Here is a 70,378-nt window from a genome sequence, read left to right as displayed (position 1 = left end):
ACTTTATGACCAGTAAAGAGACACTAGTCGAGCAATTCCTTGAAGGCAAAGCTAGTATTGGTGCTTCCCTCAGAGCCCTGGTAATACAAAGTGCAGTGCAGTCCTGTGAAGCTCCTATGAGAGCCTCATGTTTAAAGGAATGAGTAATGGGGGGCTGGCTGCCCTCTGGGGGAAGGATGTGGGGAGCCAGAGGCTTCGGATCTGCTCTCTCCTCGGGTGGGCTGTGAGACCTTGGGAAACCTCCCACCTCTTTGGTCCTCAGTTTCTTCAAGTGTAACAGAGGGATGCTCATCCCTGAGTCGTCGCTCTCCCAGACAAGTTAAGAGGAGAGTCATGAAGCTATAAATGCGTGGTAGCATCTGCCCCACAGCATCAAGGCCAACACACCTCCCTCCCCTCCCGGCTTGGGGCCCTTTGGTGGTGAGTCGAGGTTGATGCCAGGCCTGCATCCTGCACACGCTCTCTGGGAACATCCCCCAAGACGCCGTCCTGAAAGGAGGGTTCAGTGTCTCTGGGTTACAGAGGCAAAATCCAGCCAGGAGGGAGGAAGTGACTCAGCATGGGGGCCGGGGAAGGCCCCGGGCCAGGCCTCCCACTCCCAGGACAGCTTGCCCTGTGCTTTGTACTCAACCCAGCGCCTTTCATCCCAGCATCTCAAAGCCCCTTTCAAGCTGAAGCAGCTCTTGGAGTTGGGTCATTATCTCAATTAACAGGAGAAAGCTGGGGCCCAAGCCTGGTGGAGGCAACTTTCCCCTGAATGAGGCCTTGACTCTGGTCAGGGAGCCCAGGCTCACAGCCCCAGGCTCTGGGCTGCAGGGCCTGTTGTAGAAGGAGGCAAGAGCTGGGCTGATTTGCCCTTGCCCGTCCCTCCACAGAGCAGGGATCAAGGTCCTTCATGAGGACTTGGAGGATGTGTGTGCAGGGCTGGAATTTCCCAGAAGACAGTACAGTGGATGCCCCCTCCCAGCATTGTTGCTGGTGGGAACCCACATGGCTTGTGCTTTTTCAAGGGGGAGAGAGTGGGAACGGGGGAGTGCATAGCAGTTGCCATAGGCTCATAGGCTCGGCCAGCTGTGGGGAGATAGTCCCTCCATGGGGAAACATTCCTAAGGCCCCAGGCCTTGGGGATCCTGAGCTGGTTCAGCCAGCTGACCCCATTGAGTTTCTCCAGCCCTTTACTGTTAGAGTATTCAACTGTGCAAATCAACCAACGATTGCTGAGGCGCTTGTGTACCAGCCCGAGATGAACAGATCAGAGTTCTAAATCCAGCTGTGCGATCTTGGGCAATCTCTTTAATCTCTCGCAACTTCAATCGCCTCGTGGGCTCCTCAACTCAGGGTCTGGAATGCAGGAGATCCCAGCCCTACTAATATTGCAAGGGAGAGAAGAATGGCAGAGCATAGGGACTGGCAGGAGCCGTCTTCACTTCCCTCCAGGAACGAAGCACAGAGAGATGACCTGGAATGTTCCAGGTCACATAGCCAGGAGGAGAGCCCAGGCTGTGAAGGAGAAACCTTCCAAGGGTGTCCCTCCCGGCCCTTCTAGGCTTAGATGAAGCTGCTTGCCTGCTTGCTGACTCAGGGTGGAGAAAGGCTGGGCCGTTGACCTCAGCAGGCTGGAATAAGAGAGGGAGTGTGAGGGTGGGGTGTCGTGGGGAAGTCAGGGGCAGAGGAAAATCCAGGATGTTGCACAAGGAAGAGTGGGGAGAGGGAGGGTCCATTTTAATGAGGCAGCTGGAGAGAGGGGCTGGCTCCCTGGACAGAAGGCTGCCGCCCCCGTGATGATGCCCCACGCTGCAGGGATCAAAGCTGCCCTGGGCATTCTTCCCTGGGAACTGTGTGACAGTGCTGGCCTGCTACTGCCTAAGCTTCTCACAGGGCCACCTGACGTGCCTGCCTCGGTTTCCCTCATACCCAGCCCACCGCCCCCACTTGTTTCTGAAGAAGCCTGTTCCAGCCCAATGGCCCTCTCCACGCCTCCAGCTTGGGTTGCTGACTCAGTGACTCAGTCCACTGGGTTGATGTCCAGGGACTCCTGTGGCTGCAGACCATCCATCTCATCAGTGCCAGGCTCGCCTTTCTGGCCCTTGGTGCCTTCCAGGCCTCAGCCACCATCTCCATCTCCCTTTGTCCTTGAGCATGGCTCTGGACACAGCCAATCTGATCTGCTCAATATCCTCAGTATCTGACTCTCGCTTTTGCCCTTGGCCTTTGCACTGGCCAGCAAAGTGAATGCAATGGGCCTGGCCCTCTCTCCACCCTGGACCTTTCCAAGTCTTCATTTCAGCTTGACCCCACCGAGTCCTGCCATTAGCCTCCCTACGTGTGAGCCTCCCTTCTCTCGGCTGCTGTCTCTGTAGTGTGCTGCACGTAGAGGTCCAGCAGGGGCCAGGAAGCCCAGGTCTGTCTCAGGTTTGCCCCTCCGTGGTGGGTGGGCTTTGGTTCTGGCACAGGAGCTGGGGGTGGGGAGAGAGGAGGCATGGCCGAAGAGAGGCAGCTGGGAGAGTCCTCTCGCCAAGTCTAGAGGACACATTAGGGCGGTGATGGATGGAAAGGATCCTTAAGAGGGAGGGCAGCTGGGCTCAGTATCAAAATTGTAAGGAGAAAAGAATTTGAACTTTCTTCTGGGGTTTGTGAATTCTCCAGAATGGTTTCTTCAATATCACTTCTTAGATCCTTATCTGAGGTTCTCCAACACTTTCCCATTAGGGCCTCCCCATCTCCCTCTGCTCAGATTCCTCTATTCCCCATCTCCTCCAGCCTCTGGTTCAATGTTTTTCTTGAGTTTTTTGCAGTCTTTGGATAGGCATAAATTCCCACATTTTGCAGATGATAAAACAGAGACTTAGAAAGATTTGGTGATGACTTACAGACTCACAGCCAGTAACGTTAGAGCTTGGGAAACGAACCAGGTCCACCTGGCTCCGAAGCCCACGCTTTTTCCATCACACCCTCATACAGATGTGTGGTGTGTGCGCGTGTGCATGTGTGGTTTGTGCATTCAAGTGTGTGTGATTTCCCAGAAATCTTTAGAGGACTGTTTACTGGCTCTCTTCCCTCTCCCCTCTTCCTTTTCCTCCCTTCCCTCCTCTCTCCCTCCCTCCTTCCCTCTTTCCTTCTGTCCCTCTCTCCTCATTCCTCTTCTCTCTCTCCCCTTTAGACTATATAATGGGCTGTCTTTGTTCATGGCATGCTTTCTTTCCAGGCCTTAGAGGAGCAGAAATGCTGGCATTTGTCTCCCTGCAGCCTCAGGACACCCAGCATCTAGAGCCCTGTCTCAGGAAGAGGGATGTGGTGTTATAACTCTCCCCTGGGATAGGAGCAGTCTTGGCTCCAATGGTGACTTCTAGGTGGAAATATAAAAATTTTAAAAAGAGTAAAGTGGAGAAGTAGGAGGGTCTGGGGGCCTGTGTTCTAGGCTTGGCTCAGCCTTTTCCGATGATATGACCTTGGGTGAGTCTCTGAACTTCAGTTTCCTTAACTGTACGATGGGGATAATAATACTATCAACCTCCCTGGAGTTGGATGAGAAGACATAATGTGCATTAACATGCTTGGTAAACTATAAAAGGTCAAGTCATTCATAAATGTCAACCAGGGGAATAAGGAATATTTGGACTCATTCTCTCCTAGCGTTCTTTTTGTTTTTGAAGCTTGGCGCCTGAGCTAACATCTGTTGCCAATCTTCTTGTTCTTCTTCTTCTCCCCAAAGCCCCCCAGTTTGTGGTTGTATATTCTAGTTGTGAGTGCCTCTGGCTGTGCTATGAGGGACACTGCCTCAGCACAGGCTGATCAGTGGTGCCATGTCTGCGCCCAGGATCTGGGCCAGTGAAGCCCCGGGCTGCAGAAGTGGAGTGCGTGAACTTAACCACTAGGCCGTGGGGCCGGCCCCACCCCTAGCATCCTGATAGCCGTATCAGGAGAACGTACTCTCCATACCTCTGCCAAAGACAGGATCTGTTGAATGGACATTCTCAATGATAAGTCTTATTATGACAGAACGAACTACCTGGCGGCCCCTCCTCCTTTCATCAAGGGGATATTAGGAATTACAACAAATCTAATTAGAGTCATTCCAGATGCTGAGAGTACTTAACTGATGTGGTGACGCTCCACCTGTAAGCCAAGCTCAGGAAAAAGTGATGCCTTCTTAGATGAATTAATGCTGGGGTTATTGTTTTATAAGGGGCAGGGTCAAAGACAAGCTAAGAGGAGAAATAGCCCTTCCTTGTACGAGACCAGACTGTGTTGGCTCTGGGTAAAAAATGAGCACTCCCCATCACGGGAGACATGCTTGCTTCCTGGCTAATGAGGACACACAGCTGCCCAGGGGAGACCGAGCGGAGGCAGGGAGCCCACCGCTGCTCTCCTGGGCTAGCAACTACTGTCCAGAGGAGAGTCTCCATGAGCATCTGGCCATAAGTAAGGGGGCTTTCTGTGCGGAGGGGAGGAGTGGGGACACTGGCTCAGGGCACTTGAAGGAAAGGCCTTTAGGAAAAGGATGGGAAATTGGGGAGAGAGACACAGAGGTCTGGAGGGGAAGCGGACAGAACTCGGTCTTGAGGCCAGCATCTGCCGGGCCTCCTTTCTTTGTTGGTACTTGGAAGTGAACGAGTTAACTTTCCCCCAACGTTGCATTGCTGTTAAGAGGTAACTCATCCTTGAGTAAAATGAACAAATAAACTTTGCATGTGTCCATTTTAGTTCCTATGTTTGACCTCTCTGGGAAGAAGGCATTCAGCAAAGGACAGATTTCATTCCCCATTTTCTTGTAGGGGATTTTGCTGAGATGGGACTGGAGGAGAACTGGCTCCTGCTGGGTTACCAAGTGGCGTTACCATTATCACCGGCAGCAGAAGAGGGATCCGAGGGCCAGTAGTGGTGGAGGTGACCCCACTCACCCAAGCATTCCATGAAGAGGCTGAATTCCTTGATGACTCTTCACAGGCGAGCAAGGAACAAGTTTTGAGAAACCTGAGTAACACCGTAGGCTCAAGGTCTAGATACAAATGTTCCTGAATACTCAGTCTGGCTGTAGATACTTGGATTGGAAACAGACTCAGTAGGTCATCTTGTCCCCCCTCCTGCCTTTGGCAGAACTGACTGTTTTTTTCCCCCTTTCTTCTTCTTCTCCCTAAAGCCCCCCAGTCCATAGTTATATATTCTAGTCGTGAGTGCCTCTGGCTGTGCTATGTGGGACGCCTCCTCAGCATGACTTGATGAGTGATGCCATGTCCACACCCAGGATCCAAACCGGCGAAACCCTGGGGAGCCAAAGCGGAGTGTGCAAACTTAACCAATCGGCCACGGGGCCGGCCCCTTGACTAACTCTTGATATATGGTTGTCTTACTCTTTCTATATCTCCAGGGATCATGATACTACACATCCCTCCACTCATTTACTCATCCATCCATCCTCCCACCTGTCCATCCATCCACCCATCCACCCACCCATCCATCATTTATTGAAAGATGAGTAAGACAGGGATCCTTTCCTTTAAGAACTAATGGTATATTCTTTTCAGGGGTTCCAATGCCTAAACAACAGGAGTAATTTCTAATGTCTGATCTACATGTCTAATGTCTATGTCTAATTTCTAATGTCTACTCTACTGTCTTCATGTTGTAAATAAAGATTAAGGTAAAACAGGTCATGCAGTCATGCATACTTGAATGCATAATTCATTCCACAAAACTTTTGGAGCATGTTCTTGGCTCCAGGTGTATTAGAAGATGCCCCTCTATTTTGGGCATGCCGCTTACCTTTCAAGCTCACTAGGAATACTCCAAGGCCAGGAAATTAACTGGCATTTAACACGTGGCCAAGAAAGGCTCATATGTAATGTCATATTTGGACAAAATGGAGCTCCCACAACTCCTTCCGTTTAAGGATCTCAAAATATCTAAGAGCATGATCACTTACCAGAAGAGGAATTGTGTGTTGAGCGTTTCATCCCAACTGGCATAGGGCAGGCCCTAGAATTCCTAATCACTGGCCATGAAACCTTTTCCAAAGGAGCAGGTAAGCAAGGCTGGCCATTTTTTGCCTCTGCCTGAACATGCTCCCAAGCCCTTCCCTTGGGTTCCCACTCCCCTTGGATCCTCTCAGCTTCCACACGTTCGTCTAGAAGTGGAAGGGGGAGGAGGTGGGCTGAGGACTGAGACAGGAATACCCCTTGAAGTTTCAGCTTCCCTTGATTCATCAAAGGGGGGCTAGCTGGTTGCTGGAACTAGTGGGGGTGGAGAAGGAGAGAGTGCTCTTCAGGCTGGGAAAGATCCAGAACTCTTGTTAATGTCTGACACCTCCAATAAAAGCTGCATATTCCCCAAAAGCGATTTTTTAAAATCCTAGACTCTTTGAAGCTCGGTGTTTAACTGCCACTCCTTCCACATGCTTCATGGGAAACCAAGCCCCTTTGCTTGCTCACAGGGCTCCCACCTGGGGCAATTTCCCTCCTCCACGCATTTGAGGTCCCTGTATGCTTCTTGCAGCTGGGCATGAAAGGGAGGCCTTGGTCCTCACAGAATGAAGGGCAGCCGCCCCCAAGGCTCTGGCTGTGGTGGAACCCGGCTTCTAGACTGGGGTGGGTCAGAGCTGGCTGGGGAGGAAGCAGGGGTAAGACTTCGGAAGTTGGAAGGTGGACAGAGTTGAGAAATGCTGCTGAGCCCAAGCAGTTTTTTTCTAGACTAACTTTTTTTGTTCTTCATTTAACTAAAAAAGCACATATACAAGTGCTAAAATAGGAATATAATGAAAAGTAAGTCCCCTTTTACTGCAGGCCACCTGTCTCCCAACCTGGAGGTAACTGCTATTAACAGATTTTTGTGTATCATTCAGAAATTTTCTATGCTTTATATGCATCTCTCTTTTTTTGGCCATCAACAGGAACATATTATACACACTCTTCCATACATGACTTGCTCTTAACAATATATCTTAGAGATCTTCATATAAATCTAGTTCATTTATATGCACATACATTCATTTACGTACACATCTATATCTGCTTCATTCTTTGCCTGGTATTATATGATATAGATACACCGTAATTTATTTACCCCGTGCCCTAATGATAGATATTCATGTTGTTTTATTACAAAGCTGCAACGGACAGCCTTATATACACACATCTGTGCAAATATAACTGAGGGGTAAATTTCCAGAAGAGGAATTGCCATGTCAGTACCTCAAATTGATAGACATTGCTCAGGGGGTTTTCTGGCTAGCCAAGATTGTATCCGAAGTGGTGGGAGAATTGGTTGTCAGCTCTCCACCCCTCCTCTACTCCATCCAGGAATGTGACGCCAGGGTGGGCTAAGCCCCCCAAGGGGTGATTGAGAAATCATCTCTATTTGGCTTTGGCATGCAGAAAGAGCGGTGGGGTTTGTTTTCTTTTTTCTTTTTCCAGAATGGTCCATCCTCCTAATGATGCTTGCTGTGGCTGAGTACTACTTGATCCCCGAAGCAGAGCCGCATTGAAGAGGGACTGTGAGGGCCAGCGGGTGTCAGCTGGGCTCCCCCACAAAGCAGAGCCACTAGCTAGTCGACTCCCAGGGCACTCCACGGCTTCCCAGCTTTGTTTACCAAAGTGCAATAATGCTGCCATCATTTTCGTGGTGGATTCAACTTTTCAGAGTCTTTTGCAGCCAACGTTTCCTTCCTTTTCAGCTGTGAGGGGGGCCAAACAGGTATTGTTGGTCAGGTGAGGAGACTGGGACCCAGAGAGGCTGTGTGACGGAGTGTGGTCATGAAAAGTTTCAAGAGTTGGGAGTCTAGGGTTCAAGTCCAGCACCGAGTTGTTAGCTGCGTGGACTTGGGCGTCTGTAGAAGCATTTGGACAGGATGGTCTTCAAGCTCCTTACCATCAATGATGCGGTTTGATGACTGTGCAGGGTCCTGCAGTTAGCTTGGGGGTAAGCTGGCTGTTCATGATTCGCTGGGCCACGTGCTGGTGCGTCCAACAGATGGTGGCTTCAGGCTGGTACCACATCCTGATGTGGCCGCTGGAGAGAGAACAGCGGGTCTCTCTCTGCATCGGCTGATGACACATCCTCCCAGACTCCTCAGGGGGTGGTTTTCGTGCAGCATGTGGAGAGGGGGTCCTGTACTAGGGGCAGGAAGGCACAGCCGGAGCTGGAGTGGATGTGATTGGTTCCGGCTGCTGGTGAAGAGGCCTCCACCCCAAGCCATTTCAAAGGCACTGTGGGGAGAGCCCTGCTGCCCCATTAAAGCCCCTATAATTCATGCCATCTGCCCCCCATAAAACCAACCAATCTCCGGAGTCTGATTCTCCAGATGGCCTTGGGACCTAATCAAAGCCAGGCCCCTCCCTGGCCTCCTCCTCTCCTACTGGTGTGTTAACAGCCTTCAGCCATCTTGGCTCCAGGCCCCTTTAACCCCTTCATTCTTGGCTTCTATCTCCCCAGGATCTCTGTCCTGCTGCCCTTTCAACACCCTGGACTAGGGGGACACAGAGGAGGCCATTCCAAAGCCGACTGTGATTTCTTAGGAAAATCACTAGGTTGGGATCAGGAGGCCTGAGCACCTCTTCTGGGGCCACCACTGACTTGCCGTGTGCATTTGGGAAAGTCATTTACCCTTGTGGGGCTTCAGTTTCCCTGTTTGGTAACCAACGTTTATATTACAACAAAGAGCTTACAAAATGGTTTTCACCTCCATAGTCTCATTTAGTCTTTCAAAAGGAAGTAATTATGCCTCTTCTAATAACCCTTGCAGGGAGACGTTCAGGAGAACGTGGGTTGTGGAGACTAGGAAGCAAGGCCCAGATCCCCAGTTAGTCTGCCAGACTGGGGAGGGGTCCCGGGAGCAGGTGGCATGAGCCTCTCTCTAGGCCGGTCAAGGCCCACCATGGGAGGGTGCAGGACTTCCTAAAAGCTCCTCATACCGTGACTCTCAGGGGACTGAGTTGCTGACTGAAACTCCTGACGAGACAGAGGTGGTGAGGGAACTTGAGGAGGTCATAAACCTGCAGGGCTCCACAGGATGTGGGCCCACATGGAAAGGGACTCCTTCTGCTCCAGGCCACCCAGCCCAACCCAACAGGTGTGGGGTGGTGACAGGCCTAAAGCTCGCCAAAATTCGGGGCCTGTGTCCCCTGAAGACAAAACAGGACGAAATCTGCTAAATAGTAGCGGGAAGGATTTAGGCCAGACCCAGGAAGGGCCGTGTCAAAGGTCACCAGGGCCCTGGGGTGGCTGGTTGAGCAGGGGCATGGAGACACCCTGTGGTGAGAACGAGGAACCACAGCCTGGTTCCCTCGGAAAGGTGATGGGGCCAAACAGGAACGAGCCTTATTTGAGTTCACCTGTGTTGGGCAGCGTGCGATCTGGTTTGCTCCTCACACAGCTCTGGGATGTAGCTATTCCAGCGCCTTCTTCAGGGAGGAACAGTGGCCCTGTCCACCTTCTGGCTCTGCCACTCACTAGCTGTGTGACCTGGGCAACTCACATGACCTCTGGAACCTCAGTGTTCTCACCTGTGAAATGGGATACTTAGAGTTGTTGCAGGGGTGGGGGCAAAGTGCCATCCCAAGGTCTGGCACGTAGTAAGAGCCAAACCAAGGTTGGCCACTCGTAGAGGGCTCACCTCCTGCCCATGTCACAAAGCTCGTAAGGACCGACACAGCAGGGACTGAGTCCAGGGATCTGCCACTCTCCCCCACAAGAAGCAGCCGAGTTGGGACTGTTCCCACCTCCGGACCATGGTCATTCCTGAGATGGAGAAGGTGTGAGTTGGATCTCACCTCAGGTGGGGCAGGAGAGAGCTGATCGGCCACACCTGGTTTTCTGGCCGCCTAGCTCCGGCCAATGAGGCAGAGGGGGAGGTAGGAAGAGGTTCTGGCTCTCCTGTTTCCCTTCTCTGCCTCTCCCCCTACATCCCTCCAGGACCAGCACCTGGAACAGATGCGGGTGTCTGCCTTCCATTTTAAAGAGATCACAGGCTTGGGGAATCCGAGAGACCCCAGCAAGGCCTCACCGGCAGAGGCAGAGCCGAGGGGGCACTGTGGGACTGTTTCCTCCGTCTCTGAGCTCAGGCATGGCTCAGACTGCCTTATCTCCGTGCTACGGCCTGGGTGCGTGGGGTGATTTCATTCCTCCAGGTCCTCTCAAATGTGCCCCCTGCTTCGGCCTTCCTCCAGGCCCTCCCCGTTCTGAGTGGATGGCTGCAGTGAGTGCCTAATGGGGCTGCCTGCTCACCGAGTTTCCTCCCCACTGTTCTTGGATCCCCAAGGAGGGTCCTGAGGGGACTGTGAAGGATATAGCCTCGCACATCTGTGAGCCACCCTGGGGCCTGGGCTGTGCTCAGGAGAGCTGCCCTGCCGCCACCCCTGTCTTCCCCCTTCGCCCCTGAGAGGGACAGCCCTGCTGGGGCCAGCTGGGCAGAATAGGCAGCCAGTGGCCAGTGCCTGCTTCGGTTCAAGGCCCCGGGCATGGTGTGGCCTGGCTGGGCTCAGATCCTGTCCCTAAGAAACAGGGTGGGACCTCACCTCGGAAGATGCTAGAGCTGGCCTCAGGAGGCCAGGCCCCCAGGCCAGCATCCAGGAGTGCAGGCCCCAGCTGTTTCCCTGCCTCCCGCTGCTGGGACAGTGGCAGGGCTGGTCTGAGAGTAGGCATGTTCGTGAATGTCTGTTATGGATAAGGCATTCCAGTTCGTGACCACAGTATGCCAGGTGCCCACGCTGATGGGTCACTCCTGGAGCTAGTCAGGCTGAGCTACAGGGCATCGGTCTGGGTGTCTGCTTCCCTTGCCAGGCTCCTGACCCCAGAGGAAGGGCCAGCAGGCCCCTGAGTCCCCCAACTGCCCTCTCCTCTTGTGTTGCCTCTGGTGTCCAACAAGACCTCCTGTCTCCTCAGCTTTACCACCACCTTCCCTGGGCCAAGGGCAGGGAGGAGCATGAGGATCCAGTCCTCATCACCTCTCAGGCTGGAGCCCCACGACCGAGCTAACAACAGCAGGGGGATGGTAGTCGGGTACCAGAAGAGACTTACTGCGGGGAAGATGGTCCCGCGGTAGCACAGAAATCCCTCTGCCTTGGCCAAGTTCAGTGGTAGCAGGTAAAGGAAGGAGATAGACTGCTTCCTGGGGTGCTCAGATGACCACCGCAGAGGCTAGTCCCATCGGCCAGTGCCTGACTCTGCTGTCCTGATGGACATCATGAACACAGCGGGCAACATAGACATCCCTTAGTCCTTGGCTCTTAAATGTCCAGGCCAAATCCCAGCTGTCCTGGGTGCCAACTTGGTGCAGCCCGTGGGCCTCTCCCAAGATCTTGTCTGCTCTGCCCATGCTCCTGCACCTCAGGCTTCCTGAGGGCACTGATTTGGGCTGAGAGCTGACTGCCTTATTTTGGGGGAGGGTGAGGTTACTGGCTGTGTGGGTTGTGGGGGGAGCTGGGTCATAGTAACAGGAGCTAACATTCATTGTGCATATCCCTTGTGCCAGCAACAGTGTGCCCACATCCCTCACAACCACCCTCTGAGGGCAAGCTATTACTGCTTCCATTTTACAGATGAGGAAACTGAGGCACAGAGAAATGAAGGAACTGGCCCAAGGTCACCCATTTGGAAGATGGTGGAGCCAGGAATTGATCACAGGCAGTCTGACTCTACAGCCCATACCTGTCACCATTACACCTGCATAAGGGATAGGACGGCTGGGCTGGACAGAAAGTGGGGTCGTGAGGTCTGTAGAGGGAAGGTGGGGGCAGGGAAGGAGGCTCCAGATCCTGGTGGGCAGTGGGGGCTTCGGGAGATGGCGGCAGGCTGTGAGGAGGGGAGACCTGGCGGCGTCACAGGCTCCCTGTGAGAGTCTGAGCACTCTTGCACAGACGGGCTAGAGGTTGTTACAGACCCACCTTCCTGAGAGCAGACTTCCCACCTGTGGCACGCTGGTGTGCCAAGAAGGGGTTACAGGTGTGTTAAGATAGAGATCTCCCCTGCCCAATCCTCCAGAAGGTCCCAGGGTTCCTGGGGCGTCTGCTGCCCCCTCCTCTGGCCATAGCTGCTGCCTGGAAGCGGCCCCTCACTTTCCCTCAGGGCACCATGCCATGGCATCACTGTCTCTGTGCAGTATTGTGAAAAAGGAGCGATTGGACAGGAGCTCATGCAGTCTCTGAATCCTTCCGGGAGCTCAGAAGAGCAGGTGCTGCTTCAACAGCTGCCATTACGCTCCTCGGGCACCAGGCACAGTCAGCCAATGCTGCACGGAAGCACTTGGGGACTCTGTGGGGTCAGCGTCTCTGTGAGGGTGGGCTCTGCCCTGGAGCTGGCTAGTTAAAGCCCATGAAGCTCAGGGACTCTCCTGTGAACAGCTCATTTTATCCTTCCTGCTCCTCTGTGCCTGTTCACTCCTAGCTGCATGATCCTGGGCAGGTGACCTCCCTGGGCCCCAGATTCCTCGTCAGGAAAATGAAAATAATCAAGGCCCGCCACAGAGGGTACTTGTGAGCATTAAATGAGCGCATTTGCTCATTCAGCAAGCCTTTGGAATTCTGCTCTGTGCCAGGCAGTGGTTGGAGTTTGGGGTGGGAAATGAATTAATACAACACCTACCTGCCTGCAAAGAGGGGACAGGACCTAGGGACAGGGAAGCAGACCCAGAGACAGAAACAAGATACTTCATGAATGGGGCCCTGCACAGAGCCCACACAGAGCATTCCACCAGCAAATACTAGCTGGATCTCCACTGACAGTAAGAGCCATCTTTAGCCTTCCTGTGACCTGGCTGGAGGGGGGATTTGAGATCAGTCCTCTGCCTCCTCGCTCACGTTGGTCCTTCCCCCTGCCCCCCAACTCCTGGGGTGCCAGACAGAAAGTCCTAGAGCTCAGGCCCCTGCCACCCCCAGATGCTCACTAGGCACCAGCTCAGGTCCCCCATTCGCTGGCTGCGGGGAGCCCGAGGGCAGATATAAAGCCTGTCCCAACGTTGGGGATGAAACAGACTTTTGTAGGGGGGCGGGAGCAGCCATCAAAGCCGAGCGAGCCAGGGCAGGCACCGCAGCGCTGAGAGCCGGGGCGCCACCGGCTTCCCACCGCTCCCACATCCGCCGCCGCGCCGGCCCGGCCTCGCCACGCGGGGGCGTCCGTGCCTCCGCGCCCGTCCGCGCACCTCTGCTTGCTCCTTGGCTTCCATCCTGCCTACATTTCGCTTCACCAAGGAGGACCACTGCTGTAGCGCTTTATGGCTTTAGGGAGCAGTTTCACTTGAGTTATTAATTTGATTTGCATCACAAACTAAGGAGGTGTTAGAGCGGCACTCAGAGTTGTTGAGTGGCCCAAGGAAGTCAGCCATTCAGTAAGCACCTGCTGCGTGCTAAGCTCTGGGGATACAATGGCTGGGCCAGGCTTTGCAGGGCTTTGGACCACCTTCAGGGCTGGGTCTTTATCCTGAGAGCAGTGGGAAGCCACTGAAGAGATTCAGGTTGGGCAGGCATGTGGAGAAGGGAGGCCACAAGATCCAATGTATGTTTCGGAAAGATCCCTCTGGCTGCTGCATGGAGAATGAATTGGAGGGAGCCAGAGTCACTGGGGGAGAGCAGCAGGAAACCCTGAGAAGTCCAGGGTGGTGATGCGGACAGGGTCACACAAATGCAAAATCCAGTGAATTACACACGTTGTGGGATTCATCCCTTCGCCAGCTCGTCCTCATGCCCTGTAGCCACCTCAAGTCATCGTTTGGTGGCATGGAGACCCCTCCCTTCCCACAGGCCCCCTCCCCCCACCCTAGGGTGTGCATGTCCTGAGGCTCAGTCCAGATTTGAAACATCATCAGTAGGCTATGACCTTAAGCACCATCACCATGCCCACAGCCAAGGTAGACATGTCCAGTCGGGTGCCTGGCTGGACCCCACGTCAGGCCCTCAAAAGGGAGTAGGACCTACTGTGTTTATGTGTGTGTGGGATCACCACAATTTGTAGTCCATCCACTGCTTTCAGATCCTGAAGCTTGATTCTGTCAGTACACCCTGAGGCCATCCATCTCTGGGGAGCTAATTAATGATAAACCAATTTACAGGAGATTGAAAAAGAAGGCATAATGTCAATGAAGTATATAAGGCTCTCACAGGGTTGTTGTGAGAGAGCCCCACACCATGTTTGGCAGACCCAGATATTGAGGATACACACACACACACAGAGAACAGTGCCTGTGCTGGGAACGCTAGCTACGACTGTAATGAATGTCAAAGTGCAATGTTTGGGTCTGCCAAATATGGTGCTTCTCAGGAGCGCTCATTAAGTCTTCAGGTTTCTCAGTGGGCTTGTTTTCAGAGCACATGATGGTTCATCCATCATTGTGAAAGTGTCACTGGGAAGTCCTTAGTGGGCTCAGTGAAGTCCCCCTGTCCTCCAGCAGAACACACCTCCCTGGTGCCTGAAATGCCCGTTCTCCCCCAGGAGATGAACGACAGGTGTCCCCCAGGAATGCCTGGATCTCATGGAAACTCTCTGCCTCTTCTTTTTCTGCCTTCCTGCCACTCCATCACTTTCTGATTACTACAGTCTTTCTCCAAACAGCCCACCCCTCAGACCACTGGGCTTTTTATTTCTAGTTATGATCACAGTTCAGTCCTACCTCTCCCTGTACCCCTGGTTACTGAGGCTGAACTCGGAAGTTTCCAAGTCTTTTCAGCTTCAATCTCTTAGGTCAGCTCTAAGCCCTTCCTGTGTGGGGTTTCCTATGCAGTTTCACTCTCGGAGGGTTAACCCTTGAGGCTTCCCTCTGCCCCAATTGCTGGTGACAACCACCCTATCCATGTGGCTGGTTCTCCATCTGACATCCTCACCATGCACTGACAATGACCAGGAGAACTCCTATTTGGGAACTTTACAATTTACAAAGTATATGTACTCGTCTATCTGATCTTCAGAATAATGCCACAATACAGTGAATTATCATTCAACTACACACATAGGAAGCCGAAGTTCAGAGAGATGACTGGACTTGTATCAGTCTTGTAACTATTACATGGCAGACTCAGGACTAAACTCAGCAATACTGTTGGCAGGACCTCTCTCTGCCTCCCCAGTACTCAGTGGTGAACAAGTACCTGCTATGTCCACAGTGCTGCTGGCAGCACTCCCGTCACCACCACTGGTCTCATCCAGCATCTTTGTGGCCAACAGCCACTGTCAAGCCCAGGTTGTACTGAGAGCTGAAGAAAAAGACGAGTGCAATTCATGAATGGACAGTCAGGGAAGTGTTCACACCTCACACGACATCCGGAGTAAAGCTGTTTGTAGGGTAAGAAGAGGAAGGGAGATGGAGGCATTTCAAAAGAGAAAAAAACCGGGGGAAGCTCTCATCAATCAACTATGGGAAGACTTGGATACTGAACTGGATTACTAGCCACAAGACTTTGCACCGGTCACATCAGTTCTCTGGGCCTCAGTTTCCCACTGTGTAAAAGGGATAATAAAGTTCTAGCTTCCAGTAATGAAAGAATAGCTTTGTAGGACTCCCTCCCATCCACCCGCCCAAGCAGGCACTATGAGCAGATAACAATTATAAAATCTGGACAAAGTATTTAAAAAAACCCAATTATTAAAAGACATTGGAGAGGGGCTGGCCTGGTGGCACAGCAGTTAAGTTTGCTCATTCCGCTTCTCGGTGGCCTGGGGTTTGCCGGTTTGGATCCCGAGTGTGGACGTGGCACTGCTTGGCAAGCCATGCTGTGGTAGGCGTCCTACATATAAAGTAGAGGAAGATGAGCACGGATGTTAGCTCAGGGCCAGTCTTCCTCAGCAAAAAGAGGAGGACTGGCAGTAGTTAGCTCAGGGCTAATCTTCCTCAAAAGATAAATAAATTAATTAATTAGAAAAAAAGACATTGGAGAATGACCAAAAGCAGACAGAAACTGAAAGGGCATCTACCCTTAGAAAACTGAACTGCAAGGAGTGAGACTTGCGAATTTGCAGCCATTTTCTGAGGGGATACCCTAATACCCATGTGGATCCAGTGGTAGAATCTGCAGCCTTAGTAGTTTGAGGTGTCAGGGCAGAGCAACCAGAAAAATTGACAGGGGCCTGGAAGGGAGGGAACTGCAGAGAGGGCGAACCCCCAAATCTCTATATAAAACCTGCTCAAGTCTTAGCTAGAAGCTGAAAAAACAGAGTAAAGATTTCAGACGTTGCTCAGCATCTAGGAGGCAGAGTTTGGATTTTTTTTTTTGGTGAGGAAGATTCACCCTGAGCTAACATCTGTGCCAATCTTCCTCTATTTTTCATATGTGGGATGCGTCCACAGCATGGCTGATGAGTGGAGTAGGTCCACGCCCAAGATCTGAACCCATAAACCTGGGCTGCTGAAGTGGAGTGCACAGAACTTTAACCACTTGGACATGAGGCCAGCCCCCAGAGTTTGGATTTTGAGTCCAGCCAAGTTAAGTGACAGCTATAATAAAAATTATCCTTCAAAGAAATATAACAGAATCCACAGTCACTATAACATATTATACAAAATGTTCAGTATCTAATCAGAACTTAGTAGACATGCAAAGAAACAGGAAAACATGACCCATACTCAATTTTAAAAAGCAGTTTAGGGGCTGGCTCGGTGGTGCAGTGGTTAAGTTTGAATGTTCCGCTTTTGGTGGTCTGGGGTTTGCCAGTTCGGATCCTGGGTGCGGACATGGCACCACTTGGTATGCCATGCTGTGGTAGGCATCCCACATATGAGGTAGAGGAAGATGGGCATGGATGTTAGCTCAGGGCCAGTCTTCCTCAGCAAAAAGAGGAGGATTGGCAGTAGTTAGCTCACAGCTAATCTTCCTCAAAAAAAAAAAAAAAGCAGTTTATTGACCCCCCAACCCTGAGATGATTCAGATGTTGGAATTAGCAGACAATGATTTTAAAGCAGCTGTTATAAGTATGTTTGAGAAATTAAAGGAAAATATGTAGATGATGAGTGAACAAATTGGAAATCTTAGCAGAAAAATAAACACTATAATAAAAGAACCAAGTGGAAATTCTAGAGGTGAAAGTTACAAAAACTGAAATAAAACGTTTACTGAATGGGCTTACAGCAGATTGGAGATGGCAGAAAACAGAGTTAGTGAACTTGTAGATAGACCAATGGAAATTATTCTATCTGAAGGGCAAAGAGAAAAATATTAAAGAAAAATGAAGAGCACCTCAGAGGTTTATGGGACATCAAGTAGTCTAAGACGAATGCACCTGGAGTCCAGGAAGAAGAGGAGAGAGAGAATGGGTCAGAGAAACATTGAAGAAAAAATGGCTCAAAACTTGACAAATTTAGTGAAAGACATCAACTTAGAGATCCAAGAAGCTCAGTGAACCATGAGCAAGATAATAATACATAGAAATAATAGAAAACCACACCTAGTCACGTGATAATCAAACCGGTAAAATTAAAGGTAAAGAGAATGTACCAAAAGAATCCAGAAAGGAACAATGACACAGTATGGCCAACTTCTCATAAAGGATGACGGCCAGGGCACCATCGAGCAGCATTTTCAAAATGCTGAAAGGAAAAAACCATCAAAAACCTGCCAACTCAGAATTCTATATTCAGCAAAACTGCCTTCAACAACGAAGACAAAAAGAAAATAAATTTTAAGATACAAACCAAGAGAATTCATTATCATCTCGCCTACACGACAAGAAATATGAAAGGAAGTCTTTCAGGATGAAGGGAAATGACACCAGATGGTAACTTAGATTTACAGGGAAAAGAAAGGTCATCAGACATGATAGGAGTGTGGGTAAATATAAAAGACTATATGTACTTTTTCCTTTCTTCTCTTAAATTCTTTGAAAGACACATGATTATTTAAAGCAAAAATTATAGTGTATTGGGGGTTTTGATATATGTAGACTAATATATATGATAAAAGCAGTGCAAAGTATGGAGATACATATAAATGGAACTATTTAATTGCAAGATTCCTATATTTTAACTGAAGCAGTACAATATTAGCTCTAAGTATGTGGTAGTAAGTTAAAGATGCATATTGTAATACTTGGAACAACCCCTAAAGATGCAAAGAAATATAGCCAAAAACTAATAGAAGAATCAAAATAAAATGTTAGAAGATGTTTGATTAATTTCAAAGAAGTCAGGAAAGGAAGAACAAATGAACAAGAAACCAGATGAAACAAATAGGAAGTGACAGACCTACACTCACATCTATCAATAGTTACATCAAACATTGTTTGATGAATTGTTGATAAAATTGATGAATTAAACACTTTAATTAAATGATATAGACTGTCCAACTGGACAAAGAAGTAGGATCCAGGTATGTGCTGATTATGAGAGGTACTTTAAATACAAAGATAAAAACAGTTTGAAAGTAGAAGGTCTACCATTTGTGATAGTTAGCTTTGTGTGTCAGTTTCACTAGGCTAAAGTGCCCAGTTATTCAATTAAACACTAATCCAGGTATTTCCCTGTAGGTATTTTATAGATGTGGTTAACATCTACAGTCAGATGACTTTAAGTAGATTATCCTCCATAATCTGGGTGGGCTTTATGTAATCAACTGCCTTAGGAGCAAAATTAATGTTTCCCAGAGGAAGAAGAAATTCTGTCCATGAACTACAGCTTCAGATCCTGCCTGAGAGTTTCCAGACCACTGGGCTGCCCCACCCAACAGATTTCAGACTCTCCAGCCCCCACAATAATATAAACCAATTGCTTGAAATAAATCTCTCTCAATCTCTCTAGATATAGATAAATCTCTCTTGATACAGATAAATCAATCTCTCTTGATATAGATAAATAGGTAGACAGATAAAGATAGATATTGCTATACATGTAGATCTCCAGTAGGCTCCATTTCTGTTAGAACTCTGATTGGTACACCATTCAAACACAACTCATAAGAAAGCTGGAGTGACTATATTAATACGGGACAAGATAGACCTCAAGACAAACAGTATTACCAGAAATAAATGGGACATTTCATAATGATAAAAGGATCAATACATTAAGAAAGCATAATAATTATAATCTGTACTAAAATCTAATAACAGAGCTTCAAAATACATGAAGCAAAAACTGACAGAACAAAAGAGAGAAAGAGACAAATTCACAATCATAACTGGCAGATTTTATCACCCCTTTCTCAGTAATTGTTGGAGTAACAGGACAAAAATTCAGTTGGAATATGGAAGATCTGAATGACACTATTGACTCCCTTGATTGAATTGACATTTACAGAATACTACACACAACAATTGCTGGATACACTTTTTTTCCCCAAGTGCACACAGAACATTCACCAAGATAGATCATATGCTAGACAAAATAACAAGTCTCCATTAAATGTCAAAAGATTGAAAAATTATAGAGTATGTTTTCTGACCAAAATGGAATTAATATAGAAATCAATAAGATATTTAGAAAATTTCCAAATAATTGTAAATTAAATAATACAGCTTTAAATCACTCAGAGGTTAAAGTAAAAACTAAAAGGGAAATTAAAAAGTATTTTGAACTAAATAATAATGAAAATACAACATATAAAATTTGTGGGATGCAGCCAATGCAGTACTTAAGCAAACATTTACAGTTTTAAATTCTTCTACTAGCTGAGAAGAATGGCTTAAAATCAATCATCTAAGTTTTCACCTTCAAAAGCAAGAAAGAGAGGAGGAAATTAAACTGAAAATAAGGAGAAAGAAGGAAATAATAAAGAGCAGAATCAGTAAAATAGAAAACAAATGATAAAGAAAAATAATGAAATCAAAAGTTGTTTTTTTGGGGAAAATATTAATAAATTTGATAAATTTCCAGCAAGACAGATCAAGAAAAAGAAAAAATATCAATTCCAAGTATGTGGACTTATAGAGGGAATATCACCACAGAGTCTACAGAATGTCAAAAGAATGACAAGGGAATATTATGAACAACTTTATGCCAATAAATTTGACCACCTACATGAAATGGACAAATTGTTTGTAAAACACAACCTACAAAAACAGACATAAAATGAGTTAGAAAGTAAAAATAGTCCTATATCTATTGCTTACATTGAATTTGTTGTATAGAACCTCTCTACAAAGGAAATTCCAGGCCCAGATGGTTTCACTAGTGAGTTTATCAAACATTTAGGGAAGAAATACACAAAGTCTCTCAGAAAATGTAGTAAGAAGGAACACTTAACTCTTTAAATGGGTCCAACATAACTGTGAGACCAAAATTTGACAAAGACAAGAAAAGAAAATTATAGTCCAATATCTCTCATAAATATATATACAAAAATCTTTACAAAAATATTCACAAGTTGGATCCAATAGTATGTAAAATGTATCACATGTCCGACTATATAGGTTTTGTTCCATTTCATATTTGTAAATCAGTTATTATAATCCGCTTGATTTACAGAATAAAGAAGAAAATTCATATGATTATCTCAATAAATGCACTAAAAGCATTTAACAAAATTTCACCCATTTATGATAAAAACTCTCAGAAAACTAGGAAAACAAGAAACTTTCTCAATCTGATAAAGGGCATTATATGAAACCTATAGCTAAAATCATCCTTACTGGCAAAAGACTGAATATTTTCCCCATAAAATCAAGAAAAAGCCAAGGATGTCTACTTTCACCACTGTTCAGCTTTGTACTGGAGATCATAGTCATTGTGACAAAGCAAGAAAAAGAAATAAAAGACAAATATTGGCAAGGAAGAAATAAAACAGTATGTTTTCACAGATGATGTGATGGTTTATGTGGATGAAAACCTTACTAGAACTAATAAGTGAATTTAGCAAGGTTGCAGGACACAAGGTAAATATATACATATGAATTATATTTCTACATACTAGCAGCAAATGATTTGAAAAAAATTCCAATTACAACAGTATTATAAATAACAAAATACTTAGAAAAGTTTTTAACAGAAGATATGCAAGAACTGTGCACTGAAAATTATAAAACATTGTTGGATGAGATTAAGGAAGACCTAGATAAATGTAGGGATATACAATATTTATGAATTGGAGGACTCAACATTGATAAGACGTAATTCTTGTCAAATTAATCTGTAGATGTAATGTAATTCCAATCATAATCCTAGAATGCTTTGCTGGTAGCATTTTATAGGTTTATTCTGAAATTTATATGGAAGTTTAAAGGACCAAAATAGAAAAAAGAAAAACAAAGCTGAAGAATTTATAACAGAATACTTTAAGACTATACAGCTACAGTAATCAAGATAGTGTTGCATTGACATAAGGATAGACATATAGATCAATGAAATACAACAGAGATTCTAGCGATAGACTTGCACTCACATAATTAATTGATTTTGGACAGACGTATCAAAGCAATTCTATGGAAAACAGAAACTCTTTCAACAAACGGCACTGAAACAGCTGGACATCTTTATCCAGGAAAAAAAATGAGACTTCTCTCCTGAACTTTATACCGTATTTCAAAAAATTAGGGTTGGATCATAGACCTAAATATAGCAGATAAAACCATAAATTTTTTTTTAAACAAGCATGGGAGAGAATATTTTTGAGACCCAGAGGTAGACAAAGACATCTTAAACAAGACTCAGAAGTCAATAACCATAAAAGAAAAAAATGATAAATTAGTCTTCACTAAAATAAAAAATAAGCTTTGCTCATCAATAAACACTTCTGCTTTTAGCATGGTGGAGTAACAGGAACCAGATTTACTGTTCCATCATCACTGACTAAAACACTGCACAAAATATGTGATACACTGTTTTCCAGATATTAGGCAACAGTTAGGACGAGGCTGTGATCCTTGAGAGAAGGGAAACAAATGAAGTGAGCCTTGCAAATACCTCAGCTTATTGCCTGGAGGCAGTTTCCAGGTCACAGAACAGGGAGAGAGAGGCCAAACCGAGCCCGGTGGTCTCAATGAATTGAGGAGGAAGGGGCTGGAGCTCAGGGAAGCCAGGGTGCTGAACTTGCAGGCAGGGTACCAAAGAGGAGGAAGCGACACAGAAAGAGACAGAGCTCTTTCTGTGATCTGCAGAGGTGTCCCCTGAGTCTTTGACTGGCTATTATCTACAATATGTGAGAAGAAATGACTCAAAGCTGGGGAAACGATGACCAGAAAGGAGTGAGCAAAACAATTTCTGGAACCCACACTGAACTTGGAACTTGTATTCCCACCACCAGAATTGAGAGACCTTAGAATCCATGGGACATTGGGTAGAATGCTGAGAAGGGTGTTGCCTTAGGAGTGGAGCTATCTAGTCTGAAGGCTGCTGTGGACCCACTTTAAAGAAGCTTAAACACGTGGTTTGAGAGGCTCCAACTGATTAAAAGTCACTTAGTGCACCAGAATAAGGTCCAACACTATGAAAATGGACACAATACAATCTAGCACCCAACACATAAAATTTACAACACCCAGCATTTAATAAAAATTTCCAGGGCTGGCCCTGTGGCTGAGTGGTTAAGTTCACGTGCTCCGCTGCAGGTGGCCCAGTGTTCCGTGGGTTTGAATCCTGGGCGTGGACATGGCACTGTTCATCAAACCACACTGAGGCAGCGTCCCACATGCCACAACTAGAAGGACCCACAACGAAGAATATACAACTATGTATTGGGGGTCTTTGGGGAGAAAAAGGAAAAAAAAATCTTTAAAAAAAAAATTTCCAAGCATATAACGAATTAGAAAACTATGACCCCTATTAGGAGCTAAATCAACCAATAGAAAAACAAATACAATAAAATTAGCTAATGTATATTAGAAGAGCTATTATAAATATGCTTCATAGGTTCAAGAAGGTAGAGGAAAACATGAACATAATGTGGGAGAAATGGATAATATAAAAACACCAAAGTGGAACTTCTAGAGATGGAAATATATATTTGAAGTAAAAAAATACATTGGAAGGGACTAATAGTAGATTAGACACTGCAGAAAAAAGGATCAATGAACTTGATGATCCAAATCCATAAACTATCCAAAATGAAGGATAGAGAGAAAAATACTGGGAAAAAAATGAACAGAGATTCAATGATATGTGGAACAATGTCCATCAGTCTAATATACATTTAATTGGAGTCTCATAGGGAGAGAAAGGGGGAGAGAGACAGAAAAATAGTGTTTGAAAAATTCGTGGCTAAAATGTTCTCAAATTTGCTAAAAAGTCTAAACCCACAGATCCAAAAAGCTCAACAAACCCAATTAGAATAAAAATAAAGAAAACTACATCAAGGCACGTTATAATCAAATTTCTGAAAACCTGTAATAAGAGAAAATCTCAAAGCAGGCAGAGAAAAAAGACAAATTGTGTACAGAGAACAAAGATAAGAATGGCAGCAGACTTCTCATCGAAAATACATAAGTCAGGAGACAAGAGAGTGACATCTTTAAAGTACTGCAAGAAAAAACAAATAAATAAAAAAAAAATGCCTGCATCCTAGAATTCTATACCAAGTGAAGTATCTTTTAAAAATGAAGATGAAATGAAGGCTTTTCAGACAAACAGAATATGAAAGAATTCATTGTCAGCAGAACTGCATTGCAAAGAAATTTAAAGGAAAGTCTTAGGCAGAAGGAAAATCATTCTAGATGGAAATTTGGATCTACAAAATGGAATGAAGAGCACTGAAAATAATACATTATAAAGTCTAGAACAGCCACTGAAAATAAAATAAAGAGAAAAGCTGATGTGCCACTTGTGGAGATTAAAAAGAAATCCTCAAAAATCTGATTAATCCCAAAGAAGGCAGAAAAAAGGGACAAAATGAGCACAGAACAAATGGGACTAATAAAAAGCAAATAGCAAGAGGGTAGGTTTGTACCCAGCAATAGTGATAATTACATTAAATCTAAATGGTCTAAACACTCCAGTTAAATGGCAGAGATTGTCAAGTTGGATAAAAAAGCAAGACTCAGCTACATGCTATTTACAAGACATGCACTAAATATAAATACACAGAGAGATCAAAAGTAAAAGAATGGGAAGATATTTGCCATGCAAACTCTAATCAAAAGAAATCTGGGCTGGCTATATTAATATGGGTCAAAGTAGACTTCATAGCAAGGAATATTACCAGGAAGAAAAAGAAATGTTTCATAATGAAAAAGGGATCAAATAACCAATAGGACATAACAATCCTATATGTTTATACATTTAATAACAGCATTTAAAACTATATAAAGCAAAAACTGATAGACCTGAAAGAAGAAACAGATAAATTCACAATTATAGTCATAGTTTTCAACTCTCCTCTCTCAGCAACTGATAGAACAAATCGAATATCAGTAAGGGTATAGAAAACTTGCACAACAGCAGCAATCAATTTGATCTAGTTGACATCTGTAGAGCATCCCACCCAACAACAGCAAAATACACATTCTTTTCAAGCATACGGGGAAGATTTACCAAGTTAGACCACATTCTGGGCCATAAAACCAGTCTCAGTATGTTTAAGAAGTTTGAAATCATACGAAGTATGTTCTCTGACCAAAATGAAATAAAAGTAGAAATCGATAACCAACACATATCTAAAAAATCTCCCAAATATTTGAAAATTAGGCAATAGGCTTCCACATAAATCAAATCAAAATGATAATTAGAAAATGTTTGAACTGAATAAAAAATGCACACATACAACGTATCAAAAATTGTGGGATGCACCTAAAACAGTGCTTAGATATAAATATGCAGCATTAAATGCTTATGCTAGAAAAAAATGTCCTCAAATCAATCATCTGAACTTCTACCAAATGAAACTAGAAAAAGAAGAAAAAATTAAATCCAATTAAACTCCATGAAGGAAATAGGAAAGACGAGAGCAGAAATCAGTGAAATAAAAGGAGATAAAAATCCAAGAAACCCAGAGGTTATTCTTTGCAAAGTATTTTGATTGCCTCCTATTCGCTGAGTTGGTGAGGGAGGGATTGTGGCCTTGAGTTAAGGGGGATGGGGGAACACACAACACCTGGTACCAGATGGATGCAATTGATAGGAGTTTATTAGTCACGTATGCTCACAGCCAGGGGAGGAGGACACTGCATGCCATGCGGGGCCACGTAGGGGTTGCACTTGGGAACAGAGTGAATAACCAGGGGCTGTTGGGAGGCAGGGTTTGTGGTACCAAGAAAATGAGGTGCCCCACAGTTCCCAGGATGTGATTGGCATGTTTGAATAATTCCATGGGCTGGCAGGGAAACTGAAACCTGCTATTCAGAAATAAGCAAAAACTGCACCTGGTTCTCTTGATAAAGTGGGTTATTTGGATAGAGGACCTTATCCACAAGAGTAGAGGGGAGGGGAACAGGGGGTAAGGCCAGATGAAGCCCTCCTGACTTCACTAGACGTCAAGGCAGCACATAATATCAGGCCTTCATTGTAGGGCTCACACCACAGAAAGATCAATACAATTGATAAAACTCTAGCTTGACTGATCAGGAAAATAGAGGGAAAATGCAAATGACCCATAACAGGAATGAAAGACAGGATGTCCTCACAGATCCTATAGCTATTTAAAAAACCTAAGGGAATATTATAAATAACTATATGCCAATAAACTTGGCAAGTTCGATGAAATGGACGTATTCCTTGAAACATGAACTACAAAGGTCACACAATAAGAAATAACTCAAATATCCCTGTATCTATTAAATAAATTGAAGTCATAGTTTTAAAAAAAACCTTCTTATAAAGAAAACTCCAGGACCAGATGGCTTCACTAGTGAATTCAACTCTTTGGTATGCTGTAAATGTTTTACACCTGCCTCTCCAGAGCAGGAAAAAATGCCCCTGGGCTGTAGTATTTGCCAATGTGACATTACCAATGTGACATCACTGATCATGGAGCTATACAGATAAGATAGTCATAAATATCCTCAAGAACACTGATATTAATAAAATGTAGCAAAAATATTTAAGAAGTGATGAGTACTTATTCAGTATTTATTACCTTTGTTTTAAGTGAAATTTATTTAATTTTTAATAACGGCTGAGTTTGACAACTGGTTCACAAAATTCTTAAAAATTTAACAATAGATTTGTTTGTTTGTTTGTTTGTTTTTAAAGATTGGCACCTGAACTAACGTCTCTTGCCAATCCTCTTTTTTTTTTTTCTTCTGCTTTTTCTCCCCAAACCCACCCAGTACATAGCTGTATATTTTAGTTGTGGGTCCTTCTAGTTGTGGCATGTGGGATGCTGTCTCAGCATGGCCTGACGAGCGGTGCCGTGTCTGCTCCCAGGATCCCAACCAGTGACCAGGAAACCCTGGGCCACCGAATCGGAGCGTGAGAACTTAACCACTCTGCCACGGGGCCAGCCCCCAACAATAGACTCTTATAAGTCAGTACAAGCCAGTTCGGGTAGACCAGTGATTCCACTAAACATTTAAGGAAAAAACAACAGCAATTCTACAAAAACCGTTTTTGGGGAATATTTCCAAACTTATTTTAGGAGGTCAGCATTACCTAGATACCCAAACCAAAGACATTATAAGGGGAAAAAAGAAAGGTGCCAAAACTACAAACCACCATCCCACAAGAACACAGATACAGACCGGGGCCGGCCTGGTGGTGCAGCAGTTAAGTGCACATGTTCTGCTTCGGCGGCCAGGGGTTCGCCAGTTCGGATCCCAGGTGCGGACATGGCACCGCTTGCCAAGTCATGCTGTGGCAGGTGTCCCACATATAAATTAGAGGAAGATGGGCACGGATGTTAGCTCAGGGCCAGCCTTCCTCAGCAAAAAGAGGATTGGCAGCAGATGTTAGCTCAGGGTTAATCTTCCTCAAAAAAAAAAAAAAAAACAAAACCAGAACACAGATACAGAAATACTTAAAATTTTAGCAAAGAAAATTCAGCGGTATATAAAAAGGATAATAAACCATAGCCAAAAATAGCCTTTATCCCAGGAATTCAAGGTTGTTTTAATATGCAAAAGTCATCCTATACTTATCACATGTGGTAGGTAGAATATCCATTTTCTAATCCCAGAGCCTGAGAATGTGCCACTTTACGTAGCAGACGAGATTTTGCAGATGTGAGTAAGTTAAGGATTTTGAGATGAGGAGATTCTGAATTATGTGGCTGGATCCAGTGTAACCACAAGGGTTCTTAATGTGGAAGAGAGAAACCGGCAAGTCAGAGTCAGAGAAGGAGGTGTGATGATGCAGGCAGAGATCCAAGGGATGCCGTTGCTGGCACTGAAGATGGAAAGAGGCCATGATGCAAGGAATGTGGGGAGCTGCTAGAAGCTGGAAAAGGCAAGAAAATGGACTCTCTCCTGGAGCATCCAGAAGAAATGCAGTCCTGTTGACATCTTGACTTTAGCCTGGGGAGACCCATTTTGGACTTCAGACCTCCAGAATGGTAAGATAATCAATTTGTTTGTTTTTAAGCCAGTAAATTTGTTACAACAGCAATAGGAAACTAAATAGGAAGCCAACGCATCATGTAAAAAGTCTTAAAAGAAAAAAATATGATCATGTCAATTGATGCAGAGGAAGTTTTTGACAAAATTCAACATAGATTCATGATAAAATCTTGGCAAACTAGCAACAGAAGGGAACTTACATAACCTGGAAAATGGACATCTACAAAAACCCTACAGCTAACGTCATACTTACTGGTGAGAGACTCAATGTTTTCCCTCTCAGATCAGGAACAAGGCAAGGAAGTCTGTTCTAACTATATTCCCGCCTAGTTTTATTGGGATACGATTGACATACAACATTGTTTTAGTTTAAGGTGTACCACATAATGATTTGATAAATGTATATATTGCAAAATGATCACCACAATGTTTAATTAACATCCATCACCTCACATTGTTATAACTTTTTTCTTGTGATAAGAACTTTTAAGATTATTTTTAGCAATTTTCAAATATGCAGTACAGTATTATCAAGTATAGTCACCAAGCTGTACATCACACTCCCAATTTATTCATACTGTAGCTGGAAGTTTGTACCTTTTGACTACCTTCACCCATTTCCCCCATCCCCAACCCCCTGTTTTAACTATTTCTGTTCAACAGTGTACTGGAGGTCCTAGCCAATGCAATAATACAAAAAAAAAAAAAAGGAAGAAATAAAAGGCATGTTGTTTTGAAGGGAAGATTCAAAATTTTTTAAATTTATAGCCAACATGATTGTCTATCTGGAAAATCTTAAGAAATCTACAAAAAAGCTAAGGTACTAGAACTAATATGTGAGTTTAACGTTGCAGAATACAAGTTCAATATACAAAAATTATTTGTATTTCTATATACTAGAAACTAACAACTGGGAATTTATATTAAAAATAACATTTACAATAGCATAAAAATGTGAAATATTTAGGGACAAATTAGCAAAACTTATAAAGTACATTGAAAACCACAAAATGCTGCTGGGAGAAATTAAAGAAAATCTAAAAAAACAGAGATATGCCATGTTCATGGACCAGAAGACGTGACATTGTTAAGATGTCAATTCTCCCCAAAGTGATCTACAGATTTACTGTACTGCCAGTCAAAAGCTCAGCAAGTTTTTTGAGAAATTGCCAAGCTGATTCTAAAATTCATATAGAAATGCTAAGGGCTACAACAGCTAAAAAAGTTCTGAAAAACAAGGAAGAAATTTGGAGGAATTACTACCTGGTTTCAAGACTTACAATAAAATTACAGTAATTAAGTCAGTATATTATGGTATGGAATAGACATTTAGATCAGTAAAACAGAATAGAGAGTTCAGAAATAGAGTTATACCTACATGGTTAATTGATTTTTCACAGAAGTGCCAAGGTAATTCAGTGGAGGAAATTAACAGTCTTTTCAACAATTGGTGCTGAAACAATTGGATGTCTAAATAATAATAACAACAAAAGACCCTTGTCTTGTACCATAAAAAAACAATTAACTTGAAATGGTGCATTAAAGACCTAAAATCTTTGTGACCTGGGTTAGCCAAGATTTTTTAGATAAGACACAGAAAGAAAGCATGACCCCCTACAAGAAAAAAAAAAATCAATATATTGGACTTCATCAAAATGAAAACCTTTTGCTTTTTAAAAGAAATAGCTAAGAAAATGAAAAGACAAGCCACAATGGGATAGAAAATATTTGCAAAACATGTATCTAACCTATCCTATAGGACTTGGATCCAGAATATTAAAAAACCACTCTTCCCACTCAAGAAGAAGACAAATAACCTGATTAAAAACTGGGCAAAAGATTTGGAGAGACGTTTCGCCAATAAATGTAAACAATTGGCAAATAAGCACATGAAAAGAAGCTCAGCATCATTAGTCACTAGATAAACACAAATTAAAATCACACTGAGACAGCACTATACAACCACTAGAATGCCTAAGATGTATAAAGGCTGATTATACAGTGTGTTCGCGGAAGAGGAGCAACTGGAAGTCCTGTGAGTTGGTGGGAATGCAAAATGGCATAGCCACTTTGGAAAACTGTTCGATAGCTGCTTATAGAGTTACACATATTATATGACCCGAAAAACTGCTCCTAGCCATTTACCCAGGGGAAATAAAAATAAACGCACAAAGATGTTTACATAAATATTCATAACAGCTTTATCTATATTAGCTGCAAATGGAAATATGCAAATGTTCATCAAGTGGCGAATGGATAAATTGTGGGAGATTCATACAATGGAATACTATTCATCAATAATAGGGAACAGCTTATACAGGCAACGACATGGATGAATCTCCACGTTATGCTAAGTGAGAGAAGCCAGATGTAAAAGATTACGTACTGCAAGATTCTATTCATACCAAATTCCAGAAAAGCAAACTGTAGTTCCAGAAAGCAGATCAGTGATTTCCAGGAGCTGGGGGTGTGGAGTTCAAAACAGAGGAGCACAAGAGAACTTTGTGCAGTGATGGAAATGTTCTATATAATGCTTTTTATGGTGGCTACATGACTGTACACATTTGTCAAAAACTCATTGAACTGTACCCTTAAAATTGGTGGATCTTATGTAAATTGTGCCTTAGTAAATCTGATAAAAGGATACCATTAAGAAAATTAATAGGCAGGCCACAGATTTGGAGAAAATATTCAGAAAACATGTATCTGACAGAGAACTTGTTACCAGAATATATAAAGAACTCCTATGATTCAATAACAAAAAGAGAAGCAACTGCATTAAAAGTGGGCAAAAGACTTGAACAGACACTTCACGGAAGAAGACAAGAGCATGCCAATAAGCACATGAAACATTGCTGCCATCATTAGTCAATACAGCAATGCGAATTACGACCACTGCACACTGGCTACACTGACTAGAAGGACTAAATTTTAAAAGCCTGACAACAACAAAATGTTGACAAGACTGTAGAGCAACTGGAATACACACTCGGCTGGTGGGAATGCAAAACAGTGTGATGACTCAGGAAAAAGTTTTGACAGGTTCTGATAAAGTTAAGCCTGCCCCTACTCTTTGACTAGCTGATTCCACTCCTAGGTATTTATCCAAGAGAAATGAAAACATATGTCCACAGAAACAAATGTTCATGGAAGCTTTATTTACAATAGTCATTTGCCGCCAACAGCCCAAATGCTCATCAACAGGAGAAGAATCACTAGACAGATTCTGACACATTCACTCTCTGGAACACTAGTCAGCAGTTTAAAAGAAACTACTTACATAAGCATCAGGATAGACGGATCTCAACAGCAACTTGCTGAGAGAAAGAAGCAAGACGCTCAAGAGGACGTATTGTGTTGTGCGTGAAGTTCTAGAGAAAGCAAAACAAATCCACAGTTAGAAATTTGATGAGTTTGGGATGGAGGTGGGTGATGGGATGGACTGCAAAGGAACATGAGAGAATTTTCTGGTGAGATAGTAATTTACTGTACTATAATAGAGATGTGGGTAACTTGGATCTAAACATTTATCAACATTATACAGCTAATATTTGTACATTTTCAAGTACGTAAATTTTCCTAAAAAATAGTAATGTCAAGGAATAATCCAAATTGAGTGGGTGAAAATCTAGTGAAAGGAGTACGGCGCAGCGTGATTATTGTTGAAGCCCGGTGATGGGTACATGAGGGTTTAAATTATCCTATTATGTTTACTTTGTGTATTTTTGAAGTTTTCTGTAATAAAAAGTGAAATAAAATAAAAGGAAAGAAAAGGATAATTATACCTCACGGAGCTGTTTGCTTTCATGAGAGACAATGTTGGGGAGAGGGTTTTGCAGGCTGGGAGATACATTTTGACGTGCGCTTTCTCCATTTGATCCGCCCCCCTCTTCCTGTCGCTCGCTCGCTCTAGTTCTCGCTGTGTCGCCTTCTCGCTCTGCTTCATCCTTCCTGCAGCTCTCTTTTCATTCTCCTTTCCACCTGCCTGGCGAGCCCCCTTCCCTCCCGGCTCCATCGTCCTTTCTGCTCAGTGCCTCTGGTGGCTGAGGTCTGAGTCAGGGCGTTATCTTTTTTTTTTTTTTTAACCATTTCTTTCTGTCTTTCTTTTTTAAATTGAGGTTACACTGGTTTATAAGGTTATATAGATTTCAGGTGTACATCATTATATTTCGACTTCTGTATAGACTGTGTTGTGTTCACCCCCAATACTCTAGCTGCCATCCCTCACTGTACCTTTCACCCTCCCCCACCCACTCCCCCTCTGGTAACCGCCAAATTTCCGACAAAGGAGCCAAGAACATACAATGGAGAAAGGAAAGTCTCTTCAAGAAATGGTGCTGGAAAAACTGGACAGCCACATGCAAAAGAATGAAAGTAGAGCATTATCTCATACCATACACAAAGATGAACTCAAAATGGATTACAGACTTCAAATGTAAGATGTGAAACCATAAAACTCCTAGAAGAAAACAAGCAGTACGTCCTTTGACATTGGTCTTGGCAGCATCTTTTCAAATATCATCTCTCCTCAAGGCAAGGCAAGGAAAGGCAAACAAAAGAAAAATAAACAAATAGGACTACCTCAAACTAAAAGCTTCTGCATGGCAAAGGAAACCATCAACAAAACAAAAAGACAACCCACTAACTGGGAGAAAATATTTGCAATTCATGTATCTGATAAGGGGTTAACATCCAAAATATATAAAGAACTCATACAACTCAACAACAAAAAAATGAATAACCCAATCAAAAAATGGGTAGAAGATATGAACAGATTGACTTTTATTTTTATTTCTCCCCAAAGCCCCAGTACATAGTTTTATATCCTAGTTGTAAGTCCTTCTAGTTCTTCTATGTGGGATGCCACCACGGCATGGCTTGACAAGTGGTGCATAAGTCCATGCCCAGGATCCGAACCAGTGAACCCCAGCCCCTGGGGTGGAGCTCGTAAACTTAACCACTATGCCACTGGGCTGGCCCCCTAGAGACTTATTTTTAAAGAAGATATACAGATGGCCAACAGGCACATGAAAAGATGTTCAACATCACTAATGATTAGGGAAATGCAAATCAAAAACTAGGGTGTCATCTTGAAGCTGTGGCTGCACGTAAGCACCCTGCTTTGGGGAGGTTATGGAAGGCACCGCTTCACATCTCTCTCCTCCTCTCTTGCTACCCCAGCTCTGCTCCCTGATGTTGCCTGCGGGAGGAGGCAGTCTGCTCCTCTGCATTGCCGTCTAAGTGTCAGCACTGTAACAGGCTGGACAGGCTGCCTTTGCTCTGACATGTCTCCTCTACCTGGCTTCCCTGAAAACTGTCAGATTCGAGGGAAATTTGAGCTGACTTCCCAGCCCTGCAGCCTGGCCCCCGTGCTTTCTGGAGCCACCCTGCCCCACCCTGCCTTCTGCTGGGGTAACTGCCTCACAGTTGCTGTTGGCATCTCAGCCGTTGTACCCTGATTTGTTGTCGGCTGAGCGCCTGGCACTGCTCCGGAAACCTTGGGCCTTGGGGCAGGACCCACAAGATGCCTACAGTCTGCTCTCTCTCTTGTTCTGTTTCACACATCTATTTTCTCAACAGGTATTTATCCTGCACCCACTGTGTGCTGGGCACCATGTGAGACACTGTGGCCGCAGAGGTGACCTGGACTCACGGCCTGGTGATGGAAGTGGAGTAACAGATGGTTACAGTGCAGTGTGACCAGGGCAGCTACTAAGGCACTAGGAGGAGCTGGGAGGGCACAGGGAGGGGTCACTCAGCCTGGATTGGGGTGAGGGGGTGATGCTTGGAGGAAACGCCAAAGAAGCTAAGACCCAAGGTGGGTGGAGTGGCAAAGGAGAAGCATGTGAAACAGCCCCGGGGTGAGTGCTCATTGGCGGGGCCTCTGGGAACTGCAGGAGGTTCAGTCTGGTTAGACTCTGGGTGTGAGGGGTGGGTCTACCCAGCAGATCAGGCCTGGAGAGCCCAAGAGCTCCCCTGCCAGAAGCTGCCATGCCCAGCCTCCCTGTGCACCCCTCCCCCAGGGGGGATCAGGGCGACCCCAAGGTGGGCGGGGCCGGCCTCCTCTGGGCTGCACAGGGTTTGGGTAGGATGGCGCCCAGCTGGTGCCTGAGTGCCCCTCTCGGTTTCCTTCTTCCTCCCCCACCGGTCCTCCCTCCCCAGAGCCCGCAGGCTGGGCAGTGACTCAGGCGGAGCTGGCTTGTCTCCTTCATGTGACTCACGCCTTCTGCCTCGGTGGGGTTAGGCAGCCTCCTCTGCCCCTTTTGCCTTTCAGGGAGGGCTCTGGCTCTGGCTCTGGTTGTGGTTGTGGCTCTGGGGCTGGGGCTGGGGCTGGGGCTGGGGCTGGGGCTGGGTCTGGCTCTGGCTCTGGCTCTGGTTCTGGTTCTGACTCTTGGTCTGGGTCTGGCTCTGGTTCAGCTTCTGACTCTGGGGCTGGATCGGGCTCTGGGCTGGATCTGGCTCTGGTTCTGGCTCTGGGTCTGACTCTGGCTCTGGGGCCGGGTCTAGTTCTGGTTGTGGCTCTAGTTCTGGTCAGGGATCTGGGTCTGGCTCTGGTTCAGGTTCTGGGCCCGGCTGTGCCCACGGGTGAGGCCATACCCAGGGAGTCCGGCCTCGGCAGGGCCGGGAGAGCAGATTCTGACCTCACAGCCCTCTCCTGGGGAGGGACCTCCCATCTCTGAGCCAGGCTGGGGGCAGGGGTGGCCATGGGGTGATGAGACAGGCTGTGGAAGAACTTTCCAGGAGCCAAGACTGGAAAAACATGGAAGATGTGGAAAGAATTTTTAGAGACATCGAAAGGTAGCTGTCAGACTCTAAAATCAGTTAGCATGCTCTGCTCAGAAGGAAAAAATGACCAGCATAGTTTAAGGGATTAGAAGGAGGGTTCTGGAGTTACTTTATATGGAGTTCAAAACCCAGTTCTGCTACTTATTAACCTTGTGACCTTGAGCAAGTTCCTTAACCTCTCGGTGTCTGTTTCCTCCCTTGTAACGTGGGGAGAACGGCAGTACCCACCTCGTAAGATTACGGGAGGACTGAGGGAGGTAATCCTTGTGACGTTTAGCATAGTGCCTGGTGTGTGCTAAATGCATAATGACAATAATGCTATTTATTGTTACTGTTCTGTCCAATGGACAGGTGACATACCACCCACAGGGACCTACTCCTTCACTGGGGTTTACTCCTTCCATCCCCGGGGATGAGAGAGTGAGGGGGGTGCCCTCCACCACCCTCATTTAGTGGGAGAAATGTTCAGGTTTGGGAGCCGGGATACCCGGCTTCACTGATGAACGGTTGAGTGACTGAGGACAGGTTGCTCAACTTTTCAGTCTTAATTTCCTCATCAGTAGGATGGGGATAATGTTATCTCACTGGTTGCTAGTGAAGTTCGGATGGCATGGATGGACGGCACAGGGCTGAGTTCCAGCTCTGCTGTGTGACTTTGGGGAAGTTGCTTCTCCTCTCTGGGCCTCTGTTTCCTGTTTCCTTACCTGTACCATGTACCATGTACCAGGGAGAATTGGGGGATTAGGGATGATTTATGTAATGTGCTTGGTAGACAGTATGCCTTCAATAAAATGTAGTACATGGCATTGTTATTCTGCTGACGAAGAGGAGGAAGGAGGGGTCTGAGAGGGAACAGGCCAGGTCTGCATGCTCCTCGGGAGAGACAGCTACCTCCTGCAGCCTCAGGGTAAGAAGCACATCTCATTTTCCTTGATGTCTCCCTGAGATATGAGCACTGCCTGAACCGGGCAGGTTCACGTTCAGTCTGAGTGGAAGGGACGTGGAAGTAAGGGCCTTCAGAGGTCTCAGGAGCAAGCCCAGAGCCCGGGCTTCTCCCGGTCATGCCCCCCTCTCTGCTCCGTGGGGCTCAAGCTGCTCGCCCTCATAACCTCCGGGCCTCCCCACGGGCTGGGCGGGGGAGTGCTGCCCGGCCCCCCGCCACACCTGTTCAGTCTGCTCGCAGTGTTTTTTCCTTCCTCCTATCTTCCACGGTCTGGTGAAATCAGTTTCTAGATTGCAAACAGCAAGGAGGAGACCTAGAGGTCATCCAGTCCATTTCCTATCCCAAGGCAGGTCTGCAAATCACGCCCCCCAAAGGCTTCTAAAGGAGGAGGTGTTGTGTCTGGCGGGGCACACACCTGCTGTCTAACTTCAGTCAGTCCTCTAGCTGCGCTGTTAGCCTGTTTCCTTGGATTTTCTCCTCTAGAGAGGTGGAGAGAAACTGGTCAAATAACCCTCTTACGCCACCCCTTCTCCTGGCTAAAGAATCCTGCTGCCTTTAGCCTTTTCCTCTCAGGTTCTGTTTTCCGAGTCTTATGATTCTCACTGCCCTTCTCCGTATTTTAGGATGCAAGCCTCTAATCACAGAATTCTAGAGCTGGAAGGTGCCTTGGTGGAGGAGAGCCAAGAGCAGAGGGTGGCCTTGCCCCACCCAGCTGCAGCAATGGGAAGGGAGCCCAGCCCGCTCCCCTCCCCATGTCCCATCCCTCCTCTAACAGAGTAAAGAAAGTGATGGAGTCAACAGAAGCGTGTTGGGCCATTCTCTGAGCTGGGCCTGTCCAGGCCTTTTCCCCATCGCCGCTTCCTTGATCCCTCAACAGCCTGCCAGGGAACTATGTTTAGCCTCCTTTTGTAGGCAAGGAACCTGGCTCAGAGAGATTAAGTAACTTGCCCAAATTCACACAGCAACTGAGTCCTAGGGCTCCTCCACTCACCCCACCCCCCACCGCCTGATACTGTCACCCCAATCCAGGGGCACCCACAGAGCCAGTTCCACTCTCTCACCGAAAAAGTCTGGCAGAGCTCCGGGGAGGCCAGAGCCGGGCTGCAGCAGGAATCGGTCAGGATTCTGCACAGAAACAGAACCAAAAGGGTGTATGTTTATACCCAGAGATTTGTTTCAAGGAATTGGCTCATGCAGTTGTTGGGGCTGGTAAGGCAACATCTGGAGGGCAGGCTGGCAGGAACTCGGGCTGGAGAGGATGGTACAGATTCGAGGCCAAATTTCTTCTGCTCTGGGAAACGTCAGTTTTTACTCTTAAGGCCTTTCAACTCATTTGATGAGGCCCAACCGCATTATAGAGGGTAATCTCCTTTACTCAGAGTCAACTGGCTGTAATGTTAACCACATCTACAAAATAACTTCGCAGCAACACCTGGATTACTGTTTGATTAAATGACTGAGTATTAGAGCTCAGCAGAGTTGACACACAAAGCTAATGTCACACCCTCCTTTATGGGTGTTAATGGGGAGCCTTGGGGAGAAGTCAGCCTGATCCGGTGGCATTTTGCCTGGAGTCCTAGGCAAGTGTTGGGAAGGTGCCAAGCCAGGGACTTGGGGATGGCAGAGCCCTCTGTGGGCCTCCCCCTTACAAAGCATCGTAGGTCAGTGTTATCCCGTCAGATCCGGACCTGACCCCCTTCCTCTGGGGAGGCCTGGCCTTGCTTCTGCTCCCTTGAGAGCTACAGGTAAGATTCAGTGTCTTTTGGGGGTAGAAGTCTTGGAAGGAGCAAAGGGCAGTGCCCGCAGCGGGAGTAAGAGGACTGTTACTTGAATCTGGGGGGACCCAGTCCCTTAGGGGTAGGGACTGCACCTTATTTTCTCTGTGCCCCAGAGCTGGGACCACGGCCCACTGGAGATGCGCTACCAATATTTTTTCCTTTCTCTTCCATCGCCCTCCCAGGGAGGGGCCGGAAACATTCTAGGAGGTGGAAATCGGTCCTTTTTAAAAAGTTCTTCCAAGAAGGGAATTCATAGTAGCAGAAACAGTACTGCTCAATCTAGAGAGTTCTTCTTAATATGTAATCAAAACCCCTCCAATTTCAGCATAAACTCTGTAGTATTTGGATAGCAGAAATGAGAAAATTCCACTTCAGAAATCTTATTATTGCCATAAAGTTTTGAACCACCACAGCCTTCTTGCTGCTGTCTCTGACTGGAGGCACTCCTAAAGGACCGAGACGCCAAGGAGTCAACCGAACCGTGCAAGCACTAAGACTGGAAGAGCCCTCCCCTCCGGAGAGGGTTGCTCCTTATCAAGTCCTTTGCAGGGCCAGATGCTCAGTTCCTCAACTCCAACTCCATCATTTATAGAGTGTTTAAGTTAGACTCAAAGAACTTCCTGCAGCGAATAGTCCTAAAGCTTGAGACTGAGTGGCTGAGAGAGATCGTGAAATCTTTTTCCTTTCAGATCTTTTAGAAGCCGTTCTAGATACAGTCTTGCTCAGAGGCAGGGAGTGGACCAGCTGACTGTTCCCTCCCAACCCTGGGATTCCAAGGAAGCCAGGGGAGTTTCTCCTTTTTCATCGGAAGGTGGTTGGTGAGGGCTTCAGGTGTGCCAGGCCTCAGCAGTGGGGGGTGAGGCGGCTCCACCCGCTGAATCAAGGGCATCTTCCAGGAGGGGACTGGCTTTGAAATGCCTCGTGAAGGAAGCCTGGGAGGACGCTTGGGGTTGACTGATGGATGCGTGTGGGAGGAAGGCACCCCATGGGGGCTGGCTGGCAGGGTATGCCTAGTCTGAAGAGGCAGAATTCACTCCTGCTTCCTAAGAGTCCTTTTCTAGAAGCCACATCTGCCAGCTCTTCTTACCTGCTAAACCTTGCGAGGGATGGGGTGTTGCTGGCAGCCAGTCAAATCCCACCTTCCCCTGGCATAGGGGGAAATGTTGCAACAGGAAGGCTTTAAGCTAGACCAGTGGGAGAACTGGATAAGATGGGAGATGAGTGACTGAGGAAGTTCAAAGGATCCCGTTCTTTCAAGTCCTTTAAAAATGAAGCGGTTCTTCTGCTTCCAGGACCCCTCAGCCACAGTGGTGGATATGACAGCCTTTGGGGGCTTTTTGCCAGTTTGCACGTGACACGTAGGCTCTGCGGGCCGCCAGGAAATGCCCTTTTGTGGAACCTGTGCAACTGGATTTGGGGTTGGAGAGGGGCTGGACCCCAGCAGACGGGGTTGAGGGTAGCTAGCCCCTTTGATGGACATGGACGGCAGAGCTGGAGTGAGGAGTTGGGGTGAGCTCTGGGGCCGATCACTTTCCCATGAATGGTTCTCAGGGCCACCCCAGACCTCGGTGCTCTGCAGGGTAGGAATCCTTTCCTCTTTAGTTCAGCCCCAGGGCTGGTGGGCTCAGGGTAGTGGTGCGAGGGCTGGAGTCAGTCCTGGAAGGAGAGTTGTTTCTTTAGCTTCTTCCCCTGAGGTCATTTCAGCCCGTGGATTCTGGGGATCCCCCGGAAAGTCTACTGTGCACCAGGCATTTCGAAGGAGCAGCCGCCCATGGGAGGGATGAGTCTGGGGCCCCTGTCCAGGAGGATCAAAAGACCAGTCAACCAGCATCAACTGTGAATTCAACCGAATAAACACCTGCTGAGTCAAATCAAATGTTGCCTCTGTCTGGCCAGGGAGGATGCTTCTGTGCACAGGAAGTGAGCCACGCTCGGCCGGGCTGGAGAGACAGGTCTCTCTCAGCACATCCTGGGCTCTCCCTCCTCTGGGCAGCCCAAGCCCCTCTCATGTATTTCTCTCATTTATTGTTCACGCCAAATTCAAAGGATTGCCTCACTGTCTGTTTTCTGACTGGACCGTGAGCTCCCAATGGCACGATCTGGGACTTGTTCCTGTCTGTGGGATCTGCCCCTTGTTTGGAGCCTGGCACTTGAAAGGACGCTCGAGAAATCTGTGTGAATGAATGCGTAATCAATAACATCGGGTGGTCTGAGCTAAATGCCTGAGTAGGACAGACAGGGATGTTACAGGGGTTCAGAGGAGGGAGCGATCGCTGTGTGCTGGGTCAGAGGGAAAGCCCCGTGGAAGAGGTAAATCCGCCTTGTCTTCCATTGCCTTGAGATCCCTTGAACCTGCTCTCTTTCCTCAGCACAACTGAGAGTGGCATTCTCCAGCATCCGTCTTTCTAGTCTCCCTCCTACAATCTATTCATCCACCTCAACCACCCACCATCCTCCACGACGTGCCAGAGCTGGCTCACACGGGCTCAGGAGCGCCGATCGTGTGCGTCTCTTCCCAGCACACCTTGCATTGGTAGCTTGAAACTGGCCAGGGTGGGAGAAATTGACAAACACTACAAACCAGTGCTTTCACCCTTGAAGAGCCAGTTGCTGAACTTTTATCAGCACCCTTACCTACCTACTACCTGTCTGTCTCCTCCCTTCCTTTCTCTTCCTTCCTCTTCTCTCTCTCCTTCCCACCTATCTTCCTTCCTCCCTCTCTTCCTCCCTTTTCCCCTTCCTTTTTAAAAATTATTTTATCCAGTTTACCAGCTACCTACCCATTCATTCATCCATCATCCCTTCACCCACTCACCCATCATCCACGCATCTTTTACCCATCCATTCATCCATTTTTCCATTTGGATCCATCTAACTTTTATTTCTTGCACACATCTACCCACTCATCCATCCATCTGTCCATCCACAAAGGTTTTCTGAGCATCTGCTCTGTGTTGGCCTATTCCCAAGGCTCAGAATCTTTCCCCAGACTTCCAGAAGACAGGTGCGTGAACTCCAGGGACTAGCAGAGGCCTCCCAGTGCAGCTGGCTCAGCCAGCATTGAGGTTGGATCCATAACCAGAAGCCCTCGGTTTTCCTCCTCTGCTTCTTCTTGCCCTCCCTATTCTTTTCTCCTCATCACCTGTTCTCACAGGGTTTGGGAGACTCTATCAGGGGAAGAGGGAGGGGCGTGTCCCCATCCTGCGGACCAGGACAGGAATTCTCTTTCTCTCCCTCTTTCTCTGTGATTTGGGCAAGAGCCTGGTGGGATTGGGCTTGACTTTTTGAGGAAAGTTTCCCCTTGACAGGAGCTCAGAAGGCCTCATGAGCTCTTAGCCAACTTACCCGTGAGTTCAAACAAGAGGGGGCTCCTGTGGGGCCTGTGAACAGAGACATCAGGTAAGAGGGAGTCCCCATCAGGAAACCAGCACTCTCCACCCACACCTCCTCTTAAAACTCTGGCTGCTTTGTTAACCGAGCTCGAGCTCGTCTCTGCTCTTGTTCCCAGGGGCTGTTATTGCAAGGGATTAGCTGTTCAGCCTGGTGAGCCAAAGGGGCGGGGGCTCCCGGGGCCTGACCTGGATTCAGGAGGAAGAAGGGAAACCCACTCCCCTACATGCAGCCCAGAACCTGCTGCCTGAGCCACACCCACCTTCCGCTCTGCCCTGTCCAGCCCAGGCTGGGAGAGGCACAGCCCTTTACTCGATGGGAGTGTTGGGTTCCCAGGACCATGGCAGTGGGTCGCAGCCCAGAAGTGACAAGGTGGCATGTCCTGGCGAGAGCTGAGGGTCCCCAGTGTTCCTGCAGGTGGTCAGGGAGAGGGAGCAGCTGGAGTAGTGGTTCTCACTTTTCTCCCTGAGGTGTCTATTTTATGATAGTCATACTCCGACAGCTCACTTCTAGATTACCTGAGTTCCACACCTCACTGGCCTCTCTTTGGAGGTTATTGCCTGTGGCCAGGCCCAGAGAGGGTGGGCAAGTTTTTTCTGAGTCACACAGCAAACCTACAATGGAGACATGAAAGTCAAGTGTCTGGGCACTGAGGATCCAGCCACCTGGCTGGGCATTGCTTGCATTCCCTCATTACTATTTCTCTGTCCTTTGGATCCAGGCAGGTTCTGAACTGCTCTGATAGTGATCATGTAAGGTCTGTCTGCGTCGCGTCAGAGTCGCTGGGACAGGCGTGATGTTCAGAAGCCATCTTTCGCTGACATAATTCAGGGACACCCTAGCTGAAGAAGGAAATTTTGCATCTCAGAGGCCTTGGGTTTAAATCTCAGCTCTGCCACTTGACTCAGGCCTGTGAGTTATTTTCTTGGAGCTTCAGTTTCTCACCTATTGAATAGGGGTAACTGAATAGGTTGTCGTGAGGAGTAGGTGAGCTCATATACGAATGTACCTAGGACAGTGCCTGGAAGTTGGCAAGTAGGGTTCAGTGATAAGAATCAATAATAGGATTCAGTAATAAATAATCAGTAGCCACTTCACTCCAAATCCTAAAATACAAATCAGACGGAACCCATCCTTCCCCTTAAGGTGAGAAGCAACTCCCCTGACCCAGGGTGAGGGATCTCTCCTCGGAAACCCAGGCCCACAAATTATGAGGCTATTTGGCTTGTGTGACACGATTAATGGCACTCTGTCCGGTGGGCCTCTGTGGACACCTCACCATCGGGCCCCAGGGGCAGCCGGGCTCAGTGAAGCCAACCCACCTGTGAGGACAGAGGCTTCCCACCATGAGAGGAAAGTGAGTCAGAAGGAAGCAGTCCAACTGGTTGCTGAGCTGTGGAAAACAATTAAACTGGGGGAGAGAAAAAACACTTCTTTAAAAAATCAGGTTGGGTTTTAAGGTGCAGGGCGTGGCCCCTGTGTAATGAGCTGCTCTGCTGGCTCGCCGGCTTCTCCCCAGCCCAGGCCCGTTGTGTCAGGCTAGCACCCGCTGCCCCTCCTCTCGGCTCCTCCTCTGCCTCCTCCTCCCTGTTCCCTATAGGTGTGTCTCCAGGCTCGCTGGCTGGCTGTCCCACTCCCCGCTGAGACGCCCTCCCGAGAGGTCGCCCCACAGTCCCAGGGAGCCCGAAACAGGCAGCCAAGTGACCCGCGATGGAAGCTGCAGATGCCTCCAGGAGCAACGGGGCCAGCCCAGAAGCCAGGGATGCCCGCAGCCCAATGGGCCCCACCGGTGGCCTGGAGAATGGAGCCAAGGCTGATGGCAAAGATGCCAAGACCATCAATGGGCACGGCGGGGAGACGGCCGAGGGCAAGAGCCTGGGGAGCCCCCTGAGGCCAGGTGAGGGAAAAGGCTCCCTGTTCTTGGGGAACGAGTGGCGACGGCCCATCATCCAGTTTGTCGAGTCCGTGGATGAGAAGGGCTCCAATTACTTCAGCATGGACTCTGGGGAAGGCAGGAGGTCACCCTACGCTGGGCTCCAGCTGGGGGCGGCCAAGAAACCGCCTGTCACCTTTGCCGAGAAGGGGGAGCTGCGCAAGTCCATCTTCTCGGAGCCCCGGAAGCCCACGGTGTCCATCGTGGAGCCCGGGGAGATGCGGAGGAACAGCTACCCCCGGGCCGACCCTGGCAGCCTCCTGCGCTCCAAGGCGGGCTCCGAGGAGGTCCTGTGTGACTCCTGCATCGGCAACAAGCAGAAGGCCGTCAAGTCCTGCCTGGTGTGCCAGGCCTCCTTCTGCGACCTGCACCTCAAGCCCCACCTGGAGGGCGCTGCCTTCCGCGACCACCAGCTGCTCGAGCCCATCCGGGACTTCGAGGCCCGCAAGTGCCCCCTCCACGGCAAGACCATGGAGCTCTTCTGCCAGACGGACCAGACCTGCATCTGCTACCTCTGCATGTTCCAGGAGCACAAGAACCACAGCACCGTGACTGTGGAGGAGGCCAAGGCGGAGAAGGAGGTAACTTGCTGGGGCCCCTCGCTGCCCCTCCAGACCTCTCCTCCCTCCACCCTGATCTTCTCCCCCGAGTCTTCCTGGGGTTTGGGGCTTAAGTCTCTGCTCTCCCTGGTTCTTTAAGAAAACATTTCTTTCCCTTCCACACCCCCAGGCTGGGGGTCAGAGGCAGCTCCCCCAATGCTCTAAGGACTCCGGAGACAGGCGCATTTCCTAGAGGAGCAAACTGGGGGCTTGATAAGGCCACAGGATAAATTCAGGTCAGATCAGGGAATCAGCACTCAGTCCCGGGCTCTGCGCCGTTAGGGTGTTTCCTCACGTTTCTATTTGTGGGAGAGAGAATTCTCCCCACCTGAGTGGGACTGGCCCTGGGGAATGGGTCACGGGTAAGGATGAAAGCATTTTGGGGAGTACTTCAGTGTCCTTTTTTTCTGGCTTCAGAGTTTGCCTTTGCAGTCAGTGGCTTCTCGTTGTCCTGTCTGATCCCCCAGCCAGCCTTTTGACTCCCCCAGTGGCCTCCTTTGTCCTTCTCTCAGCTGGGCCTGTGAGCCTTGAGTGTGTGGTTCTATGTGGACGTGCCTGTGCTACTGGTGAGGGCTGGGGTTTGTGTGTGGGTGGGGTAGACGTATATATGTGTGTGTGTTTTATATGCATGTGGGTGTTTGTGTGTGTCTATGGATGTTTGCATATATCTGTATGGGATACGTAAGTGAGTTGGCACGAGCTGTGTACATGTGATTATGTCTGTACCTCTATGGGAGGAGCTGAGGCGTGTGAAGGCTTGCGAGTGTGGTGTTCTGGGCTAAAGGCTTGCGGGGGCTGCTGCCCCTCACCCCACAGATGCTGGGCCCGCTCTCCCTGACAGCAACGTGGCTCCCTGCCATGGGCTGCCTCCCGCCGCCTGAGACTTCCTGGTGGTCAGTGCAGGGGCTTCCACCTTCCTCAAGAGCTTCTGCACCCTTGGAAAAGGGCAGCCCAGGGCTGCTCCTCTGCTCTGCCTTCCTCACCAGGAGTTTGTGGATTATTCTCTCCCTGCTCCATTCACTCACCCACACCCCTGGGCAAAGAGGGACGAGTGTGAGATGAGAACAGACTCAAAGCTCCTTTCAGAAGCCTCAGTTGGCCCTGGAAGAGGGTGTTCCTAGTTCCCCCCACTCCCCAGCCCTAGCCTGGCTTCAAGCTTCAGACTGGGAGATGGAGAAGGGGCAGGGGCCGTGGAGCCCATCCTTCAGGAGCTTGCTTGGGAAAGCAAAACGGAACAAGGGGCAGTCATCTTCCTCCATCCCAACCAAGAAACTGCAGAGCTTCAGGCTGGGTCCTAGGAGAGCCCACCGAGTTTCAGTCTGAGTTTTTGCCTCTAACTAGTTGTAAGTCTATGGACAAGTGCCTTCACCCTCTCAGCCTCGGTTTCCCTATATGTGAAAGCAAGGGGTTGGACTAGACTGGTGGTTTTAAACTGCCCCATGGAGTCCTAAGATTCTTGGAAAGGTCTGTGAGGCCTCAGGGATGAGGAAGTGGCAGACTGGTACCAAGAAAGCAGGGGCTGCATGTTCTCACCCCTACTACGAGCAGCACACACTCTTGTTTATCTGTTTTATACGTAGGGTTTGGCCCCAAATTATGTCTAAAGATATCACAACTTAAGAAAAGCCTGAGGCCTCTGGAGGACAGGAAGGTCCCAGCGAGCCCTCTCTGGAGGCACCAGGACCTCCGAGTTCATGCTCTGGCCCTGGGGGCCGCTGTGGCACTAAAGTCACTGTCCTCGCTCTTGAAGGCTCCCGATGTAGGTCAGGAGGCAGAGCTCAGACACACAAACAAGCCCGGGGAGCATCCACCCAGTGACGCAGCAGCAGCTGTGAGGAAACAGCAAATCGTAGAGGACAGAGCGCCAGCCCAGAGGGAGTGTTGGCAAGCAATCAGTCCCCTCACTCGCCTTGAGGATGGGGACACTGGCCCAGAGAAAGGAAGAGGCCCGTCCAAGGTCAGAGAGCTTGGGGAAAGGTCCCTAAGTTCTCTTCCAATGTTTGAGAGCAACTTAGGGGAAGGGGTTCAGCATAGGTGTGCTTTATAGGAGCTCTCAGGGGAAAGGTCTGACCCACAGGAGTGACTTTAAAGGGGGGAGCTTCATGCAGTGCATGTGCATGCGTGTGTGTGTGTGTGTGTGTGCGCGTGTGCACCAGGATAGGATAGGGAGGGAGGAGTGGTGCCAAGCAGCCAGGAGACTGAGCTGGAGCAGAGCAGTTTGTCTAGGCCTGGCCCTGCCAAAATGTCGGACATGAGGACACTGGCACAGAGCAGGGTTAGTGGGTTGATGGATCAAACTGAACGAGCCTGTCAATCCTGGCATCCTCTGGAGGCATCCCCTGCAGACCCAAACATCGGCCCACACACGCCTTTCTGCAAGGAGCCCTGTCTAGAACCTGTTCTGCGGGCAGGTTGGTGAAGGCCCAGTTGAGGTCATCGCAGACCTGTCTTGATTAGCTACGTGAGGCTGTAGACGACATGCAGAGCTGTGGGTGCTCCTCTCCTGGGCCTCAGCTCTACCTGTAGACTCCGAGCGGAGGCAGTGTTGGAGAAAGGTCACTTGGGATGGCAGCACGACAGTCCTTCCTCTGGTGGACCCGAGGTCGGAGTGTTTCCAATTCCACTCCAGATGTCAAAAGGGGTCCCCCAGATGTCCTCTGGTCCATCCCTCTGTCTCTGGACATTTTCCAGACTGGCTTAGGCTGATGAGGTTACAATGTACACATCCATCCTTTTCTGTGTCTCATGGCTCCTCCCTCTATCTATCCCCAGCCACCTGCTGCATTGGGACAGGATGGAGGACGACTCCAGGCTGATGGCTGTCGGCTCTGGGGTGGCCTGCCTGGCTTCTGCACCCACAGGTGGCCCTGCCCTGTCGTGGGTCCAGGCTGGGCTCTGGGTTGGCAGCACGGCGAGGCAGGTGTGGGGGAGCACTCTGCCTGAGCATTGCTCTGGAGGTGTGAGCTCCTGGCCCATCAGCACGGCTGAGACTTGGTGCCTGGGCCACTCTCCTGACTGTCACTTGGTTCTGTTCATTTCTCTCATATGCCCCATGCCTTTGCTTCTCATCTCATTGCCCAATTCTTCCATGAAGGCTCAGCCGTCAGCCCGCTGGGCATGGGCAGTCATTGGTCCTCGAGCTTTGGGAGTGTGCTGGTCTGGGCAGGAAAGCTCTTTGGGCAGAGAGTGATGACAGGGGTCAGGCGGAGGAGCTGGGCTAAAGGCCTGAGGTGTGATGGAGGAGGCTGGGACCACTCTCCCCAGAGGTCCTTGGGGGGAACTCCTGCTCTGGGACAGGGTGGGTGAGAAAGGAGGTTGGTGACCTCTGTGGGTGTGGACGAGGAAGCAACAATAAAAGAGGTTTAGGGACAGGCAGCAGGGAAGCAGAGTGACAGGCAGGAGGGCAGGAGATACGGCAGTCTTCCTGCTGCGCATCTATGCACAGGCATGGGGCTCGGCGTTTATGTGGTGACTCCTGACAGCAGTCCCTCGGGTGGGGGTTACTGCACCTGCTTTCTAGATGAAGAAATCGGCTCAAGGATGCCAAGACACTTACCCAAAGTTATGGTGCTGGGATTCAGACTCTTATGTGGGCGCAGCCCAGGCCGTTTCCTGTCCACCATTTTATACTTTGCTTGCATAGGGTCGGCAGGCTCTCCTTGGGGTCACTGAGTCCAGTGGCTCCTAACAGCATCCTCTGACCTGAATCGTCTGGTGAATTGCTAAGGCACAGATTCATGGGCCTTACCCCTGGAGGTTGTGATTCAGGAGGTCGGGGCCTGGCATCTCTATTTTTCAGTCTCCCTTGGGGATGCTAATGCGTAGCCAGGCTGGGAATCAGAGATCTAATCCAACTTCACCACGGGGAAACTGAAGCCCAAGGAGGTGGGGTGACTCCCTCAATGGCCCACGGCTGGTCTGGAGATGGCCTTAGTGATGTTCTTCTTGCCCCATCTCACCCCTCCCCTGTCCCGACACCTGGAGGAGCAGACGAATGGTAAGCCCCACTCAAGGAGACTAATACGGGGCTGCTTGACATCTGAATGGAAATGGGGAAATCTATCCAGCTTTTCAGATTCTTATCCAGGTAATTACCATTTGTCTGAAAGTACAAATTTGGCAATTAACTGGCTCATTTGGAAAATGTCACAGCCAGCGGCCCATGTGGTTAATTCAGGCTAGAGGAAGACCACAGCCCCATCTCCCCTTCCCTGGGGGCAGGTACACACGTCCAGGTGAGTGCTCAGGTGTGTCTGCACCTGAACGCCCAGTCCACGCGGGGACACCATCAGCTGCTGTGCCACCCCTCTGCTCTCAGGGAAAGCTCTGCTCCCCTAAGGCCGGAAGGATTTCAAGGCCGGGTGGCCTCTGCAGGGCCCGTCCCAGGCATCAGAGCGAGAGGGGCCCAGAGGAGTGTGGGAGAAGGGAACAAAGGAGGCATTTAGGGACAGGCCTGGGCAGGGTGGAGGGAATGAGACAAGGAGGAGGAAGACAGCAGGGAGGTGGAGACAAGGGTGGAGCTGTGGGGAGCTGAGCCCTGATCAGACGGCAGGGGCTTTTATTGGGCATTTATCACATTCCAAGGGAGGAGGGAGAGAGAAAGCGGGGCCTCAGGGGCGGAGGAGGGTATGGGGCAGTATAGCTGGAGGCGGGATCACCAATTGCACCATCTGTGAGGTGGAGGGAGCCCGGCTGCACTTAGGTTAGCAGGAGTGAAGGGGACAGACAATGTCCCAGAAGAGGCAGAGAATAGCCTAGAGGCCACGTCTTAGGATCTGTGTCCTGCTCTTGCATCCTGGCGGCACCACTTTCTAACCGTGAGAACTCAGGCGAACTACGTGGTCCTGCTAGGCCTTGGTTTCTGCATCTGTAAAATGGAGGTAACACCACTCCCTCCGCAGGGGGCTTTATAGATAAGATAAAAGGAGACAAGCCTGGCACATGAAGGATGCTCAATAATACAAGTTGGTGGGGCTGACCCCGTGGCCGAGTGGTTAAGTTCGCGTGCTCCGCTGCAGGCGGCCCAGTGTTTCGTTGGTTCGAATCCTGGGCGCGGACATGGCACTGCTCATCAAACCACGCTGAGGCAGCGTCCCACATGCCACAACTAGAAGGACCCACAACGAAGAATACACAACTATGTACCGGGGGGCTTTGGGGAGAAAAAGGAAAAAATAAAATCTTAAAAAAAAAAAAAAAAAAAAAAAAAATAATACAAGTTGGTGTCTCACCATCTCCTAGTGTTCCAGGAGAACCCAGTGTCTTTGGAGCTTTCCTGTGTCATATTGTTTCCTATTGCCTGCTTTCTCTAGCAGGGAAAGATTGCTGAGGGTTAAACAGATGCCGGATACATCCCCCGAGGTCTCACCCCAAACCCTCCTCCTCCCAGAGGTGAGACGGGACTGCTCCAGCAGCACAGAGTTCCCAGTCTGAGGTCCCTTCCAAGATCCTGCTGTGTCCTGCAGGTCTGGTCTTGCAAGGTGTGCTGTGGGAGCAAGGTCCCCTCCCAGCCTGTGTCCGACTTCCCTAGCACCCCAGAGAAGTAAGGAGACCAGTCTCGCCTGCGTCCTGACTGAGTCTCCCGCCCACTGCTGCAGACAGCTCCTGCCCTCGCACGTTTCTGGATCAGCCGCTGCTCTCTCTTTCCCTCGCAGGGCACTGGCTGAGGCCTCTGGCTCTCCTCTCCACACCTCAGCTAGCCCCCCACCCCTCCCCTCTTCCTCACACAGGATGGACTCCCAGGGGCTGACTCCCTCTGCCCTTGGCCTAAGCTCCTCACTGTTCTACCCCACTGGATTCTCCTTCCTCTGCACGCAAAGCCTTCTTCCTCTCTTGGCCAGCGCATCCATGCTCCTCTGGATAAGACCTTTCCTCACGTGCAGGTGCCCAGCAGGTCCCTCCAAGCACTTCTGCTCACTCCCCTCCACTCCGCTGGCCTTCGTCTTCTCTGGTGGCCTTCTCCCACTCCCTGGTGGATAGCCCACCCCCACCCGCTGATTCCTACCTCCCTTCTGTTCCCCCCAGTATCCTCCAGGCTTCCATTATCCACCACCTAAGCCTCTATTTTGTATCTTCAGTCTAATGTCTTCACCTCCTGGCCTCTCTGTGCACGGTTCACTCTGGATCCTGATGGTGTACACAGTGTGCCTGGACCCCAACACAACGGTGTATGCCGTCCTCACCACTGAATACCACCAAGACCTCGCCTGGTCACACTGCCCACTCCCCTCACTCGCCTATGCCCTGCTGACCTGCTCGCCACACTGCACTCACCCTCAGAGCCTGGTGAGAGCGAGAGCATCCAGCATGGCGCCCTGGCCACGGAAGGTGCCCCACACAGCGGTGATGCTGGGACCACTGGTCAGTGCTTTCTCTGGGCCAGGCACTTTCTGAGAGCTTCACTTCCCTGATCCCAGTTCATCCCACGGCCTCCATGGAAGGTGGTCCTCTTACGACCTCCCTGAAACATGGAGAAACTGAGGCACAGAGAAGTTAAATAAGGCCACCTGCCTGGACGTGGTGGTAACTAGATTCAAACCCCTGGACTCCCAGTCCTGTGCTCCGGGTGGGCTCCCTCCTGGAACCCTCATGCTCATTTCATGGAAGAGCTGCCTTCCTCCCACCCCCAGGCCTGGAGTGAGAGTGAATGTGTTTTTGTCCTCTGCTTTCCTGTCCATCAGACCTTGTTCTGGGGGTGAGAAACCCAAGTGCCGATTCCTCATCCCTAAGCTGAGTTAGTAAGTCTTGGCTGCAGTGGGAGGGAGGCCTCCAGTGGACACCTTGACCTTGGGTCTAGCACAGGAGCTCTCCAGGGATGGGAAATTGCCCTGCTCAGACCCACTGCCCAGCCTCTTGGTCTTTCCTCACTGCTCAGATCCACCTACCAGGCCAGGTTCTCAGGGTTCTGGCTCCTCCAACCTCTGTGTTCTGGGCTCTTGGGCTCTGCATCCTCGGAGAGGGTGAGGGTTGAGCTTCCACCGTCCACTGTGGGGCCTTGTGCTCTCCACCCTCCCACTATTGTGTCTCTTGGCAGCTGGCTCCTTCCCAGCCTTTTTTCAGAGACCAGGCGAAATCTTCATCCTCATCTCCTTTCATTCCTCTCTTCTTGACAACTATTTTCCATCTCTGGTGACAGCATTTTCCGGGCTGTGGGATTTCCAGCTCACTACTGGCAGGGCAGATGCTTACTGAGAACTTAGAGTCTGCTTGCTGGAGAGCCCAGGAGTATGGGCAGAGGGGCAGGGGTGGCATCAGGGCTTCCTGTTGGGGGCCCTGCAGCCCCTGCCTCAGGCCTGCCCCACCTTCTCCACCAGCTCCCCAGCCCTCTGGGCACCTTTTCCAAGAAAACCTGGGAAGCTGTCTCCACCATGAATCCATTCCCCTGGGTGTCTGCAGCAGGGACCCCACAGCACGCCCCTTGGCCTGGTGGAGCATTCAGGAGGTGTGACGTGGTGAAGCCTGTGCCTAGCTGCTCAGGACTCCTTGCTGGTGGAGCTCACATTCTTAGTGGTTTGTGGCTTCCACATCTTGACTCTTATTGTGGGTTCCTCAAAGAGATGGCTGGAGAAAGGGGTGGGACGCTGTGTTCCAAACCTGGCATAATGGGGACACCTGGAGCCCTCCAAGGCCTTCTGGGATGCCTCGGTCTTCCTGCCTGTCAGGTGGAGATCAACCCTCTGTCTTCCAAGCTGGAAGGTGCTTTGAGAGCTCTAGCGGGGAGCCCAGCAGAACAAGGGGTGCCTCTTGGCTCAGCTGACTTGGACTGGCCTTAGCTTCACCGCTCCCCCTTTGTCTCTGTGGTAGCTGCTTTTTGGAGAGGGGCATTTCCCCAAGTGGAAGGAAAGTATGGATACGAGAGCTCACGTACCAGTGCGCTCCTGATATATCCTCTTCCAAACCCATCCTAGACCCCAACAGCCCACATCCTCCCCATGAACGGGGGTCCCTGGAATCTCTGCTTCTCATCTCTCCTCCATCCTCCACTGCCGTGCTCACTAGCTCCTCTCCTGCCCCAGGGGCCCTGAATAAAAGTCCCGGTCTTGTCCAAACTGCAGACTGCGTTCCCTTTCCCATAAACAGGTTTATAGCTGTGCCTGCCCAGACAGAGTCTCCGCTGGCGGCAGCCCGGCTCCTGCTTGCAACACAGGCCCCACGTCATGCCATAGAAACGCAGCACACTGTTACTGCCACGGGACACTCCCTGGGCTGGGCTGGGCTGTGCTGGGCTGGGTCCCCTTTCTCCCCAAAGCCTGAAAGAGGCAGCAGCTTCCCTCCCTCTCCCCAGTGGCCCCAGGTCCATTGGAAAGAGTGGGAACCCCATAAACGAGCTTCTTTCCTGCTCATGTTGGGTGGGGGCCCTGCAGAGGATTAGTCTTTATAAAGACACGGCTGAAACGTCCAGCCCCAGAGGCCTGAGTTTGACCTATTGCTGAATCCTTGGTGACTGGCATGGTGCCTGGCACTTCCGAAGTCCCGACGAGTGTTTGCTGAGTGAAGGGCTGAAGGGATGAATGGGGGGACCTGGTGGAGTTTGCCCCCTCGATGGGCCCAGTCCCTGATTCTCTGGTCCTCCTCCACCTCTTCCTCCTGACTTCTCCTCCAACCCCGGCTCCTTCTTTGCAGACGGAGCTGTCACTGCAAAAGGAGCAGCTGCAGCTCAAGATCATTGAGGTTGAGGATGAAGCTGAGAAGTGGCAGAAGGAGAAGGACCGTATCAAGGTGAGCAGCCTCCAGGCCTCTCCTGTGCTGTGCTCCGACCCCCACCTGTCCCGCCTGGGAGGAGGCAGGCCTTGGATCTTGGTGGTGGCCTCAGGCCTACGTTTACATCCCACACTTGTTTTCTTCTGGATTCTCCCACCCTCTCTGGCATTCCCAGAATTTGCCTTCTATGTCTGGGCCAGGCATCCAGGTGGGATCTTGCCCATCACCTTATGCTCATCTTACATTATCCCAGCAAATAAAGACCCTAGACCGACCTGTCCTCCAACATGTCTTCCAATGTCCTCCGATGTCTGCTCTGCCTACCACACTATCCAGCCTCCAAACACATGGCCTTTCTCCTTTACTTGTCTGCCATGGTTTGAGTAATTGCAAACCACAGTCTGAAATCATTAACTCTTGATCCTGGCTGCATAAGCAGCCCATCAATTCACTTTCTGAATGATGTTTGGTTCTGGTTGAGATATCAGTGAGCACAATCTGACTCATGGGGGAACTTCTGGGCCCATGCAGTTGCCCAAGGGTACAATGATGGCTCATGTCAACCCGCCAAGGGGGAGGAGCCACAGATGGGTAAGGAGGGGTGGGATGTAAAACAACTTGGCTGTCTCTATCAATAGATGGTATCCCTCAGCGCCTGTGAATGAGATTCTTGACCAAACAGGCTTGCTGGGTTGGAGCAGTAGAAATGCCCTGGCTCTGTGTTGGGAACCTAAAGATCCTCCCCACTAGAGAGGGTTTTTAATTCCTGAAACCCTCCTTCCTCTGTCCTCTCACTCTGGACCCAGAACTTCACCACCAGTGAGAAGGATGTCCTGGAGCAGAACTTCCGGGACCTGGTGCGGGACCTGGAGAAGCAAAAGGAGGAAATCAAGGCTGCACTGGAGCAGCGGGAGCAGGATGCTGTGGATCAGGTGAAGGTGATTGTGGATGCTCTGGATGAGAGGGCCAAGGTGCTGCATGAGGACAAGCAGACTAGGGAGCAGCTGCACAGCATCAGCGACTCGGTGCTGTTTCTGCAGGTAACAAGAAACAACTCTGCCATTCAACCCCTCAATCCTTCCATCTGCTTTCTCAGACCCTCATACTGCATTCATTTGTCTATCCACTTATCCATCCACCATCCATCATTCATCCATCCATCCATCCATTCATCCAAGCTCCATTCCCCCTACCCATTTAATTTTTCCATCCAAGCCATTTTCCTCCCTGTACACAAATATCACCTCGTACCAACTTTAGAAGATATGTACTAACAGTGCTCCAGACTCAGTAGGAAAGAGTTCTGTGATTGATTAGTGATGGCAAGTGATGGATAAGTGCTGCATACTTGTCCTTGATCTTGTCTGTCTGTATTCATCCACCCATCCTTCCATCTGCTAGAGTGTTTCGGATACTATGTGCCCAGTACTCTATTAGGTGCTGTGGAGAATAGGGACGTATAAGACATGGTTTTTGCCCCCAAGGAGCTGCAATCCAACTGGGAAGATAAGACAGTACAATTAGAGAACAGTATAGAAGAGTGTGTAATTAAATGACAAAGCATATGGTTTAGGAGATAAGTGCCTGTGGAAGCTCTGAGAAGGGCAAGCAGCCTAGAGTAATCAAAGACAGCTTTATGGACGAGGTGGGATCTGAACTGGGTCTTGAAGGTCTGTAAGGACTTGAGGGGGAGGAGGGGTTCTCTAGTGAGGTGGAAGGGAAGTGAGAAGTGCTAAAGTGTAGAGGCAGCAGGATTGAGTGAGCACGTAAAGCTGGAGATACCACCATGACTGACCCAGAACACTCTAGTACTTTCTTGCATTTCCTTCGTGCTTTCCCTCTGAAAGACTTTGCAGCTTGTGTCACTCTCATAAACCCCTGTGAGGTACGCATGAGGTGTCCAGTTTCAGAGGTGGAAACTGTGGAATCATACATCTGACTACTAGTGCTATCAGGGATGTTAGCATCTAGTGGATTTTGTCAAACCCTGTCATTTTACAGAAGAAGAAACTAGCGCCCAGTGAGGAAAATTGGGGCTAGTTCATAGCAGAGCTGCTAGACCCAGCTTCTCTGGCTCCCAGTGCCGAGCCTTCCAGCTGGACTGTGAGAGCCCCCTGCAGAGAAGGGTCCCCATAGCTCCTAAAGACCCCGGAAGTGAATGGCTTCTTTCTTGGCAGGAATTCGGTGCATTGATGAGCAGTTACTCCCTCCCCCCGCCCCTGCCCACCTATCATGTTCTGCTGGAGGGGGAGGGCCTGGGGCAGTCCCTCGGCAACTTCAAGGATGACCTGCTCAATGTGTGCATGCGCCACGTTGAGAAGATGTGCAAGGCTGACCTGAGCCGTAACTTCATCGAGAGGAACCACATGGAGAACGGTAGGTCTCTCGTGGGTGGGCCCCAGGGCCATGGGCTTTTTTCTCCCAGGTCAATTCCTGCTGCCTGATGCAGGCTGGCATCCATCCAGCTAGCATCTCTTTGTTCCCAGCCACCCATTCCACCTAAGCTGTTTGGACTAGGATCCAGGGATTGTAGCCCTCCTTGAACTTGCTGCCAAAGTTGTGTCGCTATTACAAGGGGCTGCCAGGGCAGGGAGCATCCAGCACTGAGCCCAGAGGCTGGACTCAGCCTGGTGGGCTGGGCTGGGGAAGGTGGGGCAAGGCGTGGCTCGGTGACTCACCAGCTCCCCCAAAGTCAGCTTCTCTCCTGAGGCACACTGTCCCTCGAAGAGGCCAACTGAGTCATCTCGCAGAAAGCCTCCTAAGCTGAGAAACTACCCCATTAAGTCCTTTTCCACCAGTCCCAGCCAAGTCCCTTCAGGGGCTGAAGCCTGGACACTTTCCCCAAGGCCCCACCCCGTGGCCCAGGCCCAACAGGGGGCCTTGTGGACACAGCCTGATTAATGATTTCAAGCCCCAACAACCCAAAGGAAGTGCCCCCCTGTCTTTGCTCTCCGAATAGAGCATGTGATTCTTTGGGGATGAGAAAAGGGTAATAGTGTGCAGAAGTACTGGGGTTCAGGGGCGCATCTGTGTATCTTGCTGATGGTGAAACCTGAAAGTGTCCCTGTGAAACTGGGGGACATTCCATCACACCTGAGGACTGATAAGTTATTTCAGCCAGTGCCATTTGGCTTCAAGTGGCACTCGGATGCTGAACTCCTCGTGATGACAATGGCCAGGATGCTGATGGTGACGGCTGACAGTGATTGAGGCTTTGTGTGACCTCTTCACTTCCAGTCTCTTCTTTTCTCTGCAGGATGTATCGCATTTCACAGATGAGAAGGCTGAGGCTCAGAGAAGTAGCTTTTCAGAGGGCATGCAGCCAGGCAGGGGTGCAGCTGAGTTAAACACTCTGCTAGTCAACCTCCCACGTTTTCTCGTCGGAGAAGCTGTGGCTGCTGCTGGCCGTGTGGAGGGACTGGGAGTGTGATGATCATGGTCCCTTGAGTACAAACCTGGTGGGGAAGCCCCTCAGCTGAGGCCTGCCAGACCTATGAGGATGGCCCTGACTTTGCTTGCGTGGCCTATTAGCCTCACGGGGACCCCTGCCTGCTGCCCACCGACTGTGCCATTTCTAGGTCAGGATTGTGTTGGCCGTGGCCTCTGTGCAGATCTGGCCCTGCGTCCCATACAAGGTGTGCAGGGAGGTGGCCGCCAGGAGCAGGGGTGGGTGCTGTTGATGTCAGCGGCCCTACACCTGTGCCTGGGGCCCTGGGCCTCCGCATTGGTTTTTTGTCACTGCTGTGTTGTTGCTGGGAGTGTGTCTGGCTGTAGGAGGCGGGGGAGGTGTAACCAGTGAGTCAGACCTTGGAATGACCATCCTCTCCTTCCTGGTGCTGGCCTGCCTACCAGACCAGGGACTCATTCCCGCCCTCAAAGGCCGCTGGGTTGAGAGGCACCAGACCACCTTCATCCTGGGGGAGGGGGCTGGCCAACCCCTAGGGGGACGTTTGTTAGTCATGGAGTGCCTGCTGCGGGCCAGGGGCCCGCTGGGCACAGGTGATGGAGATGAAGGATGAGGGTCTGAGCCGCTCATTCCTCCTCCTGCCCGGGAGAGAGGGAGAGGGAAGGGCAGAGCGAAGGTAGGAGACGGGGAAGTAGCAAGAGAAAGGAACAGTGTGGAGGGCAGTGGGGGAAGGCAGCATGGAGCCAGAGATTTGTTTGGGTTTGGGGATCCCCTGGTGGGCGCAGGGAGAGTCGGTGCCCCTCGCTAGGAGCTCTCTCCCCTTTGCACACCTCTGCTCAGTGGAGGCCAAGGCTGGGACCTCATTCCACCCCCTTGGGCTGCCAGCAGTGTCTGGGATGGAGCCGGGAAGTGGGGACGAGGGCTCAAACTCCAACTCTGTCCTTATTGGCCATGTGACATTAGGCAGGTGACTTCACTCACCTCCTGAGCTCAATTTCCTTATCTGTCACACAAGCCTCTTCACACCAGCCCAAGGGCTGATGTACACATCAAGCAAGAAACCGCTCTCAGTGGACCTTGTAAACTGCAAAGTGCTGTGCACACGGTCTTACTCACAGGGGTCAGTCCAAGGGAGGGTGATAGCTCACTGCCCCTCTCTGCCCCTCAGGAGAAGACAGGATGCTGAGCGGGATGTTACCTATTCTGAGGTTGCGGGACCTTGCCTCTTCCTGGGACAGAGGGCTATGGGCTGACTCACCCAAGCCCAGGGATGCCCCAGTGGGCCAGCTTCTCCTCCCCACCTGCTCCTCTGCTGACCCCACCTCTCTCCTGCCCAGGGGGTGACCACCGCTACATGAACAACTACACCAACAGCTACACGAGTGAGTGGAGTGCTCCAGACACCATGAAGAGATACTCCATGTACCTCACGCCCAAGGGTAAGGGAGAGCAGCCTGCGCTGGGGTGCACGGTCCGTGAGAGACTCGGCCAGCCTCCGATGGGCGAGTGACCACCCTCGGTCTGCCTGGAAAAGTCCTGGCATGTACCTGTTGTCCCCGTGTAATCATAACAGCTCCTCCTTTCGCTCTCAGAAGTGTCCTGGTTTGGACGACAAATTATCCAGCACGCTGCTCCTCAGAGGCTTCCCTCCCCTGTGACACAGGCAGTGCCCTCCTGGCCTCCAGCCCACCCCTCCTTCTCTTTCCTTCCAGAGGCGCTCTGGCTGCCGCTCTGACCCGCTCCCTCCGCCCGCCCCAGCTGTGTTTTGCTTCTGCTTGGGTTTCTGTCGTCCTGTGGGAGGGCTGGCTCCTCCAGAACCCTTCTGTTCCTCAAGGGCAGGGAGGGAGACAGACAGCCAGCCTGCTGGTGTTCTGAATTTCCTCACCACTCCCTTCCTGGGAGGGAGGGGAAGGGGGCTGTGCCATGCAGCCTGGCCCCTCTGTCCTTCCTCTCCAGCCCTGGAGAGTCCCAGCCAGCGGGGGTGCCAGCCTGGGTCGGGGTAGAGACCAGCGCTTGCCTGTCCTTGTCCTGTGGGAGGCTGTCACATTCTTGAGCACCAGCAACAAGCCACAACAATGCCCGTTACATAAGGGTGGGTGTGCCAGGTGCACCGGACACTGGATAGAGGGGGTGTGTGTGTGCGTGTGTTGGGGAGGGTGTCAGGGGAAGAGTGGGTAGGGAGGAGCAAGGAGACATGGGGGTGGGGAAGGCAGGCGGGCTGGCTGGCGAGGGGGTGCCTTGAGGCCCTCAGCGCTGATCCACACACCTCAGACTCGTCCACCGTGGGAGGGGCTTAGGGGATTTGGAGAGGTGAGCTCAGCGGAGAGGCACCTCTGCCGCCCCACCCAGCGTGAGAACAACGCCTGGGCTCCTGTGGAGGCGCCCAAGGCCCCCTGCCCCGCATTCCTGGTGTGGGCCAGGCTCCAGCTGCCAGTCCTGCCCCCTCCCTCCCCAGGGAACTGCCCTTTGGGCCTAGTTCTGGAAGAGGATGAGCTGCATTAACCAGCGCCCCAAGCACCCCCTGCCCCAGGCCCCGTCCCTGATGGCTCTCCCTGTCCCCTGAGGGCCAGGCCCTGATGTGGCATCAACACACGACTGGCCCCTGCTTGGCTCCCCTGCTCTGGAGAAGATGGAGGGCAGCGTGACTCCACTGCAGGCTGTGAGGAGGGGGACTGGGCGGCAATGGGGGCGGAGGAAAGAGCACAGACCTGCCAAGATGTCACTCCCAGAGCCAGGGCCTGGTGACCTTGGGCTGGCCACTGCCCCCTCAGTGTCCCCATCTGAGAAGAGAGGAGGTTGGACTCAAATGCTATTCGAGGAGAGCCTCCAGCTCCATCACCGTGAGTCAGTCTATGACATTTGCACATGGGAGAAACAGGTTCATCCGGCATCCCTGCCCCTGCGCTGGGGATGGGAGGAGAGGCACCTGCCCTCTGGGAGCTCCTGGGCTCTGGGTAGAGGCCAGGGAAGGCCAAGGAGAGTCAGCAAGGAGATCAGGGAACAAGGCCCCCAAGGGCCACGGGCCTGGGTCTGGAGCTTTGGGATCAGCGGGATTGGCAAAGGCTTCTCAGGAGAGGTTAGTTTCCAGGCTCCCTGACAGAGGGGCGGCATGCTCGGTAAAGAGAGCGTGGCTGTGATGGACAGAGGAACCCCAAGTGAGAAGAACCCCAGGCACAAAGGCTTAGAGGAAGGACCAGCAGCTGCTGGCCCAGGTGGGCCAGAATGGAAAGGGGGCTGGTGAGGCGGGGAGGAGAAGAGCTGACAGGAGGACCCCGACACACGTGGGGAGGGCATTTTCTCCACCTGTAAAGTGGGGGTATTGATCCCCCTCTGCATTCCTCCCAAGATTGTTGTGAGAACCTGAATGGGGGGAGGGAAGCGCCTGTGCAGCATAAACCTCCCATCCCTGGGGGGCAGCACCCGTGCAGTGGAAGGCTCTCATCCCTGGGGGGAGGCGCCTGGGCAGTGTTCATGGGCACCAGCTCACCAGGCTTCTTCAAGTGGCAGCCCTCACTCGGCCAAAGGCCCAGTGCCTCTGCCCACCATATTTGCCATGGCCCTCGTTCCTCACAGACACCGCATATCCCAGCCTCTGGGTTCTCAGTCACACAGGGACTGGCTCAGGAGGGAAGCGTTGGCTCTTCCAGCCTCTGGTGACACTCCAAGCCCCCTGAGTAGGGTGGCGATACAGTCGTAGTTTGTCCAGGCCCCTCCGGGCTTATACCCGGGGCTCTCAGGATCGTTACTAACAGCATCCCTTTGTCTCTCAAGAGTGTCCTAACGTGGATGATGGCCTTATACTAGATGCAAAGATGCCGTGCTAGTGGTGGAATCCGGGCCCTGTGACAGTCAGTGGGAGCTGTTTAGGGGCAAGGAGCCCTGCGTAGCACCCCTCAAGTCAGAGGCCACAGGCCCCTGAGTTGAACTAGACCCACCCCTCTGTGATGATGGTCCCTCCTGGTCTGCTTCACAGGTGGGGCCAGGACGTCGTACCAGCCGGGGTCCCCCAGCCGCCTCTCCAAGGAGACCAACCAGAAGAACTTCAGCAACCTCTATGGCACCAAAGGTAGGAGGATGGGTCAGCTTAAGGATGGGCAGGCGCATGCGGAGGCCGTGCAGGCAGGACATGGGGCTTGGGGTGGGGACCAGGGCTGGGCCGTGGATGAGGGGGGCTGGACTCACCAGTGTGTAGTGAATCTGGGGAGCTGGATGGACTTGGGGACCCAGAGACAGGTGGGAAGGGTCTTACTGAGCTTAAACTGTGTGGTCCATGTGCACATGTGCATGTATGTGTACAGGTTTGTGTGTGTGCATGTTGATGTGTGTACCTGTGGGGGGGTGTATGTGGTGTGTGCACCTGTGTGGGGTGTGTGTGTGTGTTGTGTGAGTGTATGTGACATTGTTAGCTAGGCTGAGGAAAGGCAGCCAGAGAGTTTAGCATCCTTAGAAATCTGTGAGTTCCCTAAGCTCTTCTGCCTGAAGGATGAGGCAGGGGGTTAGGTGTGGAGACATCCCCCAGCAAGTATCAGACATGAGGACCCACAGGGAATCTTTACTGATCTGTGGACTTCTGCACTGAAAAGTCATACCGTGGTTAAAGCAGCTAGTTTGGCTGAAATGGAAAGAATGGTGTGATGTGAAATGGGGCCATTGCTGGAAATCCAGGAGGACTTGGGGGTGGAGACGTGGCTTCCCCAGGGAGAGCTGCCGAGTTCAGGGTCCCCTCCGCTCGGTGTGCAGAGGGCACCATTGTACTGAGGGCAAGGCCATGTGCTCAAAGAGCCCAGATTCTGGAAGTCTCTTGGGTGCATGCAGCCATGTGCAGGGAGGGAGGGGACCGGGACAGCTCCACCAGAGCCCCAGCCTCAGACACAGCACCGGGAGGTCTGAAGAGGTGAGGAAGGGGGTGGGGGGCTCTTCAGCGAGGACAAGGCCCCTGGCGATCTGGAAGGTCAGGGGTCCTGCGGGCAGGGCAGTACCCAGTCCCCTACATCCAGGCTGGGCCCACAGGTGTGGTAGACTGTGAGCTCCATGAGGGTGGGAGCTGGGTCTGTCCTGTCCATTGCTGCAGCCCCAGGGCCCAGAAGAATGAGGAGGTGCTCAGGAAACACATGTTGAAAGAAAGAACGAGCGGACAAATGAATGAATGAAAGGGCCAGGCATAGGGCCCCTTGGAGCCCTCGTGGATCTGTTCATGGAGGGCCTTGCTGCAGAACCTTCCCGAGATCCCTGTGTGAGGGACTCACACTGGCAGCCCCAGCCATCTCTGACCGCTGACCCAAAGGTCAGCCCCCAGCCCTCGCTTCAGGCAGCGGTGGGAGAGGATACCCGGGCCTGGTGGGCTCTGCTGTGGAGCTTAACTCAGGAGAGCCCCCAGCACTCCCAGCCTGCTGAGAGGGAGGGCCCAGGGAGGGTGCCTCATCCACGGGAGCTCTGAAGCCCCCCACTCGAATGACCTGGTGATGCCCCTGCCGTTCCGTCTATACCCTCGCCACTGCCTCTTTCCCTCTAGACTGCAGGGACATCTTGCCAACGGACATTTGTTGGCCTGTTCAACTTGGCAAACAGAATTTCAGGAGCTGTATCAGCTGCCTCTGTCCTCAAGTTTGAGCACATGTTTGCATTGAACTTGTTCATTTGCTGTTTAATTCATCCACCAACCGTATGATGAGCACCTTCCAGGAACCAGGCGTGGTGCCAGGCCCGGGGTGTGATATCGGGCCAGACGTGCGTACCCACTGTCCCCATAGAGCCCAGTGGGGCAGACAGACAATTAAACATGCAGTTACAACCCGGGGGACAGGGCTGCAGGGTGATGAGGGGCATGGGGCTGAGGCACACACAGACTTGGAGGAGATGACATGGAAGCTGACACCTGAAGACCCAGCATGTGCATTTGCTAAGGATGGGAGAGCAGGTGGGGGATGCTGGGCAGAGGACCTGGTCCGTGCAAAAGGCCTGGGGCAAGAGAGAGCCTGGTGTGTGTAAGGAGCTCAGAGAGCAGCCTGGTCGGCATGTTTAGCGATGGAGAGGAGGGAAGAGCGGTGAATCCAGGAAGTGGAGCCGGTGGAGAGGGTCGGGGGAGCAGCTCATGAAAGAGCTGTGGGCCCTGTTAAGGACATTGTACCTTAATCTGAGGACAGTGGGCCTTTAGTAGGCCCGGGACAGGATGACACTGTATAGTTCAGTAGGACAACTTTGATGGCAGGAGGCCTGACTGGGGCACAGCAGCATCCCACTTGAGATGTGGCGGGGGCTGGAGAGTCACAGAAATGGCCGAGTCCTGCCCTCCGTCCCCCATGCCTGGCTGCCGAGGCCTGACGCCCCTTTCTCTGCCCTGCCAGGCAACTACACCTCCCGTGTCTGGGAATATTCCTCCACCATTCAGAACTCTGATGACCTGCCCGCCGTCCAGGGCAGCTCCTCCTTCTCCCTGAAAGGTGAGCTCTCCCCACCCTGCCTGCTTCTCCTTTCACTCCCCAGGCCCTGTGTGGGTCTCTGCCCTCTCCCTCACCAGTTCCCCACCTTGCATGGGACAGAGCCCTGGCCTGAGAGCTGGGGAGCTGCCTCCACCCATCTTTGCTGTGCTGAGGGCTGGGCCACATTGCTGTGTCTCAGGGCTTCACCACCGGTCCTTGAGGATGTCGTCAGGGAGGTGGGGACACGCCACACCCTCTACACCCCCCGACCCTGGACATCCCCGGGGTGCTTTTGTTGGGCTTAACTTCCACGTCTTCCTACTGCAGAAAGTTTATTTAACTGTTTACCCAGAGACTCCCAGCCTAGGTTGATTCTAGAACCCTGTGGCCGCGTAGCACCCATCAACATCCCGCAGAGCCAGAGTCCCGCGGCGCCCCACGGGGAAAGGCGAGGCTAGATGAGGTCCAAGTGCCCATGAGTCTGACCCTGCTCCAGGGAAATCTTTGACGAAGCTGAGCAGTCAATGCTTCCTGCCCCCGGGGGTGGGGTCATCCTGAGGGGCAGGCTGGAGCCCGACCCCAGCTTACAGTGGGGCCTGGGGCCCTCATGTCTCTTCTGCAGTGTCCTGGGGACAGCTCCAGGGGGCTGCAGTGGGAGGAAGCCTGTCAGTCTGACATCTGGCCTGGAGGAAAGGATAAACAGTTTGGGCGGGGTCAAGGGAGGGAGCAGAAACGGGGCTGCGCAAGGCAGGCACCCTCATGCCATAGCCTCAGAGGGCGTCTTCATAGGCCAGCTGTCCCTGCCAGGCTGGGATCCAGCCTACACCAGGGCAGGGGTGCTTGGAAGGACCAGCAAGGTGAAGGAGAAGGGAATATGACTGGAGGGTTCGAGCCTGCAGGACCCTCAGGGACGTCCTCTCCTTGAGCCAGGCCTGGGCCGCTCTGGGACTCACCTCGGCCTGTCTGGCTTCTAGTGCATCCTTCCCTGCTCTCTGGTCAAGCCTGGATCAAAGGCCACGGGCAGGGAAGACGGCCACCCTCAGGCGTGATGGGACCTTTCACACGTCTAGTCTCTCCTCATCGGCCTGCACGGCCTCCCCTTGGAAGGCTTTGTCCTAGGAGAGCCCTCCTCAAATACACTGTGGGGTGACATAGCACACGGACACCCCTTGTCACCTTCACGCAGATCAGCTCCCCAGATCTGCTGGGGATGGCCTCGGGTGGGGGGTTGTGGGCAGGGGCCTCCTGTGTGCAAGGAGAACCCCGCCTGTGAGGACCGGTCCACCTGCCCCTCCTTCTACAGTCCTGGAGGGAGGCAGGGTATGCGCAGGGCGGGGTGGGCCACAGCGCCCCAGGGTGAGCTGTGACTCCCTCTGGCCCCTCCTGGGATCAGCACCAGCTGCTAATGCCTCTTTCTCTCCCAGCAGGCACTGGGAAAGTCCCCTATCAGTTCACCACCTTGGGACAGGCCACCACAGAGTTTTCCAAACCACTGGACGGCAGTGGGCTGTTTAAAAATAATCCTGGTACCTGCCAGTTTCCCCTTCCCCTTTTCTCTCCCACAATGGGGCAGGTGGGACATCCTGTGGGGCTCTCTGCCACTTCCAAGGTGTCCTGGTCCCTCTTCCCCAGAGCCCCCTGGAAGAGGGAAGCATGGCCCCCCATCCCTAGCTCCCCCTCCTCCTGGACTTCTGCCTGCTGCACAAGGCTGGCCTCCTGGCCCACAGCCCTACCCATCCCCATCTTCTCCTCTCTCGTGGCTGGCATGGGATCTTCTTTCTGAGATCTGAGAAGTCAGACCTGAACTCCCCCCTCTCAGTCCCCCACTCAAGACCCTCTGAACCCTCTCTTTCCAAGATTACCCCACCCCCAGATGCAGGGACAGACCTGGCTTCTCTGCTCTGTCTCCGCCCCCTTGCTAAGTGCCGACCCTGGGGAGGGCCAGCCTACCTGGCAGCCTGGCAGTGCTGCCAGGTGACTTCTGGGCCTGCCCAGCTCCTCCTCCCTTAGAGCAGGCCAGGACAGGCCTCCCGGCTGCCCCAGCCACGGACAGACCCTGTTTATTTCTCCAGCTGCTCCAGCCCAGGTCACAGCCTGTTCCTTCCCAGGCACCACTGCCGGTCCCTGCAGGCCGATGGCTGACACCAAGAGTGCTCTTCACAGTTCTGTGGACCAGAGCTCCTTACAGATCCCGCTGGGCTGAGGGGGGAGGCAGGGAGGTGGGCCCTGGACCAGCACCTCTAGGCCCAGACCCAAATGGCACCCACATGCTCTGGGCCCCTTGGGCTTGGTGCCTTAACCCTGGCCCGCAGCCACAAGGCAAACTACTGCCTGTCTCTGAGCCGCAGCCTCCTGCTGGGGAAGCAGGGCTGAGGCAGCAGAGAGGGGCAGGAGGGACGTGAGGCTGGTTTTGGCATCCAGTAAAACCTAGGTTCAAATTCCCACCGCTGCTTATTCGCTGCGCAGCTCAGGGCAAATGGCTGAGCTCACAGAACCGGGCTGGGGGCTCAGTGAGACGACGTGCACAGCGCTTGGCCTGAGTGGGGCCAGTAAGTCGGGAACATAGTCCACGCAGCTTGGGAGAGTTGGAGTGAGTGCCTGCTGGTGGAAATCCTGGCAGGCTGTGTGTGTGAAGTGGCCATCCTGGGCCATGGGAAGAGGAGTGGGGTGTGGGGGGAAATCCCCACACAGTGATTTGATCCTAGCCTGGATTTGGGGGTGAGACTCCCCCGCTGCCTGGCCCAGCTCACCTGGCCTCTTCCTCCTCTTTCTGTCTGCCTTGTTGCCCCCTCCTTTCGGCCAGCCCCTGCAGGATTTTCCATTGCGGCCCCGGGCTGCTGCACGCCTCTTCAGGGGTGGCTGCCATTGGTCATGGGCTGGATGGAGCTTGGTGGGCACTCTGGAGATGGCATCTGTGCTTCCCTGGCTCTGGGGCCCCTGGCCACCAGTCCACACTCCCCCCAACGGGAGCCTCTTGTCTCGGCAGGCTACCCCTCCCTCATGCGGAGCCAGAGCCCCAAGGCCCAGCCCCAGACCTGGAAGTCCGGAAAGCAGACTTTGCTGGTGAGTGAGGGACTGCCAGGAGAGCCTGCCACAGGCACGAGCATGTCCAGAATGGGCACTGCATGGGGCTCCCTAGAGGTAACCGGTCATCACTTGCCCGGGGCCTGTGGGAGGCTGGTAATACCTCTGGGCCATGGGGTGGAGGAGGAGGCAGCGGTGGCCTGAATACCTGCTTTCAGCATAAGGGTAGTAGAGGCTTATAGGCAGGGGACCTGGGTGACACACACTTTCTGGGCCTCAGCTTTCTAATCTGTAAAGTGGGCAGCCCTGTTTTTTTATTTGGCAAAAGGTCCTTGGGTGCCTATGCTTGTTGAACGATGGCTTGGTCCCCACCATCTCTGGGAGTGAAAGATGCTTAGTCCAGGGGATGGGCGTTCTAGAGGTGGGTCCCGCTCCCCTGGGCCAGTTATCCACCTCTGACAGCAGAGAGGTCCTTGGGATTAGAGCGTGGGTAAGGCAGAGGCTGCAAAGTTTGAAACAGATATATTTAGGGTTTGCTATCTAATGACCCTGAGCCAGGGACATCGAAGAGCCACACAGGACGAAGCATGGCCTTGGGGTCCAGGCCACCTGCTGGCTGCTGGGTGAGGCAGATCTCTCTTTGGGACTCTGTTTCTTCATTTTTTTGATGCAGTGCTGAGATGAGGTGATCCCTAATACTCTGTAGACCTGACCCCTGCCTGAGACCGCAGCCATTGGGGGCTGTCCTTCTCATGCTGTGCCTCCACCTCCCCGAGTGTGTCTCTCCCAAAGGCTCAGGCCAGGCCCCGCTGCAGGGGACAGCCAGCTCCCCTGGGATGTGGGCAGCCTCTGCTGGGGACGGGGGCTGGAGTCCCCGACACCCTGCTGTCTTTGCACTCGGAGGTCACAGCCTGGAGAGGTGGTTTGCTCTGGGCCACAAAGAGTGGCTGGGGCTGGTTTAATTGGAGAGCATCTTTAATTTGCCGGCGATGGGAGCTAAGTGACTGTGTGTGTAATTTGGAGTGGAGCCCAGGGGCATTGCAACAGCAGGACTGCAGAAAGCAGAAATGGGGAGAAAAAAGAAAGTTTCTGTTCCCAGACTTGGTCCTTCCCCTCCCTGCCACATACTTTCCCACCCTCCCAGCCTGGGTCCCAGCAGAGAAGGCTCATTGTCACCTTGAGCCACCCGGCAAGGCAGGGTTCTGGTGGCCCCAGTTAGCACCCAGCGCTGGAGGGAGGGAGGCAGGTGCTAGTGTGCAAAGAGGGCTAGCCTGAGGGTCAGGATGCCTGAGGCCTGGCCCAGCCCTCTCACCAACTTGCCGTGTGACCTCGTGTGAGTCATTCTTCCTCGGTGCTCAGTTTCCCCATCTGTAACATGAGTTGGATGGCCCGTATGATTTCATAGCTCTTCCGACTCTCACATGCTGTGACCCTGAACCAGGGAGGGGACAGAGCTAGGAGGTGGGGGAGCACCCTGCCTGGATGCCATGGGTTCTGTTCCTGCCCACCCACCACTCAGGGTTCCTAACAAGACAGCACCATTCACTGACCTGTGATCCGTTTTATTGACCCAGCCTTCCTGACAGAAAGGCTTCAGCCATTTCTAGGTCTGTTCGCTTTGCCTTATTGACTTTGGGGTCCAGGCTGGAGCTGGGGGCCGGGAGACCTGTCCAGGGCCTGCTCTGTGGCTGAGCACTGTGTGACTTTGGCTGTCTTTGCCCTCCCTGGGTCCTGTCCCTCCCTTTGTTTAGTAGATGATTTAACTGAGGTCTGAGCTGAGGACCCTCAGCCCTGCATTCCACAGGGCCCCGAGTCCTGCTCTGGACCAGACGGAGGCCAGGAGCTACCAGTCGGTACAAGTTTCCAGGCAGGCATGGCCAAGGGCAGGGGCTGGGGACCCCCTTGGCGTCTCCTGTCCTGGGATCAGTGGGGTGTGAGGTGGGCTCAGTCTCTGGCCCAGCCCAGGGACAAAGACAACCTCCGGAGACCCTCTAGTGAATGACGTGCTCACGTGGGCAAGCAGCAGCTAAAATGTGCTCTTCCCTTTCAGCCTGGGGGGCCATTTCCAGGGCCCTGAGGAAGTGACTGGGAGGAGGGGAGTGCTGATTTCATGAAATTGCTGTGAGATGTAACACATGGAGCCAACGGGAAAGTCGTCACCAGCTCTGTCCTCAGAGATGCTCCCTGTATTTTGAGGAGGGGGCCAGGATGGGAGATGCAGAGGGACTGGGGTTGGCGAGCCCATGTCTGCATTGGGCTGGGGCAGTTGGTTGCCCTCTCTGTTCCCTCTCTGCCAGGGAGAATTATGCAGAGAGAGAGCAGAAGCAGACACTTGAAGTCCTTGAGACTCAAGAAGAGGTGTGGAGACGTGCGGCTGGGGTTGGGGGTGTACTCAGGAGCCAGACAGCTGGAGCTCGAATCCTGGCCCCTCTACTTACCAGCTGGGTGAACTTGAGCAAGTTGCTTAACCTCTCTGTGCCTTGGTTTGTTCATCTGTAAAACAGGTCTGCTAACAGTGACCCACCTAACTGAGTGGTTGTAAAACTTGGATGAGCCCTCCGTGTAAAGCACTCGTACCAGTGCTGTGTGGTCTGTAGGGTAGAAAGCACTGTGGAAATGGCGCTGTGGTGGTGCTGGGAGGACCCTCCTGGGCCGTGGAGAGAAAGTGTGACGAGGGGCTGAAGTTCAAGCTCACCAACTGGCTGATGGAATGAACTCTAGTGAGGATTTGAACCCTGGACACTCGGATAACCTTGGGGCCCAACCCGCATCAAAGGGTAGATAGAGCTTGCAAGTTAGGCCATAGGCTGCCAAAACTGTTGGGGTTCAGACCACTGCTGCTTCCTGGGGGAGGCCGGGATCGGCTGGGTCTGGCGAGGAGGCTCAACGGCCATCTGCTCTCCCTGACTGCCCTCATTTCTCCGCAGTCTCACTACCGGCCATTCTACGTCAACAAAGGCAGTGGGATCGGGTCCAACGAGGCCCCGTGAGTCCAGCAGGCAGAAGGAGGCACCGCCAGCCCTGCCCTCCCCAGCTCATCCTGCTGCTCTTGCTACTGTCCCAGCGGGGTGGGATGGAGCCCGGCCCTGCGCCTCCCGCCCCCAGCCCTCTGCAGCCCCCTCAGGGCCAGCCTGGCCTCCCCCCCTCCCCAACTAGCCAGGCTCCATCCGGGCCCCTTCCTGCTTTGTGACTTCTGACGGTCACCATCTTTCCTGTGTTCAGAGGTCAACCATGGCAGTGATGGAAATAGGTGGGCTTCTCTCCCCTAACCCAACACCCCCTCCTCTTACATGGGATGTTTGTGGTACCAGCCTGCCTGTCCTGTCCACGCCTCTGCTGTCTTCAGGCCTGTTGGCCGTTTCTCTCCAAGGTCCCTTGCCCTGTGAACGTGGTCAGTGTGTGTCTGGCCAAGAGAGCTGCCATCCCCCTCTGCATGGGCCCACCTTCTTCCCAGCGGCCTGGCCCCATCAAGAGAAGACTGGTCCTAGGTGCTTGCTCTGGTCCCATCTCCCAATGCCCAGCCTGGCAGAGCCCCCAGCCCTTGGCCACCCCAGAGGGAAACCTCTCTGTGTCTTGGCATCATCCTGCCCGGCCTTGGGTCTTACCACATCCCCTTGGAGTCTGTGATCCCTGAGGATGGGCTCTCCTGGCTGGCAGGATGGTCTTAGCCAAGAAATTCTTCTCTTCTACCTGCTGAGATAAGCAATTCCTTGACAGGATAGGATCCACCCATGAAAATAGCTACTGGCCCAGCTACCCTAAGGGGAATACCTATAGAATTTACCTATAGAATTTACTTATAGCATTACCTATAGAGTTTCTTTAGTTTTATCATTGTGTCCTCCCTGGTGATGGGAACTGAGCCGGCCGGTGAAAGTGGCTGGGCTGGTAACTGCCGGTACTATTTACAAGGGTACCCTACACGCTGCCCCTCACCCTCGTCCACTGCCCCCATCAGTCGTCTTCTTCCCTCTGACTATTCCCCATGTCACATGGTGTCACGGGGCCCAGGGCCCAGAGAGCAGACCCCACCAGGAGCAGCGAGGTGGGCTCATCCCTCCTCTCACCGCCCCTGGAGGGCCTATGGGGGCTCTGGGGAGGGGCCAGCTTGCAGGGCTGGGGGAGCGAGGGAGGGGAGGAGGGAGGGAGACATTCAGCTTGGGCTTTCCCCTCCTGAATAAACCACTGATGACCCACTTCTTGTGTATTGAACAAGCGTTTCCCTGAGGTCACCGGGGGGACTGGCGGCAGTTCTTCTGAACACGCTTTTCCCGCCTCTGCTGAGTATGTGGTCCTCATCCCTCTTTCCTTCAGAAGGCGTGGCTCCTTTGGGTCTCCCTCCCACCCCTCCCACCCCTCCCACCCCCATCTGAGTCCCTCAGGTGCAGTGCAGGAGACTGGGCCTTTCTGAGCAGGCCTCAGTTAACAACGAGCAGAGGGAGGACAGTGCGTGGGGTCCTGGGGATATGTTGACTACCCCGAGGGCTGTGAGTGCTCAGACCCCCTGGCCAGCTTACCCAGGAGTCCCCAGAGGGGAGCAGGACCCAGGAGTGACTAGGTGCAGGCTGGAGTGGAGGCTGACCAGAGGCTTCAGCCCTGAGGGCAGTAGTCGTGGGAGGGGCTTCCTGGGCGGGAGCCTCCAGCTGAGGCCTGGCAGGACAGCCCGACTCCTGAGGGCAGTGCCCCCCCTGAGCTTGGGGCACGGAGGATGGAGATGAGGCCTTCCAGTCCCTGGGAGCCCAGAGAGGCCTGGGCAGGGGCAGTCAGGGAAGGCTTCCTGGAAGAAGCAAGCAAGACAGGAGGAAGCATGACTTGGTAGGGAGGGAAAGAGGACGCAAGAAAATCATGTCCTTTCCCCTGATTTGGCCAGGCCCCCCAGGACCTTCCATTCTCACTGTCCCTCCTTGCTCTGCTCCCCACTAGGGGCCAAATGACACCAGGGCAACAACCTTCTCCCCCAACCTAGGAAAAGTACCCAAAGGAGCTGACTGCTGCTCCATCATCGGGGGGGGGGGGGCAGCCCCCTCCTCTCCCTGCCCTGCTGGGCTAGGGAGCTTTAGGGTGTCAGCCAGCAGCCTGGCTTCCCAGAAGGGGGCTCCTGGGAATCAGAAAATGGAAGAGAGAAACGGACAAGAAGGGGGAGACGGAGGGGAAGGAGGGTGAGAAAGGAGAAGAGGTCAAGGGGCCCCAGGGTGCAGGTGGAGGACTTCAGGCTCTGTCAGGAGAGACGACCACCAGTGGGACCGCCATGTGCCGACACCTCAGTGCCCTCCCTTGGGACCTGCATGTGCAGTGTCCCTGGGGTTGGCTGCTCCCCGCAGCCCCCTGCCTGGGTACTGGTTCTATAAGCAATGCCCTCTGAGGAGTGACAGCCCCCGCAGGCCCACCTCAGTGGGCACCCGCTCCTCTGTAGCCTCCTGACCTTTAGGACTATCAGTCACTGTGGCTGTGATGGTAGGGAAGGCCACTCTCCTGGGCTCCAGGGATGCTCCAATTCTCTGAGAAAGGCCTTGGCTCCCCACATTTGGAGCCCTCCCCAAAGCTTGCCAGGTCCAGCTGAATTCACAGGGCCCAAAGCCATGGGGCAGGTGGGCCCCTGCCTGTCCTAGGCCAGGACCTCACGGGAGCTGACACCTGCAGCGTGGGGGGGACAGAAGGGCAGCAGTGTTGGGAGGCCCTGGGCCTCTGCTGGGGCCTGGGTGGGGACGTCCCCGGAGCATCATGCTCCCCGCATCATCCTCCCCAGTCCCATTACTGTTGAGCTGTGATCAGAAAGCAATCAGGGGAATCCTCTCTTCCTGCTTCTTAGAATGCCTCCCCTCCCAGCATGAGGGAACACTCAGGACTATTGCAGCCCCAGAGGCTGAGGGAAGGGAGGGAGGGAGCGGGAAGGAAGCATCTCTCCCCAGAAGAGAGAGAAAGGAGAGACAAGACTGCATTTCCATTCTTGTTCCTCTCAGGCCCAGCCAAGTCCTGGTCCAGGCTCCCCCTGCTCCTGTCCGTACCCAGCTCTGGGCCTTCGGTGATTCTGGGTGCGTGGGTAGCCCGCTGACAGCTGGGGGGAGGACTCGCTGGGGTC

At 51.3% G+C, this 70,378-nt stretch overlaps 1 protein-coding gene across 5 annotated transcripts; it reads left to right on the top strand.

The window, feature by feature from the left end:
* Positions 1 to 26,984: 26,984 nt before the first annotated feature.
* On the top strand, positions 26,985 to 68,495 carry TRIM29 (tripartite motif containing 29). Of its 5 annotated transcripts, none has more exons than XM_070273789.1 (10): positions 26,985 to 27,317; positions 41,819 to 42,732; positions 51,373 to 51,468; positions 52,257 to 52,490; positions 53,628 to 53,826; positions 56,194 to 56,295; positions 58,830 to 58,922; positions 61,201 to 61,296; positions 64,262 to 64,338; positions 67,227 to 68,495. In XM_070273789.1, exons 2-10 carry the CDS (start codon positions 41,929 to 41,931, stop codon positions 67,287 to 67,289), a joined length of 1,764 nt encoding a protein of 587 aa, XP_070129890.1. In that variant the 5' UTR covers positions 26,985 to 27,317; positions 41,819 to 41,928; the 3' UTR covers positions 67,290 to 68,495. The 5 variants fall into 5 exon arrangements, with proteins under 5 accessions (XP_070129890.1, XP_070129889.1, XP_001503285.1 ...); XM_070273788.1 differs by lacking the exon at positions 26,985 to 27,317 and adding an exon at positions 36,609 to 36,795; XM_023644996.2 differs by lacking the exon at positions 26,985 to 27,317 and adding an exon at positions 62,700 to 62,801 and having other exon boundaries at positions 41,731 to 42,732.
* The last annotated feature ends 1,883 nt before the right edge of the window (positions 68,496 to 70,378 follow it).

Source organism: Equus caballus, chromosome 7, assembly GCF_041296265.1.
Source record: "Equus caballus isolate H_3958 breed thoroughbred chromosome 7, TB-T2T, whole genome shotgun sequence".
Classification (NCBI taxonomy): domain Eukaryota; kingdom Metazoa; phylum Chordata; class Mammalia; order Perissodactyla; family Equidae; genus Equus; species Equus caballus.
The sequence above is the reverse complement of the archived record's forward strand: the minus strand, read 5'-3'. Positions and strand labels throughout refer to the sequence as shown.

What these genes read in the sequence shown, in the direction of transcription:
- TRIM29 (XM_023644996.2), top strand. Translation starts at nt 41,929, where the DNA reads ATGGAAGCTGCAGATGCCTCCAGGAGCAACGGGGCCAGCCCAGAAGCC. An exon ending in CAACCTCTATGGCACCAAAG is followed by an intron (nt 58,923 to 61,200) that starts GTAGGAGGATGG and finishes CTGCCCTGCCAG; the next exon opens with GCAACTACACCTCCCGTGTC. An exon ending in CTCCTCCTTCTCCCTGAAAG is followed by an intron (nt 61,297 to 62,699) that starts GTGAGCTCTCCC and finishes TTTCTCTCCCAG; the next exon opens with CAGGCACTGGGAAAGTCCCC.